This window comes from Rhinolophus ferrumequinum, chromosome 4 (assembly GCF_004115265.2).
Source record: "Rhinolophus ferrumequinum isolate MPI-CBG mRhiFer1 chromosome 4, mRhiFer1_v1.p, whole genome shotgun sequence".
Lineage (NCBI taxonomy): Eukaryota > Metazoa > Chordata > Mammalia > Chiroptera > Rhinolophidae > Rhinolophus > Rhinolophus ferrumequinum.
Window position 1 is genome coordinate 30,293,780 of NC_046287.1, and position 72,089 is coordinate 30,365,868.

General features: G+C 37.0%; 1 non-coding gene and 1 pseudogene across 1 annotated transcript; one reads left to right on the top strand and one right to left on the bottom strand.

The window, feature by feature from the left end:
- Positions 1 to 11,172: 11,172 nt before the first annotated feature.
- Positions 11,173 to 11,246, bottom strand: TRNAK-CUU (transfer RNA lysine (anticodon CUU)). The gene has a single exon. It is a non-coding gene; the product is annotated as a tRNA-Lys (tRNA).
- Positions 11,247 to 19,522: 8,276 nt separating this feature from the next.
- Positions 19,523 to 30,625, top strand: LOC117021156 (UPF0606 protein KIAA1549L-like; annotated as a pseudogene).
- The last annotated feature ends 41,464 nt before the right edge of the window (positions 30,626 to 72,089 follow it).

A 72,089-nucleotide genomic window follows, 5' to 3' on the forward strand; every position in this document is an offset into this window, starting at 1 on the left:
TAGGGCCAAATACATGCTGTCTGTTTTGGTTTTTTTTTGCCAGATTATTATTACATTTTAGCACACTGAACAAATTTGACACTGATTAAACGTAAATGTTACTTTAAATAAATCTATTATAAAAAAAATCTGTAAATATCTTTCTAAAATATCTAAATACATTAGCTTTGGCAGCAGCCAAACTGTAAAAACTATATCGGATTTTCAAAAATGTAACCACATACCCAGTAACTTTTTAAAAATCAGAATTTGGATTAGTTAGTCCTTGAAAATATTAATGTTTAATCTTAGTTACATATTCATCTACTGCTCTAAAATTCCTGTGATGTGCATATCGAACCATTTTATGTACTCTAAGGATAACTATGGTAGGTTAGATGGTAGACATTATTTTTATGTAGCTGGTACAAATGGATGGGTAAAAGAAGTACAGTGAGTCATCCAGGGTTACCAAAAATTATACCAGTGAAGTTAGAGAACACCTAGAGCTTATTGCCAAAGCGTTGCTAAATAAACACACCCTGGGATCTCATTTTTTCTGCACTGACATGACCACTTTGCCAAAGGAGCAGGAGAATAAGGGAATCATTTGCTGCTTTCACAGGCCTTCAGGCGAATGGAGGAAAGTGATAATTACACGCAGCTTATATGAAGAGTCAGTCCAATCTCTCTGGTAGGCAGAGGAGGTATTCACATATGTTGCGTGATTTGAGAGATACAAAAAAGTTCTCCTGATATCCCCTGAGCTGCTTTTATTAAGGTTAGACAGCTTTAACAAGGGTGGACTCTCTTCATGTAATTTTTTCTTTTACTCCTCAATGCACATCAATTAATACTCTTGTCCCCCTGCCCAATTTGCTTTTGTCTGATTTTATTTGTCCTCAGCTCTTAGTTTAGATGCTCCCTCCTCACAAGGTCTGTTCTAATGCCCTTGCTCTAACCATCAGCAAAGAAGGAGTTTTACATTTTTAAATAGTTGGGAAAAAAGATCAAAAGATGTAAACATTTCACGACATATGAAAAGTACAAGAAATTTGAAGTTCAGTGTCCAAAAATAAATTCTTATTGGAACATGCCATTTTTTCACACATTGCCTGTGGCCACGTTTACTATATAACAGCAGAGTTGAGTCGTTGTGGCATTCTGCGTGGCATCAAAGCCTAAAATATTTACCATCTGGTCCTTTACAAAAAAGAAAAAGTTTGCCGACCCCTGCCCTAGACTCTTTAATCAAGTAAGCCCTTAAGTGCCGAGAGCACTGTGATGGCTAAATGTGTGTCTTCTCTAGGGGAGTTTAAGCTTCATGGGGCAAGTTTATCTTGCTCAGTGTAGTATCTCCAACACCTACAAGAGATGTCAAAGCGTAATATTTCTGTTTATGACTACTTTTGTAGAAAGTATGATTCATAAGCAATTATGCCTTTATCAGTCAGTTAAAAATTATTTTGCACGTAACTCTCCTCTTGGTTAAAACAAATGAACAACAAACAAACCATAGATAAGAAGGCAGCAGTGATTACAAAAGAGCCTTACTTAGAGTGGATCTATTTTATTTCTTATCAATGATCAAGTAAAACAGGGTTAATATTAGGTATAGTGTTTTGTTTTGTTTCATTTATTCCAATCACCCCTTTTTGAGGATTGAAGGAAGAGCTAGAATTTGGTGTGAAATTTTATTTATGGCTATATGAAGAAGTCTTCCGGTAAAAATATTGTTTCAGTACTTAATAACCATGGAGACTGCACCTTTTCTAGATTCGTGACATTGTTCTTTTCATGAATGACATATGAAAGAAGATGTATGTGGTCTGTAACTACCTTGTAGAGATGGTTAAGTGGCCACAAACTATGAAACCTAAAGGTGATAGATGCTTTGTTAGTTTGCTAGGGCTGCCCTAACAAAGTAACACAGATCAGGTGGTTTACATAACAGAAATATGTTTTCTTACAGTTCTGGAAGCTAGAAATCTGAGATCAAGGTGTTGGCAGGGTGGATTTCCTCTGAGGCCTCTCTCCTTGCCTGCAGATGCCCACCTCCCTGAATTTTCACATAGTCTTTCTCCTCTCTGTGTGTCTGAGTCCCATTCTCCTCTAATAAGGACACTGGTTGTACTGGATTAGGGCCCACCCCAATGACATTTAATCTTCATTACCTCTTTAACAACCCTATCTCCAAATACAGTCTCATTCTGACGTACTGGGGGTTATGACTTCAATATATGAATTTGAGGGGACACAATGCAGCCCATACACCAACAAAATGTTCAAGTAAATCTCCATCTGCAGATTTTTATGGCCCCCAAAAAAGACACACAGCAAGCCATGCCTAAATCGTACCGCTTGGAATAGCAATCTTTCCAGTGAAGAAGAACTATATCTTAGGGCTTGATGTAAAATAAAAATCACTGTTCACTAATTCGAGTTATGGTTTTGTTCATATTTGTCCTCCTTGCTCAAGTAACTGATTCTCTAATAAATGGCATCCTATAACTGTAATGGTATCCTAGCAATATGAGCAATATCCTCATTTCCAAGTATCTAAGCAACTTTTAGTGCCAGAGTGAGATATTTTGGTTGCATATTTTCAGTCATTTATTCATCAAAACGTATTTAAATGAGATGGTCATGTGAGGTTTCTCTAACGTGGGGATAGAGAGGGTTTTACTGAATAACTATTTATATTGGAACCTTATTTCTAGTGGCATTAGCTCTTTGGTATATAGATATTTTTCCTACAGGGTGACTTCTCTCTCTTTCTCTCTGCTCTTCAGTCCCTGCGGCTTGGGCCTCAATCAGACTGAATACTGTGACATAAACTCAAAACATTCTGAACAACTTTTGACTTACTAGAATTGCTGTCATAACGTTTATATCACGTTGGAAGTGATATAAAGAAGTTAACTTTCTTGTTTCCCATGTGTGAGTTATTTTAAAATAATAACAGAACTAAACATATATATAAATATTTTGTCCTTTTAAAATCTTGACGTTTTAAAGATTTCTTCTGTGCATCTTCTCCCTCAAAACAAAAAAATCTATATTTCTTCTCTCTTTCTTAATCTCTTTTCTAAGTTTGGAGAGACCCTAAAGTAGTTTATAGAGAGATTAATTCTGAAATGTAGATATTTTAACAGGACTCTAAGATGGACACATTTTCAGGGATACCCAAAAACCACCCACCAATGTGTCAGTGGTCCAGTTTTTTCCCTTCTTCCCTCGCTCCTGTCCCCTTGCTCCTCATTCCTCTTTTAAACGTTTGTTTTTTTTTTAAGAACCCATGTTTCTTATTTCAGACCACTGTTGTTTCATTTACTGATTCTAACATGTAATTAAAGCAGATGAAGAGAAAAATTAACTCTCACATGCACGGATAGGATAGAAACCAACGTTAGAATATTGGGAATTAATGGGAGTAAAGGGGTAGGTGTGGGGCTTGAAATATATATATGGAGAGAGAGTGATATCTGACTCAAAAGCGGCAAAGTGTGATACCAATTAAGTCTATGTGCCTGTTATATTCTGTACTTTTTTCTACGTTTGAGTTCTTTAGAACACAGGAGTTGAGCTGTCTTCTCCATTCTCCCCTTGACGTTGAGCCTTCTCTAAAATCTCTCCATCAGTGTTGGTGACTGGAGCACCATTCAGTGTTGCTGCTGGACTGGATGAGTGGTCAGTTTGTTTGGGCCTTCCTGTGAGTTGTACGTTTTTTTCTTTTGGTCATCAGTAATTTTGCCAATGATAACATTTTGTCTTTTAAATAGAGAGTTTACCAGGAGGGACATGGTGGTGCTGGTGAAGGTGGATGAGGCGATTATGTCTCATAGAGTCAGGACTGCCCACCAATAGTTATCTTCGGTTCTTAGGGTGAATCATGAAGGTTTTCTAATGTTGACTCAAGAAGAATCCTGCTTTGTTACACAATATTTGAGGTGGAAACAGCTAGCATAAAGTTCATTCCACAACAAATATTTTTCCCTCCAGTACCTACAAAAGCCCTTCCTTTGTGGCCTTAAATGGAACCTTCCTTGCAGTCTTTGGTTCTTTGACATGCCACTCTCAATGGTTCTCCATGACCTTTCTTCTCCCCTAACTGTTGTGATGGTTCTTGTTTAATATATGTCTGTAATGTGTTGCTAACTTATGCCCAACAGAACTAAAAGTCTGTGAGTGAAATGTCAATGATTAGATAAGGAGAGGTGTATACCTTTATTTATTTATTTATTTATTTATTTATTAATAAATCAGGCATTTCGTTATTAGCACTTGAGAAGGGCTTCAGGCTTTACAACTTGGGCCTAGCACATTGAACTCTAAATGGCTGATATTTTTAGAATTATATTATAAATCTTTTATTATTTTTAATCCTGGGTTGGTAGTAGCCACCTGTAAATATTTGTTAATTAATAGATTCAATTTTATATGTATGTGTTACTTCTTAAACAATCACCAATATTTCTTCACTTTGTTCACTTTGTATTGAATATATATCATCTCAGTATATTAGCATGTTTTTCACTCAAAATTTAAATTAAAATTTCTCCTATATCCAAAGTTTCAGATAAGATTAAAACAGAAGTACTATTAGCAGACATAATCTAAACATAGAATTAAAAATTTTGTTTGTGAATAATTTTAAGTTGTATTAATGTCACGTTACATGTTAAAAATCAGTGAGTGATTAAGTAGTATAATTTATCTGGAAGTTTTCAATTATTACTCAGATGGTAATTCCAGAAAACTTTTTTTCTTTTTATTGGGAAATCAGAAGATAAAGTATGAAGAAAATGTGCACTTTTAAACAGTTGTTCTCAAAAAGCATAAAAGAAAACTAACTCATAGATTTCATGATTGCAATTTAATATATTGACTCATCTTGTTTTCTCTGAATCAGTCCCCTTAATAATCTGGCATTAGAAATTGTAACAAAGCCTTTAAATTGTTTTGCTTTTAATGGGTAGGAACATGGAAACGGAAATAAAAGCTTTTCTTCAAAAAGCTATAATAGAGTTCAATTTAACATACTGAATACTCTCTCAGTGATGATTTAGAGGAGGTTACGTTCATTCTGTTTATAAAATTATGATTTAGTGAGCTGGATTTTTCAAAATCCATGTCCTTTTTAATGGAAGACATCACATGATTGATATTTCACTTCTGTGGCTTCTTAATGTTCTTAATAGTACGAGTAATTGACACAATGTTGTCCTTTCTAATCATCCTTCCTATCTCATGTATATGAAATAGCTCTTACCATCACATCTCGAGTATCTAAAATACCCGGGGTGCCAAAAAAATGTATACATGACTTGTATTCATCTTTTGTTATCGATATATATTGAGTATTACAATTTTAATTCAGTTTTTTCCTTTTGTGTATACATTTTTTTGGCACCCTCTGTATGTTACTCAATGAACCAAAGTAAAGTCACCTTTATTTTGCTTTTTGTGTTGAATTTTAAAATTATGAAATATTAGGAAAAAATTATTGATAGAAATAACTAGTAAAATATACTTGTAAAGTCACCACTTAGCTCTAACAACTGTTGACATTTAAAAAGATATGCCTGAATTCTCATGTGTGTTTTTGTATTACCCTATGTAGATATATAAGTAAAAGCAATATGTGCTATATTTTTGCAAATTTTAAAACTTTATATAAATACATTCATTATATATTACTTATATGGTGTAAAAATGTATATACATTTTAAGAAAGGAAAAAACTATTAAAATTGTAAGGGGGAGGAGGTGGTAGATGAGGATAAAGGGGATCAAATATATGGTGATGGAAAGAGAACTGACTCCGGGTGGTGAATACACATGTGATATATAAATGATGTATTACAGAATTGTACACCTGAAACCCATGTAACTTTACTAACAATTGTCATCCCGATAAACTTTAATTTAAAAAAAAGAAGTAATAATATATACTGATAACAAAAGATGAATACATGTCACATTTGACTTCTGCAATTACAAGAGATGCTCAAAGTGATTACCATCAGCGTCCAGATACTTCTGATTACGTCGAACTACTACTTGAGCAACACTGACCAAAGTGTCCACTTGTATACATTGTTTTGGCACCCCCAGTATATATATAACATATAATGAATCTATATCTATCTATCTATCTATCTATCTATCTATCTATCTATCTATCTCTATATATATATCTTATATTTTTTATCATATGTTTATATGTATATCAGATATTTTTAATGTCCATTTGATAGATATAACTCTAATGCATCCATTCCATTTTGTAGCATTGCATTTATATGTAAAGCACATATTATTTAATTTATTCTGCTGATGGACATTTAGGCAACTTATAATTTTTGTGGTTAAATCAGTATCATTACAAAAGTTATTTGTACATGTCTGCTTTGCAGATATCAGAGTAGGTTTTTGGGGGACAGGAATGGTAAGAGCTCTATTCCTAAAAGTGGAATTCGGAGATGTATCTCCATCTATACTAAATATTGTCAAATTCTTTCCAAAGCAATTGTAACAATTCCATTCCAAACAGAAACTTTTGAGCGTTATCATTTCCAAATATGCTTGATAACACTTGAAACTGGAAGATTTAAAATGTTGCCAATTTGAAGACTGGTATTTTTATATTATTTTCATATGCGTCTACCTGATTACTTATGACTTTTAAATCATTTTATATATCATAATTATGTACATAATAACTTTAATCATTATATATACGTATATATGTGTATATATATGTATATATATATTAGGCATCCAGTTTTATTTTTATGAATTATATCAATTGAAAACTTTGTCCATTTAATAGCTTTTTTGTGGAAGTTTTACATATTTAATATATGATCTTTTGATATTTTTATACTTTTATGCAATTATTTTATGGAATTATTTTTTCACAATTATTTTTCACTTTACTAGTAGTTTATTTTGCTGTTCAAATTATTTTTATTTCAATGCTATAAAAATTATCAATATTTTCCCTTAATGTTTATGATTTTGTGAGTTTTGTGTCTAAGAAATCTTTCTCTAACCCAATATTATATTGTCATTATCCTATATTTCTTTCTAAGAGATTTAAAGTTTAGCTTTTCATATTCATAGGTGAAATTCACTGGGAATTGAGTTTTTAATATTGTGTATAGTAGTGTTTTAATTTATATTTTTCCATGTAGAAAAATATTGTCTTAGAATGATTTATTTAAACTTCCCATAACTGTTAATGCCATGTCTATCATATACCACCATATATATATATATATGCATGGATCTGTGTCTGAGTATTCAGAGGGTAGCTACTACCAGACTATCAGCTTAGATCTTTGATATGCCAGGTAATTAATAATTAGTTTATTTTCAGATTGTTGATTTGTACCTGTATTTCTTGGCACTGAATTCTTCATGTGTTTCTCAATTCCAGCTTGTTCTATTTCTGGTTCATTTTGTCCATTTTATTTTTGAGCTCAGTTAAATTTACTTAATTTTTTTCTTTCATAATTTTGTTCATTACTGTGAGTGAGAAATCTTATATTTATTGCTAGAGCTCAAATTATGATCACTTGAGGCTGACCCCAGGTCAGTTGTCATATATCAACCCCAGCTTTCTGCAAGAACATCTGAAAATGAACAGGAGTCTCCTCCCACCCAGACCGCCATCTTACTTCTACACATTCCTCTTGTGGCATTAGGGTTTGCTAGATGTGCTATTCTCTACTGATGACTCCCATGGCCCTCACCACTCTCTTTCTGGGAAAAGAGACAAAATGCATTGCACTCTCTACTGAGTATGCTCAGTTTCTCAGTGCACAGCCAAGACTAGTCGGTCATGGTTAACGGATACTCTATTGAGTATCCATTCCGAGAGAAGGAAAGACACCTTCATAAGCCTGTGACCCTGCGTGAGGGTCTCTTTTCAGGCCACTTCCCTGCCTTACTCTGGGTCTGACTCTGATGCACGAGCTACATTATTCTTCACCACAGAGGTGTTCTGCTTATCTCCATGCCATGGAATCCAAGCGAGGAGCTCTGACTCCAGGAAAAGGAGAAATTTGCAGTCTTGGGCTTGTTCCCTTAGTCTTGTCTTCCTGCTCCTTAGTTGACTCTCCTCTGGGGATGATTAGTCTTTGGTAATCCAATGCACTTGAAATTGTATTCATTTCCTATTGCTGTTGTAACAAATTACCACAAACTTAGTGGCTTAAAACAATGTAAATGCATATGTCACAGTACTGGACGTCAGAAGTCCAAAGTGGATCTTAATGGGCTAAAATCACGGTGGTGGCAGAGCCGCATTTCTCTGGAGGCTCTGAATCTCTTTCCGTGCCTTTTCCAGATTCTAAAGGCTGCTTGCATTCCTTGGCTTGCAGGCCCCTCCTCCATCTCTAAAGCCAGCAATGGTTGGTTGAGTCTTTCTCACATCGCATCACTTTGACACTGCTTCCGTTATCACATCTCCTTCTCTGGTTCTTCTGCCCCCCTCTTCTATATTCAAAGGACCCTTGTGGTGTAATCACATCCACTCTGATAATCCACGATGATTTCCTTATTTTAAGGTCAGCTGGTTAGCAACTTTATTTCCCCCTTGCCATGTAACATATTATGCCCATGGGTTCTGGGGATTCAGACAGGAACATTTTAGGGAGCCGCTATTCTGCCTACCAACACAAACAAACCCTGCTGTAAGCCCAGGATTATAATGGCACTAAAAAGCATCAGAAAATATCAGCTTAGTATCGGTACAGTCACCAAATTCTATGTTACTTGTCTTAAATATCTTTACATGTGAGACATTCCTCTCTCTGTCCAGGTGCAAAAACGTCGGTCTACTTTCTTCATTGTGTGCCCATAAGATAAAGGGAATATCAGGTCTTCATGTCTTTTTTTCTTTTTTTTAGATTTCACAGTCTCCGCACCCATCAGCTATAGGCAGCTGCTTAGGCAAGGGAACATGCATGCATCATCCTAAGATCAAGATAAAATATACATGTAAAAAAAAGTCTAGACCCACTTGTAGAAAAGGAAATGTGTCTATCAGAAATAAGGTCTGCAGACACTTATAATTCCTAAGAACACACTCGATTTGCAACTCTAAACGGAATAACCAGCCATTCTGTTTGTATTATTTATGTTTGATTTAATTCTTTGCATCCAGCTCTTCCCTAAGGACATGAGTTTCTCTCTCTCTCTCTCTCTCTCTCTCTCTTCTGGAAAATCTGTTCCAAAGTTCAATTTAGGTCTCCATTTTAGAAGACAGAAAATGACAGTGCATTTTTGTTTAAAAATTATTGAGGTCTCATTTACAGTGTATCCAATGTATACGAGGTCGGACAATTAAGTTTGCGAACTTTCCACCATGCATTTGCCCAGTGTGTTATGCTCACTACCTGTAGCTCTGATGTCCATATGTGATAGAAATTCCAAGACTTCCTAAACTTTAAAATACATGCTTTTGTTGTTTATTTATGTCCAGACTTTAGGCAAAAAAAAAAAAAATGTGATCTATTTCTATCCCACCTTATATTTCCTTACCTTAAATATTGAAGGAAAAAAAAAGAAAACCCTTGCCAATGAGTTAACAAAATTTCTCTCTTTTGTTGCCTCTAAACCTCTATCTGATCTCTTCTGAAGTTTATGTAGGTTTCTCCCACATCTTACGATTTTTTTTTTTCCTATTTTCAGCTTCTAATCAATCCATTTTGCTCACTAGGCCATTTTTTCCCCTTAATGCCCAGCTCAAACTGTCATTTTTTGTCATTTTAAAACCAATATTGAGACCTTTCTTTGATGAGACCAAGAATACATTTGCTCTATTTGCCTTTCTCTTTTTTCCTCCCACATATCATAAATTACAAAGGACACTTTATCTCAATTGTCTAAAAATATAATCCCATGGGGGCAAGGATTGAATCTTTTTTACATTCTATAACCTTCAGACAATTGTGTATAGAAAATGTTGAAATAGTCAATTAACAAATGAATCAAGGCACTACCATTTCTTTCTTAAATGTCACATATTTTTACTCAGCTAAAAATATTTTTCTGTGGTCTTGGCATTTTGCATGTGACATGGCATCTGCTCTGAAAGTAACAATAGAATTATAACAGACCTCTCAACTGCTATTTTCAGTAAACTATTTTGTCATTATAAAATCTTTTGTTAAAATGCAAGAGAAGATAATTATTCCTTTTTTCTTAACACCATTGTGAATAAAAATGCAGCATACTTACAATAGAAAAATTATCACTGAACTGTCTAATGAGGTTGATGTGACGGCATTTTAGTAATGTGTTAATCCTCTTGGGGCTACTTTATATTTTTTTCACTGAAGTTATTTCTGCCTCAATAACTTCAGCATTGCTACTCTGACCATAATCTGTCCCTCAGGCTTTTCTTTTAAGAGGGACAAATACAAAATCACTTCCTTTCCTCTTTAAATAGAAACATGGCACTGCAGTTATATCTGAATAACAGATTACCTAATGTGCCACTGGGAAGCCTGGCATAGAGGAATCAGACCTAGGAACAGGCAGTCACATTTGCCCTGAGAATTTACTAGATTAAAACCTAGGCCCCCCAAGTATTTTAGTATTTCAGTTGCAGGTCATCAAACTAAATAAAAGTTAAACAATTAAAAGTGATCAAATTCATTTGTGCATGATGCCAAATAAATGCATGCAGTACTTTTCCTCCCATAAAATCAGTGGATTGGTTAATTAATTAGTAGGTTGTCTGCCAAACTGTAGGAACAGAATACAATTGATCTCGGAATTATCATTATAGAGATAAGAAAATGTAGAATCTTCGACAGAGATACCTCCCTGATCACCCTTCCAGGATTAATAACCGCACTTATTCTTTTTCCATCACCTTATCTTTATTACTTTTTCTTAATGATAAACAGCTTCCTAATTTTATCTCATGATTTCCACTTTTACTCCCTTATAAAACATTGTTGTCTTACCTTCCAGAGTTATCTTCCACTAAATAAAACACAAAATCCAAAACTGTACCTGTGGCCATTACTGAGATGAGTCCTTATCCTGGTATTAGGGTGTTGATTACTTTGTTTTAATTATTATTTTTTTTTATTTTAAGTGTGTTTTTCCAGGGCCCATCAGCTCCAAGTCAAGTAGTTGTTTCAATCTAGTTGTGGAGGGCGCAGTTCACAGTGGCCCATGTGGGGATCGAACCGGCAACCTTGTTGTTAAGAGCACCACGCTCTAACCGACTGAGCTAACCGGCCTCCCCTAGTGTATTGATTTCTTAGAGATGTCTTCTCTAAGTCTTTCCTTAAGACTGGTGTCCCCAAGACACCTGTGTACATATGCCCCAAGTTACGCTGTAAAACATCAGCCACTTTTATTTTCATTATCACTCAAATCCTAATCTAAATAACTCAAATTTCATTTTGCTTCATTATTTAATTTTATAGTTTTGGGCTCTCCCAAGGTAATATAAGCCTCACCTATCTCATTTAACATTTCACATCCAATACTTCTTATAGTGTTTGGCCTATGATAGGTGTTTAATAAATATCTGTTGAATGAATGAATAAATGATTTGACCATAATTCAGTGAGGCAGGCAGACTATGCCCTTTGAAAGTGGTTCAGGAACACGACAAGATTCAGGCAAAAGAGTGTCAAACAAAGCAGAGAAATGGCATATTACCTGGTTTGTTTTTCTTTTTCCACATGGAAAATACGGAATTGGATTACAAGACCACCAAACTCTGTCAGAGACCTATGCTCCAATTCCATGATATTAAAAATGTACCTACATTTACACATATATAGATTTTTCATTTAAATGTTGCCGATTATCCTGGTGTGAGACTAATAATCCCATTTCACAGATGAGAAAACTAAGGCTCAGAGAAGATTTGCCAAGGACCCACAGGCACTTGCAGAGCTGAGAAATGAACCAAACATTTGTAAAAGCCATATTCTTTCTGTTGTATCATACGCCAACAAGATTTTGATTCCTGTAGCCAGGGAAGAGTCACGATTGCTTTGGGCTACAGCTTCTTCAACAACAAAGAGTGAAAATTAACTTTGATGTATAGGGTGCTGCAAATTTAACACGATCATGTGCCTGCTGTGCACAGGATGTGTTTCCTATCCTACAGACACAATGGATATGACATTTCTTTGAAATCCATGAGATACAAGGTAGAAAATAATGATTACTTTCAAAATAATCAGGAAAATTTAAGATCAGGAGTTCTATATTATCATCTAACTTAAAGCTACAATTGAATTTATTATAAAATCTAGAATAAATGCAGATGCAGCAAACATTTTGGAACTGGAAGGGGTTTGAAGTTTTTTGTCGTTGTTGTTTTGCGTGAATCAGCCTGTGGTATATGCACACAAAGGCCTTTTAGCTTGGCAGAGGACATGGATGTCTTCTCACTACCATCTTGGCCCAGTTCTGAAGTTGAATGGGAAGCACTGACCTTGGAGAGCTTTTTGGATGACTTTGAAATATTTCTTGCTGAGGAATGTTTAAAATCCTTTCATAGAATTCTTAATAAGTTTGGTGGATATTATGATACCCCATTAAAGATACTAGACTCCGCTGATAGCAATGGGGTATGCACCCTAGAATTTCACTTCATTCCTTGTGAAGAGGTACACAAAAATATATTTGGTCAGCACTAAGAAGACAAGTGATCTCCATGATGATTTTAACATAAAGCCTTTAAATATAAAAACAAGTGACTTAATTACAGCCACCATTTCTTGAACACTTAGTACGTGCCAGGCATTTTATCTCCACTATTGCCAGTGTCTCACCAGCCATGCAAGATGGATATTATTAAACGGTAAATAATTTGCTTTGAGACCAAACCGCTGGCAAAATTGAAGAACTATGGTTTTAACCCTGTCCTCTCTGATTCCAAAGTCCTACTTTTTCTCCCGTTCCACACTATGTCATTCATTCTTTCATTCTTTGAATGAGAATTCATCTAATGCCTATTATGTAGCAGACACTGTTGGAGCTATTGAATAAAACACAGTCACTCTTATGGGGGTTATAGTCTAGATGGGCAGAAAGGAAATAAACCAGTATGTAACATACCATCGTATATAATATTAGGTATGTAGTTATACCTGCTATGAAATAAAAACAATATGTGTAGTTATACCTGCCAGGAAAGAGTGTCTGGTAATCAGATCAGAGGAGAATCCTAAGGAGGACTGTGTCAGACTTTGTTGGCCACAAGAAGAACTCTAGATTTACATATCAAAGAGCTCTAGAACATATCAAAAGTTCTCTTTAAAGAATAGGAACTAACAGACCACAGAATCTGGGAATAGTTATGCAAACATCTCCAATAATATATTCTGGTTTTGACAGAATCCATTAATTTACATATTCTTTCAGGAAAAGTAATGGAGAACGTTCTGTGTATCGGGCATGGAGATGGCGCTGGAGCTAAAAAGATAAACAAGACACAATCTCTTCCCTCAAGAGAAAAGCAGAATTGTAAACAGATAAATTCATTCATAATTTTATTCAAAAAGTAAAATATATTCAAAAATATTTAATGAGATCCCATTATACCCCAAATTCAACCTCTGTATGAGACACTGAAAATAAGGCTATGACCTTGAGAGAAGGGAGTCTGCAGAAGGTCATAGAGCTTTCCTCAGAGGACACATAGGACATTGAGGAAGAGATTACCACACACAAACTGCAGGGGTCCTCTAATCAGAGGAGATGGTAAATAGGAAAGCAGGGGGTTGGTATGTTCAGGAACACTGACAAGACCTGGGGAGGGAAATGCAGGCTACAAGAGGAGCAGTGGCAGGAGAACCAACCAGAAGAGTTGGTGGGGTTCGACTCTGAAAGATATGGCATTTAAAGCGTGAATTCAATCAGTAGTCTGTTGATGAGGGACATTTTTAGTCTCCTAATGTCACATTTCCATGGAGAGGAACTTCCAAATTCTGTGCACTCCTCCCCCCCACTTCCCCACCCCACTCCTTTCTGGAAGAGAAGCTCATGGAAGATGAATTTGAGGAAGGAACAGAACATGCACAGTTCAAACACATTGCTATCAGTTAAGCTCACAGGAGCACGTTCTGTCTGCCCCCACTGGTGGCTGACTGGGTCAGAAAACCTGTCTAATTCAGGGGTGAAATATTAGAAAGACCATTTGCCATGGATCTAACATCAGTAATAAAGCTGACATTTCTATGCCTTGTAGTCTGACTTCCATACTTTCTCAATTAGTTCTGTTGTGGAAGAAGAGCTAGTTCACCTATTGGCTTTCCTAAAATTGCCATACACCTGTGGAAGGCAGAATAATGGTCCTCAAAAGCCTCCACCCTAATCCCCTGAACCTGGGAATATATTACCTTGCATAGCAAAGGGAACTTTGCAGATATGATTAGGTTAAGGACCTTGAAATGTGAGACTATCCTAGATTACCCCAATCTAATCATAGGAGTACTTAAAAGCGAGAAGTCTTTCCAGCTGGGTCAGAGAGAGAGAGGCAAGGGAGGAAGAATGGTCAGAGAGATGCAACTTGAGAAGGATTTGACCCACCATTGCCAGCTTTGACGATGGAGGAAGGCAGCCCCAAACCAAGGTGTATAAACAGCCTCTAGATGCTGAGAACAAACTCCTGGTTTATAGCCAGCAAGGAAATGAGAACCTTTGTCCTACAACCACAGGAAGCTGGATTATGCCAGCAACCCAAATAAGCAAGAAAGTGATTCTCCCCCAGAGTCTTCAGAAAGGAATGTAGCCTGACTAACACCTTGATTCTAGCTCCGTGAGCCCCATGTTGAACTTCTGACCTACAGAACCGTAAGTTAACTATTTGCATTATTTTAACCTCCTAAGTTTATGGTACTTTGTTATGGCAGCCATGGAAAACTAATACAATATCATAAGGAGCTAATGAATTGTGTTTTTTGTTTGTTTGTTGTTTTTAAATCGAAATATAATTGGCATATAACATTGTGTACATTTGAGGTTTGATACGTTTATATGTTGCAATATGGTTACTACAGTAGCATTCTTGAACACTTTTATTACATCAATGATTATCATTTCTTTTTTACATTGAGAACGATTAAGATCTAGTCTCTTAAGGAGCCAATGGAGGTTTTAACACAAGAGTGTTAATTAAGTTACTCAGAGGGAGATGGTAATTCTAACGGCCAATGAGTCTGAGTTTGAAAATGTTTGTATCTCTTGGAAGCATTTGGTGATGGGATACAGTGCTGGGGTAAAAGAGTAACGGTATTCCAGCTTGGGAAGTGGGTGGACGGTCACGCCATTAACCATGATTGTGACTCCAGCAAGAGAAACAAGTTTCCAAGAGCAAATCATGAGCTCAGTGTTGATACATTAAGATTGAGGTACATAAGGTGTGGGGACGGAGTCCCAGAGAGCAGTTTCCAGGCTCTCGACCTCATATGGAAAGGTGCTGACTCCGGTAGTAGACGGCCGTCAGCTATAACCTGTTACCCATTGGCCACTGATATAACTGCCATGGCTGAGCTAACAGGGCAGATTGCCGTTAGCAAGGGGGTTGGTTTGTTGGCAGAGAAGCGGACAGCAGATTGCGGCTAGCAAGTGGGATTAGCAAGCGCGACTGCAGATTGCAGATCGTGGGGATCCTACTTCCTGTGTCTTGCTCGGCCGCTAGCGAGACTGGGGTACAGGAAGACCCTTCGTTGGGGTACTGGCGGATGTTTGCTTTTGCGTCTTGACCAGCTGCCATCGAGAATATAGTGGTATGACTCCCCTATCTATGGCTCCTTTGTTGTTCCCTTTTGGCCTCACCATGTCCTGCGTTCTGGTGCAGGGAGCAGGACCAGAGACCCAGCATGACATAAGGCCTGTAGGACATTCAGGACAACAAATTTACAAGCTGGAAACAAGTGCCTACAGGAAAGCAGAGATAGTGAATTGCCTTTAGAGTGGATAATGCAATGCAAAATAAGAAACATTAGTAACTGTAGATATAGTCAAGATTTGGATCATGAAACATTTATTTTAAACTATTTATTTGTTTGCTTGCTTGTTTGATTGTTTATTAGTACTATACCAATCATCTACAACTCTACATAAAGAAAATATGGCCAAAGTCAAATTTGGAAAAACATAGATGATTTTCTAGAGGTCACTTAGGAGCCCGTTCAGTTTCATGCCATATTCTAGATATGGCCTGATATTTTTAGTTTTTATCAACGTTGTATTTTTAGACTTTCAAATCATCTGCAAGAAGTTTAAAGTTTTAAACTCTTCACAGAATTCCAGTGATAATCTTACCATGTTCCACTCATCTGACACTGTTTTTGAATCATGTAATCGTTTAATCAGATCATTGTCTACGTTACATCCTATTTCATTTTTTTTTTCCTTTTACACATTCATACCATGGAAAATGTTAATAATTCCCTTGTAACTTAAAAGGTATTATCCACAAAACTGCAGTTTAATCCTCAACTTCCAGGTCAAATTCTATTGTTCCTAGAAAGTGTGTTTAGAGAACATTTAAAAAGAAAAACAAAGTTGAAAATTACCTTCATTCGCTCCCTGTGAGCCCTAATTTAGCCTCATATAACCACAACACATCAGCATAAGTCTTACCTCTGAGTTTTATCATAGGGAATTTGATTGAGGGCGAAATGATCAGGAGTGCTTAGGCTGAGACAGCGCTTCAGATTGGTCAGATCATTCCTTTTACAGAGTTGAATCTACATAAAAGTCCCAAGACACATGCCTTTTTAAAAACAGATGAAATTTTGAAAAGTTTAAAAAAAAATTTTTATTTTGAAATAATTACATACCACAAGAAGTGGCAAATATAGTAAAGAGATGTCCCCTGTATCCTTCAGTTAGCTTCCCATAATGGTAACATCTTACTTAACTATAACACATTTGTCAAAACCAGGAAATTGAAATGGATATTGACACAATACAATTAACTAGACTGCAAATCTTACTCACATTTCACAGGTTTTTGTATGCACTCTTTTTTTTTTTTTTTGAAATATGTATGAATGTAGTTCTGTGAAATTTTATTACATGTATAGATTCATATGAGCTCCACCACAATCATGATAACAGAACTGAACACAACCTTCGTGGTACCTTTTATAGTTTCACCTCTTCCTTCACCAACACCTGGCAACCACTGCTCAGTTCTCCACTCCTATAGTTTTATCACTTCAAGATTGTTACATAAATGGAATCATACAGTATGTAACATTTTGATTTTGACTTTTTAAAAAATTCAACATAATCACCTTGAGGTTCATTCATATTTCTGTATATAATGATAGTTTATTCCTTTTTATTACTGAATAGTATTCTACGGTATGGATTACCACCCTGTGTTTATCCTTCACCCATAGACAGATATTTGGGTTGTTTCCAGTTTTGGACTATGACAATTAAAATTGCCGTAAGCATTATCTACAGGTGTTTGCATGAACATAAATTTTTATTTCTTTAGAATAAAAGCCCAAGAGTGTGATTGTTGGATTGTATGGTATGCATATGTTTAATTTTATAAGAAACTGCCAAACTTCTAGAGTGGCTATACCATTTTACATTCCTGTTAGCAATTTATGAGAGATCCAGTTTTTCCACATCTTCACCAGCTTTTGATGCTGTCGGTGTTCTGTTTGGTTTTTAGCCATTCTAATAGATATGTAGTAAAAAACAGTGGATTGTTAATGGTATTTTTGGAACTTTGTATAAACACTTGAATGGAATCTCTAAAGTGAACACAATTTCCTATTCCCATATATGAATATAGTAAAAGGACAGGAGGTTGTCTCTTAGCCCTCCATATTTGCAAGTGAAAAAGAACACAAAAGCATGGAAATTTAAGACCATTGACAACCACCAAACCTGTTTATTTGCAACAGATTCCCTTGTGGAATCCTTGTGGTCAGTTTCAGGGAAGAGTAGAGTTCGCTGTCTATCTTGATGATTTGATTCTCAATGTTCAAATGATAAGGAGCCCTTGAAAGCATTTCCAAAGAGTTTCGCATGCTTGCGCTAGAGAAAGGCTTTAGTCACGAAGTTGCATTCAAAAACTTAAAGAAGATAGTGATTTGAGAATAATATTAGAGATTTAGAATTATTATCAGCACATGCATAAAAATATCAGCAAACTGAAAAAGAGAAGTTTCATTTCAATAGGCATTTAAAAAAAATAAAAGAAGACAAGGAAATCTGCTATTTCTTCCTCTATGCTCTTGAGTGGAAATTCAGAATTTGCAGGCACAAATTCTGGGGAATCCTAACTCTCCTTAGCAAACCACATGAAATTGAAAAGGACTGTTGAAATTCTTGGAGCAGTAGGGACTTCTGTTAGTCAAGAGAAAAACATTATAATGCTGGTCTTTAAGAGGTCTAAAAACATTAATGAGTGTATAAATATGTTTCTCTTTCTTGTGACAGATGATACAATATAGTAAAAAGAATACTAGCTTTACATGTATAAAGACCAGAGTTTGGGTGATTTAAACTTATTGTCCCTTACTTTACTCATCTGTAAAATAGGTATTGCAATATCTACCCAAGAGGAAGTTTGAAAGGCTAAAAGAGATGGTGAAATAAAAGCTATTAACCTAATGCCTAGAAAATAGAAGGTATACAATAAAAATGTAGTTTCCCTTTTCTTTCTTCATGATGTGCTCAGAATATACTACCAGCAATTATCTGAATAACCATGAAGGTGCACAATTTCTTGTTTGATAGAACCACCAGTGAGTGGCCATAAGTTTGGTGATATGTTCTACAATGTTATAATTTAAATGACATTGAAATATAATAGAGTTGAAATAAAATTTGATCTTATACAATAATCTAGATGATTCTTGTTTAAACAAATATGTTTCACATTTTCTAAATCTATTACCTATTTGGAGACCCTTTCGTCTCCTGAGAGTTATAAGGTTAGTGTAACCATGGAGCACATAAAACTTGAAGCCACCAATTAGAGTTTTGTGATGTGTTAAAATTGCATTCATTTTTGATTGCAGTTCTTGCTATGCAGTGAAGAAGGGAAATAGCATGAGTGGTTTTCATATATAGAGAATTGATGCTCAGAGAAATGATAACAACTGCTCTATAAGACAACATTAGTTATTTTTAACATTAATCATAGACACAGCAACAGAGACGCTTTCATGCTAGATTTGTGAAGAATAGAAATGATTTGAAAGTGTTTATATGAACTTCTACTCTGCATGTTCCATTATGGACCATAGATATATAAAGGTAAGTAAACTGTTCTTGAGTGAGTGTAACTATGTCCCCACTTTCCGTCATAAGCTTTGGCTTGCTTCTGGTTATAGTGATGGATTAGAAATGATTCTTAACCTACATGGTGCCCAAATACCATGTCATGTCTCAGGATTAGTTTAGGGAAAGGAGGGGGAAAAATTCAGTACTGGTTATTAAGGAATTTATATTTAGTGTTTAGATTAGAAAAGAGATTATATGAAGCTACTCTAGAGATAATTATGTAACAATCAATATGCGTCATCTAAGAGAGCCAAGGCTCTCCATCAAAGGAAACATTAGCTTTTACTATCCGAGCCTTGAGAACCTGCCGGATATGATGTACCAGGAGCCAGCATATTGGTCCTACACATTACAGACATTTTCCTTTCTAAGCCATCTGAAACTACAGCTTGAACTCTTCTATGAGAAACTCTTACAGGCCAAGGAGACTGTATAAATCTTTGGCGGTTAGTGTACAGTGGCAGTTATATCTCTGCAAAAATCCTTTTGAAATTGGCACGTGAGCCCCTTTTCTTCCAAATAAAACTAAATCCCCACGAATTCAATATTATTTGGGAATTTTAATTCTTTACATCAATAGTTTATCTTTTCAAAAAAATTTTCAACTCCCCTCAATATTTTTACTATTAAGAGAAAAGATTCATACAAATGTAGTATGAAGATATATACATATGTACATATATATACATGTAGATATATACATATATATAATGAATATATGTGATGAATAATATGCAAGTCTAGTTGAAAGTTGAATATATGTTTTTGCAATATATATTTCACAGACATAATTGAGTATATATTACTAAAGTAGAATAATGGAGGGATCCACCTATTGGCTTAGAAATCTCAGGAGATTGAATTAGCTCATATTAGCTTTATTTATGCAAATATTCCCAAGGATGCTTTGCTGCCATGAACAAGGTTGTCAAAACTGGAGAATTTGTCTTTATCTGGAGATACATTATTGTGGACATTAAAAGTCATAATGATAGTCAATGCTTTTACCTTTTCTCAGAAGGATATTAGAGTAAAAGACATGAAATTCTCCTCTGTTAATAATAGTATTTGCCTTTCAATGTTCACTGCTTCTTTGCCATTTAGCCATAGCTCATCTGTATTTCTCAGTAATAGGAGTATGACCCAAATTCCATAAAAAAAGTGATTCTCTGAAGAAAAAAAAATATGCACGTTTTTATTTTGCTTTATAAACAGGATTTTGAGAATTAATCAAAGAAAGGTTGCATTGGGTTAGTGAGGTACCATTTGCCTTAACCACATTAGAACCTCTTCTTGGAGGCAGTCCTGGACCCAAAGTCCAATCTGGATTTTTATACTGTGGCATCTGGAAGTCTACAGTTTGAATTTCTCAGGTTTCATCAGCCTCATCGATGAACTATGTCTTTAAAATAGCATGCTAACCTCCCCGAAGTTTATTACAACCAGTCAGGAAATAAGAAGGTACAGATACTTTCTATTATGTTCTACTTTATTCATCAATATATCTTTACTTTAGCTGCAACAGGACATTTCTTCCTCCATAAAATATGACAGATGTAAATATTGGCATATAAATACTTTTTGAACTTAATATACTTTTATATACAATTAGAGTAAAGTCATCCAAAGGTAGCAAAGGGCAATAGCTTGCTTTTCTTCCACGAAATATATATATATATATATATATATATATATATATATATATATATATACACGTGTATAAGCAATATGTATATATTTAGAGAGAGTAGGTAGATTAGGAAACATAATTATTCTAGAAATGTTGGAAATTTTTTTTAATTTGTCAAATAGTGTTAAATTTCATCAGTGGTATAATTAGACGGGTCCCATAAATTTTCTCAAGATATCTTTGTTTTTATTAGTATTTACTTATAGATATAAAATAGGTAACCTAAAAGTACTCTGAAGTAATCCTATTTGTTTTCTGAGACATATAGGTAAATGAACACACATATCTGTGCCTACAAAGAGCAATGTTCTTTCCATATATACTATTTAATCATGACCACCTTTACGCACATGGTGCTTAGGAAACATTTTACTAACTGTCCCCAAATCATCTCACAGGCCTTATTTTTTAAGTACTATGTTATTTTTTACAGAGGAAAAGGTTTGCTCTGGTTTATAGCTCTTTTTCTCCTAATTCTTACTCTTTTTCCATGTTTGGTTCTTTTAGTGCTTATAACACATTTTTCTTCTTTTTTAATCTGGGAAAATTTAGCTTTGGTGCACCATCTGTTTCCTAGTGAAGTGCTTGGATTCAGTTTCCCAGATGGGTTGAATAAGAGAAAAAGGTTAAATTATTTAACTTGAATTCACACTGTGAGTCATCCACCCTAAGCTCAGTCATGACAAAATGAGAGATTTTCAAGATTTTTTTCTCCCTCTTCATTACACTCACTTGAAGATCACACAACTTTCAGCAGAGCTTTCTTGAAACAGAGCAGAGCAGCAAATACATTCAACACTGTTGGACAATAATTTGGATTTCAAATTTATTTCTAACATACAACTTTTAAAAAATTGAAAAAGTAAATGTTTCTTTTTACAAGAAATTAAAATTAACTTTTCAATATCATTGCCTCCTAGCTGGTATTCTATTCTCTCTTTCCTCTCTCTCTTCCAGCACATCTTTAATGCTTCTCTCATATTAATCTTATAACAACACCCACTTTTTTCCCATCTCTGCTGAAGAGAATCTTCCTTCCAACAGTGCACAGACCACTACCTTTCCTGAGTGCCTGAATTCCATATTCTTTACTACTTTTCATAGTCTGGAGGGTTAGTACTTCAATACAGTTCCAGACTTTGTATAGCAAAAGAGCTTACGTTATAAGAGAGAGTGGAGATAGCAAAGGGTGCCTGTGTGGATAAAAGAATGTGTATCAATTAAATTTACTGCATTTAAATAGTATGTTAAGAAGGTCCGAGTTGATTTATTGAACTTTGACTAAGTTTCACTTGGTGCAGAGTTCTAGTCCAGAGACTTGTAATGAAATTCAGAAGAAATAGAAATGATGATTTCCCTGGAGGAATTTATAGAAGTTATAATTAAGTTGTCCCCATTTAGGGCAGAAGGAGATTATTTTATTAATCAACTAAATTCCATGGCAATCAATTTAACCAAAATCTGATGGACTGATTTTTTTCCCCACTAAATTGTTCTTCTTAACAATTGATCCAGTATGCATTTCAATGTGGTCAAAATATAACAAGTCATCCTGACCTTAATGTTTTGTGGTAAGATATCCCAGTCTCTTACTAAAATTATTAATCCTATTTGATTAACATGTGGGCATATTTTAATATCATATATTTGAAACTAATAATTCAATATAATTTATTTACTTATTAAAGACTGTGAAAAAACTCTTATTTTTAGGATTAATTTAACTTAAGTTCAAAAAAAAGAAAAACCAGAAGTAACTTCAGCATGGAGGGCTTACAACTACTTCATAAAATAATATATATATAAAACCTAGCACTATGCTTAGCCCATAATTCATGACTGTTCATTACCTTCACAAGAAATGTGTGGTATTGATCTCTCCAATGATTCCACCAATCTAGAAAATTATTCTGAATATCCGTCATACAAAAAGTTATTAATAATGGAAATGACATTAAAGAGACTTTGAACTTCCTAATTTATTTTTATCTACATGAGGTTTCAGATGTAGTTATCTCCTCACTAAGCATCACCTTGAAGTGTAATTTGTTGCTTATTTTTTTCTTCCCAGTTAGACTGTAATCTCTTTAGGGCAAAAATGATCTCTGCTTATTTAATACTATCTCTGCAGCCCTTAGACTTAGTCTCTGGAATAGTGTAATAATATTTTGTTGAATTAAATTGCGTTGAAGACCATCTGCCTTCCGTTTTAGGAGCTCACAGATTATAGGAGAGGCAATATTTAAAGAAATAATTCTAATCAAAGTAAATAAGCACTTTCCTACATTTTCAGTATGAAAAGAGTTGTGCAAACAATACAGAGCTAGAGTTACAGAGGAATTCACTAAGAAAAAGACATGTGACTTGGGTCTTGATGGATGATTGAGGCCATCCAGGTGGAAGGATGGGCAAGGTATTTATTCCAGGCTGAAGGAATAGACTTGATTTTCAATAAATGGAAATGAAGAAAATCTCCTTTACCTTATTATCTTTCTCATCTAGCCAGAGTCACAAAATGTTGAATACGTGTTTTTTTTCAATCACATACAATTCAGAAGGATGCCAGCATGACCAGATGGATGGTTTTCAGATTCACACTTTAGAAACACATGGCGCTTCTCTGAGGCAATTGTGTTCTGTTTCTTTTAAAATAGCAGAAAGCATATGGGGACATGATTGGATCTGTCAGCTACTATCAAAAGAATAGTGAAGCTTCTAAAATAAATTCAATCAAAACCTATAAAATGAAAAAATGTTATTGTATTTTGAAATTCTAAAGTTTTACATTTGTAGAATCATAGCCATTTCAAAAGAAAACAAAATCTACTTTTTCATGAAACCATAATCCCTGCTATAGCTGCCAAATCTGAGGCTACAGAGAGATGAGATCTGTGTAATGAGAGAATCTGGAAGAATTTCATTGATCTTAACGATATCTATTCCTCATCAGTTTTGCAAATTTCTTTTTCTAAGAAAACAATGTGTAGAAAGAACAATTTGTATATTTTCCGCCAATGTCTCTCTTCCTAAGCAATCCAACAAAAAACAAGTAGCATATATCAAACTTATATGTTTGAAAACACCTGCTTTAAGTTACGTAGGAGTTATAGCCATCCATTGTTTGTGTGAAGGCCTCTCTCTATATATCCTGTTGCCTTTAAGCAAGTGTGGAAGAGAATGTGTTCACATGAGTTCTAACCACGGTTCTTCCATGCATGAGTTTTATAAACAGATCAAATCTTCCTAATGCTAGACTTATAACTCTACCATACTCTATGTTTTCTATGGCAATTTATATTTCCCCAAATTATTATTTTGGGATTTGGATGATTAAACTTCAAGGAGAGTGATTTCATAGAGCTGAACCTAAGGAATTAAAGGAGCTTTAGATAGCAAACCTCTATGTTAAGAAAACATTTTTTTTTCAAGGAGGATGACTTCCTTTGCCTTTTATCCATGCAGAGTCCTTGATCCCAGATAAAGTAAATGGTCTGCTGGTGGCTTTGAAGTCATCGGCTATCCTTCACTCATTCAGGAATGTGCATTACTCTTCTTGACCTCCACATGCATAGAGTTTTGCTCCCAAAATCTGTTACATTCTGATATAAATTTGTCAATTATTAATTCTGGAATGGTGATAATGAAAATAATATCATGTTATTCTCATTTATTCATTCGTTTCATTAACATTGACTTCTGAGATAGGTATTATAGGGACATTGAAAAATTAATTAGATATACATTATGACTTCAAAGAGTTTATAGGCTTTTGAGGAAACTCAAATATACAAATAACTATAACATAAGGACTAAAGTGACAAATTTCATAATAAAGGTATAAATGAAGTGTTATGGAAGGTCAGAAGAAAAACAGGTGGTCCTAAATATTTAATATTCATAGGCATTTAGGTGATATTTATTTTTAGGGTATTCAAAAACATTTTTTGACACAGTCAAATGTTTTAGTGAATGTCAGCATATCCAATGTGCACAACTAGCACGAGGTTTTGTATTTCTACATGATACTAAATCGTCATCATTTTCATCATCACTCCACCTCATTGGCAACTCCTTCCCACACTTTATCATAACCGCTGGCAAAAATAGTTTGTTATTAAAAGATGGAATGTACTTTATTTTTTATTTTTATAAATGAGATTGTCTGCAGTTCCAGTCCTATTTTTTATATCTGAAACTCCAATAAAAGTGGTCTGTAAGTAAGTTTTTGATATTAGTTTCAACTTTAGAGGCCCAGTATCCTCAGCATATTTTGTTACTGATTGTAAATTTAATTTACGTTTTCAAATCTACTTTTTTTAATTGCATTAGAAACCAAAGAGCTCAAATCTGGTGTGCTAAGAAGCAGCCCAGCTCTTATGTTAATATACCTTAAAAATATTGAAAGCGTGTTTATTCATTAATTTATTTTCATTATGGCAAATTAAGATGTTTACTAAAGCAGTATTTAGTGGGAAAGAAGCAGAATTATTGCCAAAGGTGGTCCAAGACGGTAGTTAGATAGTGGGTTTTAAGTCTGGATAACAAAGTAAATAAGGAAAAGAAAGAATAAAGCCTCAAGGTCAGTACTCAAGATAATGAGAAGAGCAAAGTCTCATTTGGTGAACAGATTGAGAAAACAATTCAGAAAAGGGGGGTTTTGGAATTTCTTCACGCGCTGTGTGGTTCATGTTGCTTACACAGGCATAGTTCTTGAAGAAGCTACGAGTTTGGATCTATCTTCTTTTAATTTGTGAATAAATATAATCCAAACAATACTGCCACAATTACTTATATAATAAATATTAGTTATCACCCATGTCACTTCAATTTCAAACTCTTCACTATATTTCAGGAAATAATGAATGATCACCAAATATTAGAACCAGTCTTAGCCAACTCTTATTGTTTAACCATGACTTCGTAAAGATATCACTTCTATTTCCCAGGTTTCCAAATCAAATTATAGTGACTAGTGAATTTGCTAAATCAGAGGCCTTTGCCAAAAAAATAAAATTAGTATTAGATCAACGAAGACTTTACATCTAAATTCCAATATTAAATAAAATGTGCTCCACAGAAGACAGTAACTTTAATTATATGCTTTGTTAGTAGAAAAAGGAGCATTTAAACCCCAAATTTCCAATGGCTGTGCCAAAAAAACCACAATAAAACAGTTCAGCCATGCGTATTCATTCATAATATTTGTAAAACACAATATAACAAGGTCAATACATGCTAATAAATAAGCTTGTTTGCCATAAGTAATGCTTTAATTTTCTGAGAAATAGAGGAATTCACATTTAATAAACTTACTTTAATATCAAAGATTTCTTTGCTAACCATTCTGTTGTTGAACAGTGTTGTCACATTCCACAGGTTTAAGTTCTCATCCTAAAACACAACCGGAAGCCATCTTTTCACTTCCAAGAATGTTGGCCTCTAAGTAAAAAAAAAATAAAATAAAGCCTTTTCTCAATAGCAAAACTAATACCAACTTCCAGGAAGATGGTTGAACGTCTCCCTCCCTTCCTTCCACTAGAGCATCCCAATGTCACTTATGGGTTTTGGTGGAAAGTCACCTGCCAAGCTCCCTGCTGGTTATGGTTCCTGTACTGTGGCAGAGCCATGTATAACCAGCAGTGACTTCACTGTGCCTACACATCTCTCTCGTCCACAAGTTTATCTCCTTCTCTGCTTCCAGATGGTTGCTGTATCTCCAGTATAATAGATTAGATTGCATTGAGTAGTGAAGGCAATTGGATTTCCTTTCCTGAATTGCGACTCCTTTGCAGGCCAAGTCTATTTCACTTTCTCGCCCCCAAGATCCCTGAGACAGAGTCTTACATACTATAATTAAAGGGGAAGTGGGAGTATGGGGGACTCGTTAAATTCAACTAAATTGTTAATAACTCTGTTTTAAATAGCAGCCAACTGTAATGTTGGAATGTCATGTGGGAGAAAAAGCTGGCTCCCCACCCTCACCCCCCACCAAGTCTCATGGCGTGAGTTTACTGAATTTCCCACACAGCCTTGCAGCCTCAGGAAGCTGACTTTGTCTGGTGGGTACAGAACCACTTTAACCTAGCCCAAGAAATTGAGGAGTAAAATAAAAAATGTCAACGTATTGCTTTACACTGAGAATTGTGCACAACCCTTTCTCAGCTCACGTTTCTGACTTGGAGCATCTTTCCATCAGATTTAGCCTCTAACATGATACCAAACACTCAAATTGTGTTAGTAGCAAGACTGGCATTGATAGGAAGAGATACCGCATTACTATAATTTAAGTTTACACTACATGGTTTCCAGTAACCCAACTAGACTCAGGATTGTTTCCAAGGAGACAGTATCAATTAATGGTGTATAGAAAAAAAATCTTTCCAAAGAAAGGAGAACTTTTATCGGAATTTAGACTTTACTCTCATTTAGTCTCTTTTTGCATAACTTTCTACCAAAATGACATTTGTTTTTTCTTATTTGTTGCTTAACCGAGGTTTCATTCTATTTGAAGAAAAGCCTCATAACGTTATCATAAATAACCTGTAGAGAAGACATCTTTCTCAACATAATAATGACATATAGGAGGCTTTTGTTTTTAGACAAATGAAAAATTATGAGAAGTGTTTTAAGCAGCCAGATAAGAAAAGCCTGCGAGGGGGTGTACCTTTGTGGAATGCATTTCCGTTACTGAGTCTACTCAGTAGCTTGGATCAAAGCATTTATGGTATCAAGAACTAAAGCACATAAACATTTTAAAATCTGTATGAATTATATTAAAATACATATGAAATACATAAACATAATTTTAATCACTGATTAAACCAAGTACATACTTAAACAATATTCAATCAATTCCCTCTCCTGAACAGCCTTGGTTTCAGCAACAAGTGAAAGATATAGTTGTTAGAAGTCCTCCACGCTACCAAGACTTTAAGTCACCTTTAATAACAAGCTTGAAAAGAAGAATTTTATTCACTGCCCCACTACCTCCTAGTCTTATAGTCATCAAAGGATTGAAGGTTAAAACTTAACCAGAGGCCAGACAAACCTGTTCTGCACCAGTTTCCGAGACAAGAACCTCACAGAAGCTATCTTTCTAAGACAAATGTTATTGACTGAATTGTGTCCCCTGAAAATCCATAGGTTTAAACCCTAATTTCCAATGTAACTGTATTTAGAGGTAGGGCCTGTAGGAAGTAATTAAGGTTAAAAGAAGTCACCACCAAGGGCAGTCTATCCAGCCTTCTCGATCACACCAACCTACATGTTTGCAAGATCAGCACACACCATATGCATTCATACAGCCATGCAAAGGAATATGGGTACTGCCCCTGGCCTGTTGTCCACAGCACACCTCCCCAGAAAACTACAAGCTATGCACATGGACTTCCCAAACCCCACCAGCCCAGACATGCCCAGGGCGGCCACCACATGCCCGCTGACAATCACAGCAGCCTTGACGTCCATTACCACACCAGTAAGGGTGACCCACTTACCACCTCTGATGGCAGAAAACTCAGGTAATGCGCTTCCCTCTGCATCGACAGCTATGGTCGAGACTGGCAAAAATGGCGTCCAACCTGCAGTGTCAGATATCAAATAAGCTCCTGTTGAAAATGGTTCTCTTTCTGGAGAATGCAGAACAGTGAAACCTTGAAGCCCAGCATAGCCAAAGGGATTACAGAGGCATTGAGGAAGGCTTTCCACCAGAATGATGCCTCAGCTTATGTGGATACGCTGGAGCATTTTCACAATGTCACAGTGGGTTATTATGCTACCACAAGGAGGCTGGTGTACATGCCTGCCATAGTGATCAAAATGCTGGGTGTTTATGGAGTCTGCAATGCCACTGCAGATCTGAAGCAACATACCCCAAACTTGAAGTCTTTGACAGTACTTACCTCCCCATGGAATCTCTACCTGCAGGCTACTTCCAGCTGAAAACAGTGCTTTAGTCTGTGAGCCAGTCCGACAGCGTACTGTCCTGCAAGTTTGCTCATGCAATGGAACAGAAGGACTTCCGGGATGCAGAGAGGAAGGTTCTGAATATGAAAAGCAACCTGATGGCTCAGATTATGAGCATGTCCAATGCTTCCCAGTCACTTCAGTGTACGTGATGGGCAGTCAGAGCTCTTTCTTCAATGGCAGGGTCACCAACAGCCCCTTCCACCAGCTCTGCGCTGAGTTGGTGGGGTTCTATCTCACCTACCTGCTGCTCACCATTGCTGAATCACTGGCATATCCCAACCTTGACATATCAGAAACAACAAGAAACTATTGGGTAATTACAGGACTGCAGGGCATGGACAATTTGCTGGTGGGCCTGCACAGCCAGAGCTTCACCCAAGTCATGGAGCAGCACCTGGCCCAGCTGTTCATGATGTCCCAGCAACAAGGCTGGTGGTTTAAATGGGTCATCACCCTGGAAACTGCATTGCAAATGGTAAAGATGCAGCAGGTGCCAGGACCCAAGGACCTAGAGGACCTGGCTTACTACAACCTGTACAAGAGGAAGCCTTTGCTGAGGACTGCGGCTGCCAAGATCTTGAGCATCGTTGACTCCCAAAGGATGGCCTTGACCCTGCATTACGTTGTCTTTCTGCAAGCTGACCCCGTGGTGAAGAACCCAACTGACAACTTGTGGATCATTGCTGCGGTGCTGGTACCCATTACCATGGTCATCGTCATCATCGTGACCATCACGGCCATGCTCTGCCGGAAGAACAAGAATGACTTCAAGTCAGACACCGTGATGAACGTGCCTCAGAGAGAAAAGCCCATGCAAGGCTCTGATTATGCCAAACAACACCTGGGCCAGCAAGGGGCAGATGAGGAGGTCCATCCTGTGACCCAGGAGACAGTGATCCTCCCACTACCTGTTAGAGATGCTCCTGCCTTGCAGGAAAGGGATGTCTCCCAGGATTGATGCACCATCAAGACGGCCAAGTCCACTGAAGTGAGAAAGAGCAGGTTGCCCAGTGAGAATGACTGTGTCATCAGTAACAAATCAGGGAAGCCCAGCTCAGGGAGGCACTCACACCAGAATATAATGGCACAGCAGAGAGTGACAAAGGTAGAGGCAGGAAAGAGAAATATACCAGCAAGTGGTGAAGAGGAAGTAGTTCTTTTTGACAACTCTGGCAAGGCGGCTGCTGATCCCTTTGACACATCTTCTGCATCTGTGCAAATCATCGCTATAAAGCCCACTGCCCTCCCCGTGGTGCACCCCACCTCACACAGGAGCCAGGAGTCGGCAGTCCTCAGTGGTGAGGTGAACAAAGTCCTGAAGTGGAAGTTAGACATCGGTATTATCAGAACAAGCTGCGCCTCAAAGCCAGGAGGAAGGGATATTACGATTTCCCCGTAGCAGACACAAACAAGGCTCAAACGGAAAGAAAAAAGATGTACGAAAAAGCCGCAAAGGAAATCAAGCATGTGTTGGATCCAGACCCAGAACTGCGTGCCCCTTTGCTGAATCTAAACACAGGCAACAGACGGTGAATTCTGTCTCCTGAAGTCGGCAGTCTCTGGATAGCCCAAGTCCAGGGGAAACAGACGGATCTTCTGGTGACTCAGCAGCAACCATGGAGTGAAATCATAACAACGGATATGATGAACTTAGTAGAAACCACTGTCATGGATTAGAATTCATTTGGACACAGGCTTCTTTTAGCTCTTAGCAATGCTGAGAAGTTGGATTTGTTCCTGATTCATAACTCCTCAATATGCCATGGGAACAATGAGAAGTCCAACAGAGCTATTTGGTGATTTCATGTGATGAAGCACATGCTTATGTGCAGTGATGCCTCTAAACTGCGAAATTCTTCTAATGCCATCAAACTTCCCCAGATGATGAATTACAGTTCGGTGCGTCCTATCAAGTTTTATTTACATCCTGTCACGTGTCCCTGCACTCCTGAGTTGCAGTCCCGTGAAGATACTCTGCTGAGATACGCGTATTCCATAAGCTTCACCCAGCCACAGAATTTCAAATGGTCTTGAATATACTCTTAGGTCTTATGAAAAATGTTCCTTTCCCATTCTCCTACACTGTGTCTCTTATTACAAATAAAAAAATGTTCTGTAACAAGAAAAAAAAAATCATAAGGGTGGAGCCCTAATCCAGTAGGACCGGTGTCCTTATAAGAAGGGACACCAGGGATGTACATGCAGGGAGGGAAGAGTCACGTGAGGACACAACAAGAAGGAAGGTGGCCATCTGCAAGCCAGAGAGGGGCCGCAGGAGAAACCAACCCTTCCAGCACCTTAATCTTAGACTTCCAGCCTCTAGAACTGTGAGAAAATAAGTTGCTGTTGTTTAAGACACCAGTCAGTTGTATTTTTTATGGCAGTCCTAGCAAAATAATATAAAAAATATAGCAGGTACTTGTTGAGGGATCTGCTCAACTTACACCTCCCCTTTTGCTAAGAACTATCCCCAAACAAAGTGGATCCCTAAAACTCCATATGCACTAAAGAACCATGGCCTCATGGTTACAGAGACTCAGATTTGTGGGGGATCCCCAGCATATTTGGGGCCAATCATATTTTCTCTCCTGGGAGATTGAGACTGGGAAACAGAAGTACTCATCAATCTCTAATAGTGCTTGAACTTGGGTGACCTAAAGCGGAGTTGTGTTGTCCATGTACACAGAATATCCCACAGGTTGGAGATCCGTCTGATACACAATGGGAACCTTTTTTTTCTTTTCTAGTGAGTACATACTAGGAGCTAGATACTGCTATAAGAGTTGTACATATATTAACTCATTTAATACTTACAGTGACCTTCTGAGAGAGAGGTTTTGCAGATCAACAGACTCAGTCACAGAGAAGTTAAATAGTTTGCCTAAGATTCAACAGCTGGCAAGTGGTACAGTGAGTTGCAAGTCAGGCAGCTTGGCTCCAAAGTCCAAGTTTTTACCCACCATCTATACTGCCTCTCCCTTTAAGAAGGGAAGGTAATGTAAAGTACAGCATAGGGAATATAGTCAATAATATTATAATAGCTATGTATAGTGTTGGGGGTACTAGACTTATCAGGGAGCTCACTCCATAAGTTATATAAATATCTAACCCCTATGCTGTACACCTGCAATTGATATAATATTGAATGTCAACTGTAATTAAAAAAATAAAAATAAATGTACAAAAGAAGGGAAGGGAGGACGATGAGGAGGGAAAGAAGAAACTCATCCATTTTTTTCAGAAGTCCCTTTATACTCACAGATTTAATAATAACCAATTCCATTATTTGCAATAAACATTGCAAGTCTATCATCCACAGAGACTTAAATCTTACCAGGGCCCAACTGAATCGTAATGTGGCAGGGCCAGCACAGTGCAACAAGTGACTGACATGGCAGCCTCCCCTCGTTTCATCCTCAGAGCAACTCTTTGGTCCTGAAGAACTCATTACTGTAAAACTTGTTTTTCCTTTGTGCAGTGACCATCAGCTCAAAGACACAATTGGGTGGTATGAAAGGAGGCTGCATCTGCAATGTGAGTGTAGACATAAGAAACCTGTGACTGTGAATGAAAATGTGAGTCAGCAGAAACCCAGAAAGGAGCAGGCCGAAACATTTTGTACTTAGGAGTTTGGTAATTGAGATGGTTTCCAGACATATTCCTGGAATGTCCAGAGTCTTACTAAGGTTTATCTGATTAGTCAATTAGCTTTGAATGCTCAGTATTTGGAGTTCCTTCCTCCCACAAGAGATTTACTGCTTTTAACTGAAAGTTTGGCTAATTTTGTATGTGGAAAACCCGTAGAGCTTTAAGATGTTCTCATTTTTTATTCATGTTATATTTGAAGTTTTACTAAAAAACAGAAAAGTAAATGATATAAGAAATAGATCCAAGTATCCTTGTAAGATTAAATATATAGAATTCAATTTTAAACATATGATAAAACTATATTAGGATGAATTTCTTTGGTCAGTTATTTTACTCACTAATTTTTTGGCTTTATGGTGAGGCTCTAAATTAATGTTACAAAGAGACACTTACACAGTGCTTTTTTTATAGCAATAAGTGACAAATCTATAAACTAAGAAATTTCTAATGATGAAAAATAGTAACTCAAGTGTGTACAAATGTCAACATATTGAGTTTAGAAGTTAAAAAGAAAAAATGTTTGCAGGGCACACTTCCCAAAGCTAAAAGTCCCCATGAGTTAGGACAAAAAAGAGAGCTCTTTCACCTTCTTCCCTGAAAAAAAAAAACAAAAAAACAAATCTTAGGTTATTCTTTGCTTGGACTGTGAAAAATACCAAGTAAACCAACTTCTAGATTTCATATTTCAAGAGCCTGGGTAGATGTCTGTCTTCTTGATGGAGCTGGAAGGAGGTGGACATACATAGAAAATGGAAGTGTTCTGATATGGTTTAAAGAAAGAAGAGGAAAAAGAAAGGTAGTCTCGGGACCCAGAAAATAATTTAAATTTTTTGTCAAGGTAAGGCAAATCTCTGCTGGGCTTTCCTGTTGAAAATCTTACAAGAAGCCTGGTAATTTCTTCGGGCTACTGTTAAAGGGTAGTTTTTGTTTGTTTGTTCATCACTAAAGCTGTAGGATATGCAAAACCAAGTTATACACTAATGGGGCTTTTAATTTTCACATAGCTACAAAACTTACCAGAGTTTTTTCTGCAAGTCAGGGACATCCCATACAACTCCCAAAATAGAGCAATTTTGAAATTAACAATAAGAATCACGGAACATACACTGTGGATGTATTTACATCTGGCTTGAACTGAATTTGTACCAGTAGACTTCTTAAAATCTCCTCTAACCCATCCATGTTTTCGTGTGATATTAGATTACAGCTACTCCATAGAATATTATTTAAAAGACTGCCCCATTGTATTTTCAATTTGGAATTTTCATATCCCAAGATAGAAGTCATCTGTACTGAAAAATAATTGTTTGTAATATACAAGACATGTAAGTTTTTTATCACAACATTCCTATCTTTCCGATGCATTTCACATAAATTGAGCTTACCCAGCTTATTTTCCTAAATGGAATCAATCACCCATGATGAAATATGTTTTGTAGTGTCAGAGAACTGACTTGAGCCCTGGTTGGTTTTAATTATGCACAGGCCTGTCATCTAAAGAGATAGTGAGTTAAAGGGAGAGAGGAAAGGAGACATGTAAGATTGTGAAGACCTCAGCTATTGTTAATTCCACCACATCTTAAAGTCGTCTCTCCAGACCATACCTGGAGTTCTAAACAGCCCCCAATTTGACATCTCGCTTTCTTGAGTTACAAACAGTTGCATTCCTTAAAATCAGTGACTGTCACAATGAAAGAGAAAAGGTTCTCAGGAGGAAGTAGCTGTCAAGGATGGCTAGACTAGAAATTTTACTTCTCTTGACAGCGGTTTTGACTGTAATGGATTAACCCCCAGGATTAGTGTTTGCCTACTTTCGCCTTTTCCTACCTCTCCTTCTTTTAAGCAAATGTCTGGATCCCTGTGATGTTGTTCTATTATCTGGAGACATTTTTGTTTGTCACCATGGGGAGGGGGGGTGCTACTGGCATTTAGTGAGTGAAAGTCAGAAATCATACTAAACATCTTACTATGTATGGGACAGCCCCCACCCCGCACAAAAAAAAATTATCCAGCTCAACATGTCAATACTGCCAAGGTTGAGAAGCCCTGTTTCAGTCCTACCTTACAAATACCAGAGCATGTGTGTCAAATAAAAGCAGCATTAACTTTGCCTCAATTTGTGCACTTGTCATAGTTGAACTTCTTTAACATTAAATGAATGGACAATATATCCTTCTGTAAAGAAAATATCCTTCTGTGATTAAAATACTCTTTGTCTTCCTGAGTTATAACAAATAAGTACAGCTGACTCAGGTATGAGGCCAGTGAATAAAAATTGCTTGCTACTGTTGGATAATAGTAATTTGCAGCTAGCTAAGTCATTCTTGGCCCTGGTTGCACATTATAGTTACCTGGGGAGATTTTTTTTAAAGTACTGGTGCCAGGGTCCCCCCCACCCCCCGGAGATGCTGGTTTAATTGGTCTCACTGTAGACCTGGGCTTAAGTGGCTTTCAAAACTCACCAGGTGTTTGTAATGTACAGCCTGGGATGAGAACCATTGATTCTAGCCAGTGGGTACCATTGCTCTGTCAACAGGTTCTGAAATTCATTGGAGGTCCAGGCTGGGGCTTATTTTGGCAGTGAGATAAGTAAATAAAACAGTTTTCGGAATTAGTTTGGTGTTCTAATCTTACCAGTTTTCTCTGAATGGGGTGAAAGAGTGAACCCCACGATCTCCCTGAACTCTATCAGTACCTGCCAATGCCGTCTGAAGGACTCCCACAGAAAATGTAACCTCTAAATTTAAAATAATACCCCCTATGAATCCTAGGTGAGCATACTATGCTACTTTTTAATCTGTGTTTATTCTTTCTTCACACTGTTCTTTTTCATACCACACGAAGTGGGAGTGGAACTAGCTCAGTTCTTGTCTGTTAACTGCTGTTTCAAATAATGCATTTGCAATGGTGAGGATGGGATGCTATTTAAAACTGAAATACTAGGAAATATTAGTGATTATACTTTCAAAGGCTAATGTTTCTTTTTCTCTTCCATTAATCCTCTGGAAGGAGAAGGATGGCTTTTGCCTTTGCATTATTTCCCTCCTTCCAAAGGCCAGTCTTTAGGCTAAGCGTTAACAGTAAGCATGGATATTTTCTGTACAAATTTAGAGGACCCCATGATGGAGGTCTTCCTGGCATTGTTGTTGAAATGTTAAGACTAATGCAGATGCGTGCTGCAGGGCGGGGTTCTGTAGAAGGAATTAGGTGACGAAGGGTGTGCTCAAGTAATTTACCACTTCCCAGCCCTGCTCCCCACGGAGCCTTCTGCCTTTCAAGCCCATTGCTTTGTTGTGGGTCAGGTCCCTGTTCCATCCTATCCTTAAGTGATAGACCATGGCTCATCTCTGAAACTAGGCAAATGAAATTTTCCTTAAGGGAAACAATTTAAATGAATTGGTTTAATATTTACAAAGATATCATTCAAATAAAGACATGATGTCTATATAGATATCTATATGGATATCTATATGGATACAGAGAGTGCCAAAAATGTATACACATATTAAGAAAGGAAAATAATGATATTAATTGTAATACTCAATATATACAGATAACAAAAGATGAATACATGTCACATTTGACTTCTGCAATCACAAGAGGTGCTCAAAGTGGTTACCATCAGCATCCAGACACTTCTGATTATGGTGAACTACTGCTTGAGAAACATTGATCAAAATATATATCTATATAGGTATATATAGATATATATTGAATATATATTGAATATATATACGTATCTAAATATATATACTATATATACATACTCAACAATTATAGCAATTTTATTTGAAGGATGATTTATATCAAGTGCAAGGTATAACATATGCAAATCTGATATGAAGCAATACAGCAGAAAATTACTGACTTCTGAAAACACCAGGATGTGTACACAGTCATGTTAAGTCTATCAAGTCATCTCAGGATATATACTGAGATTTGAGGAAGGCAACAGAATCAAACCAATGAGAGTATACAGTTCTCTAATAGCCAACTGGCTCTCTGGCCATTATGTCTTTCACTAATTTTAAGGCAATTCTCACCAGGAACCTTAGGAAAACTAGCATTGTGTGACAAATTGTATATTTACGGTCATCGGGCACTATTGTATGTTCAAGTAACTGTGTTAGTTATGCTTTATGGAAGATGCAGCTAGAAGAGATAGTCAACGTAGTACATAGAATTGTAGCAACCGAAGGAATATGAGGAAGTGCTGGTCTATTCCTCTGACTTAGCTCTTCTTGTAAATCCAAAACAGAAAAATGGTTGTCTCAGCGCATTCTCAAGACCTAGAGAATAACATCCTCCTCTTGGTTAACTTTTAGACATGATACATTGGGATGTTTTTAATGTTTTACTTACCAATATCTGCCTCTGGACTATGATAAATGATAGTGCTAGAAAAAGTACTATAACTATGAGATGACAGTACAATCAACTATAAAAAGCAAAAGTTTTGGAGTCTGACAGTTTAAATAATGATTCTAGTACTTTCTGTTACCTTTGACAAAAATTTTAACCTGTCTGAACCTTAAGCTCCTCTACTGGAAATCAGAATAACCACACACCCACCACTCAGCATTCTGGGAGAATCACAGGCGCATATGTGGCCACAGGAAAGTCTTCGAAACATAGTGGCTGCTGTTGTGATTATCACTGCATTCTTTGGCCCCAAGTTTTACTTCTTTTACTTCCCTTCGAAGGCCCTGGAGGTCCTCTGCTCCAATAACAAAAGTGGTGTTTGTCCGCGCAGAAATAGAATTGGGTCAAATGATCTAGAATGAGTAAGAACAGTAATTGAGGAAAATGGAAAGGGAGTGTTTGTTCATTAGGAGAAGGAACTGAAGAGGGTTGATGGGAATCTCAGATTATGGTACTAAAATATAACCTCATTTATTCCTTGACTTTCTTTGCTCACTCTACAATAGAAAGTTTTCATAGTCCTTGGGAATTATGAAAAATTGCAATTTTGAATTTTTAGGAGAAGAAATCAATGTTGTATCTTTAGATAAGTTTACTTTTAGAATCCTCCCTCCAACTGGGTTTCAGTTTCTATTTATGTTTTAATATTGTATGACATGCTAGAAAAAGCATCTTTATTAAAAAGTGAATAATTCTCCTTTGTGATTAATAAAATTTGAGATGACTGACCTTCTAGACTTTATTAATTATACATGTTTGGTTTGTTAATTGATAAAATTAGGATAACAATACCTATTGCAAAGAATTGTTATAAAATTTAAATATTTAATTGTATGTAAAGCTTAGCATATAGTATGTGGTCAATAAATGTTCATATACTTCCATTTTCAGGCAGTGATTAGTCAACCTAAGTTTTTTTGTGTGTTTGTTGTTGTTTTTTTTTTCACTAACTTCAAGTGATTTGAAGGAAAAAAGGTAGAGAAGTATTAATATTTCTTCAAATCCATAGTCTAAATGTTTGGTTTCTTCATCTTGCAGACTTCACTATAACTTTGAGCTGCCATTAACTTAAAAGAAAATCTCTAAGAGAGTCACAAAGCTAAAATTTAGTACTTTGTGAATACAATATGCCTCAGTATTTGGGATTTGCTTTTTCAATAAGTTCTGACTAAGGAAGTAAATGTATGGAAGCCTATTAATGTTTGGTTTGAATTCTGCAAACAGAACAGCTTTCAAAACTACAAAAACCTTCTAAATTGTATCTATTACGGGGCAAGAAAAAAAATCTAGGTAAGCCTGACTTTTATTCTAAAAGGAAACCATTTTCTGTCCTTTAACATAAGTCTCATAGGGATCAAAATTAAAGTCAATTTAGAGGAACTCTATTTGGAAACCAGCTGAATCCCATGTTTGGGGCGGTTGTCTCCACGGGTTCCTGCCCCCACGGAACAGGCTACCACAGCATTTTAACCCTTAGTGGGCATTATTCTGGGAACACAGAAAGGACCTACATCTTATACCAGAAATCATGTTTAATAGTTTAAGTGAAGTCAGTGCCATATTTCTATGCAAACACTCACAACATAACATTTACTTCGGGTTAAATAAGAGAAAGGCAGCGGCATTGTTGGTGAGACACAGTGGAGTTACTGTTCAAAATGTATAATGGCTCCGGGGCTGATTGGGAGAAAATGTGTCCGGTTCCTGGACCCAGAAAAGATAATGGTCATCAAAAGTAGTTCCAGATGTACCATATAAACAAAATGCCTCTCAATGCAGGTACTGCAGAGAGTGGGGGGAAATGGGCAAATGGAAATGTCTTGCCTTCGCTTTTTAATTCATCTTGACATCCAAAGGTCGTTAGTCAATAAGGGCTCATGCATTTAGAAAGGGCATTAGTAGGGTTAAGTACATTATAAGGCTAGGGGATCAGAACTGATTCTCTTCTAGGTCTGTGGAAAATTCAATTGCCAGAGTATTTATTTTAAATGTAAAAGTTAATGAGTTAACCATGAGAATAATAGCATAGAATTTTCCCTTCAATGTTTATTAGAAACAGATTAAGCATAATTTTTAATAAATACATCTCAAAAATAAAGCAATCACGTATTGCTTTTAGCATGTATGTATACCTATTCCAAAACTGCCCATGTTGATTAAAATGGCAAAATACGTATTTTGCAGCTTTAAAATTATGTATAAAGAAATATTGAAGAACATGATGGAACCATAATTATGCTAAAATGTTGGCTGAAAATAGTAAGACACAAAATTCTACATATGCTGAAGGTCTCAACAATCTATTTTTAAAGATGTTGGAAGAAGACTGGGAAAAAATATACTAAAATGTTCATAATGGTTGCCTTCAAATGGTGGTATCATGGTTGAATTTTTTCAGCTTTATGTTTCTATTTTCGTATTTCATACAATCTACAAGTTTTATTTTTATCATCCTTGGGGGGGATAAAACAAACTTTCTATGATATCGTAATATAGAAGTATCATGCGTATTTCTGTTTCATTAGAGACGACATTCACATAACAAGGATCTGGCAGCTTTCTATCTTTTCCTTTTTACTTGCTAAATTCATCAAACTGTGCCAGGATTTTTCTTTCTTCTTAATCTCAATGAGAATTTTACTTTGAAACAATGAGCTCTAATTTTTTTTTTCCTACCCTAATACAGTGTTTATGCTTTTTCTGGAATCTAAATTAGATTCAACACATTAATTTCAAAGGCTGTAGGAAATCAGCCTCCACAGAGCCCCTGGCCAGCCCAGTCCCTGTAACTTTAAGAGTAACGTTCCACCTCCCCTCACACCCACATACTTGTCCTCTCTTTGCACAGCAAGTGCCAAGCAGTGACATCTACTATAGTTTCTAGGACACGATGGTCTCTGCTATACAGGGGAAAAAAAGGGAGAGCGAGCAAGAGAAAGAAGGCGGGTGGTGAGGGAGAGCAAGCACAAATCCAGCTATGTTCCCAGAGGATGAGTCACTTCCTCGCAATAAGCCTGAGATGCTGTTTATGGCGCTGCTGCTGATATGCAGCCCAGCTCCATTGCTCAGCAGAGCTGCAGGACGCAGCCTCCCTCCTGGCTGTCCATTAATCATGAGGGGTTGTTACCAGTGTACACAGAGTGGGAGTTCTGCCTACGAGTGGCCTCTAGCTGTCTCCTGCTCAATGAAATGACCCTGTGTGAAAACTTGTTTTATGAGAGATTGGTTTATTTGTAACTAAACTACTTCCTCCGTTATTTGATAAGCTCAAATATTTGCTACTGATAGTCTGAGAGTGTCACATTTATTATCCTATTTCAGTGGTTGCCTAACTCCTTTGGAACTGACTCCATTAACCCTTTGAGGGATAGCAGTAGCTTTTAATGGACCAGCTTCTATTTTCTTTCTGCAAAGTCAATGCCATCTTTCAGGCAATCGACATTATTTTAGATCAGCTCTGACATGTGAATCCAAGAGAGGCCTTTCTAGTCCAAAACAGAACAGAGGCCACTATAGAAACAGAGGCTCTGCCGAAATCCCAGGAGGTTCTGAAGCCACCATGAAAAGGAAGGAAAGGTAGTCTAACTTACTAAAACATTCTACACCTACTAGTATTTCTAAAATTGCAAAATTTAAATATATCACAGTGGCTTTCTATGGTTTCTTATACCCCCAAATGTCATCTGTGCAGGGCAGGCTGTCTTAAATCCTGCATCATTCTGCATTTTGAAACTTTGCCTTTTGGAGTCTGAGCTCATTTGCATTTGGCAGAACTTGATTTCCTGCTTCTACAGAAGGGGGGCAGTGGTGAAAGCCTTTACAGTACTCCCTCAAAAGGCTCAAAGGGCTTTCTGAACATATTAAATTATGTTTCCAAGAGGTAAATGAACCAGAATGAGGCAGATTTCATTTGAAATGAAAAAGAAATACAGGCTTTGTTACATGCAATACATTTGAAAAACCTCCATTAAATATCTCTCCTGACAAACCTGTATTGGGACTGTTTTTCAGTTCTCTCGCTTTCTGATGGGCTACACAGAGCTCTCAGTGAATGTAGAAGAGGCTAAGGAAATAACCACTTATGTGTGGCAAAATGTTCCAGCCTTGCAGAGATTTTCCCAAAATCATTAGACCCACCAAAACGCTTTCCATTGGCCAGGTCCACACCTTCTTCATCAGATTTTCCATACTTCTCTAGACTCCAAGTACTGTCCATCTGTATTTCCTAAGAGAGCCATTCATTTGTAGCTGAAAATGTAACCGAGTTTACTCTCCTAAACCAGAGGCCTCCTTGACTGTCAACCAAAAAAGAAAATGAAAAACAGTTCACCTCCTAACTCATTTTAAGATGGTCAGGAGTGCGAACAACCATACACATACTCACCCCTCAGAAAAGGAGGTGAATTTAGGACCGATATTCTCTGAGGGCATTTAGAGATGAACATGAAGAGAGTCAGCTGCATCTGCTCCTCCGTGAAGGTCAGTGGCAGGGGGTTAAGGGTTAATTGCATGTATCCCACCTCTGGTCATTTTTAGGCTCTGTTCTCAGCAGGTGGCCTCTCTGTGTCATTGCCCCAACTGCTTATCATTAGAACAAAGACTAGCCCTGAATTGTCATCCGCAGTGGATTTGTATTCAGAAGCAGTCAACTAATGTGTTAAACAGATTTTATATTTTAGTGTTCCCTTCCCTTTCTTCATCTTTTTTTATTTTTGTCTTGTTAATTGTAAACACACAAACAAAAAACACATAACGTGAGATCTGCCCTCGTAATAAAATTTTAACTGTACAGTATTGTTAACTATGAGCACAATGCTGTATAGCAGATCTCTAGAACGTTTTCATTTTGTATGACTGAAACTTTATACCCATTCAACAGCAACAACCCACTTCCCCTTCCCTCAGCCCCTGGTAACCACCATTCTACTTTCTGCTTTAATGAGTCTGACAACTTCAGATACCTCAGATAGATGGGATCATGCAGTATGTATCCTCATATGACTGGTCTGTTTCACTCTGCATAATGTCTGCTAGGTTCATCTAGGTTGCAGCATATGACATTTCGTTTTTATGACTAAATAATATTCCAGTGTGTGTGTGTGTTTCACATTTTCTTTAGCCATTCATCTATTAATGAATATTTAGGTTGTTTCTCCCTCTCAGCTATGGTGACTAATGCTGCATGGACATGGTAGTGCAAATATTATATATCTGTTATGGGGTTAATATCCAAAATATTCAAGGAACTCCTACAACTCAATAGCAAAAAAACCCAAGTAACCTGATGGGGGGACAGAGTCCCAGAGAGCAGTTTCCAGGCTCTCGGCCTCCGGTGAGGAGGTGCTGGCTCAGGTAGTGAATGACCATCAACTGTGATTGGTTGGCCATCAGCTGTAACCGGTTAGCCAATTGGCTGCTGTTGTAACTGCAGGGCTGCGTTGATTGGTTGGTTGGTTGGCAGGCAGAGAAGTGAATGGAGGACTGCGGATCGTGTGGTTACTACTGCGTTTGTCTCACCCAGCGGCCAGTGAGAATATAGTGGTATGATTCCCCTATCTATGGTTCCCTGGGTGTTCCTTTTTGGCCTAGCCATATCCTGCATTCTTATGTAGGTAGCGGGACCAGAGGCCCCGCAGGCCACACTGCACGACACCTGATTAAAAAATGAGCTAAAATCTTGCGCAGACGTTTCTCCAAAGAAATACAAATGGCCAATAGGTGTGCAAAAAGATGTTCAACATCGCTAATCATCAGAGAAATGCACATCAAAACCACAATGAGATATCATTTCATGCTCATTAGGATGTCATTATCAAAACAAACAAACAGATAATAATGTGTTGGTAAGGATGTGAAGAAACTGGAACACTTGTGAACTAGTGTTAGGAAGGTAAATGGTGCAGCCAGTATAGACAATAATTCTGAAAAATTAACTAGAACTACCATATCATCCAGCAATCCCACCTCTGTGTATTTATCCAAAAGAATTGAAATCAGGATTACAACGAGATATCTGCACTCCCAGTTCACTGAAGCACCTTGGGCTTTTGTTTGTTTGTTTGTTTAGAAATTCTATTCATGCAGACCTTACATTGAATCAAATTAAATGATGATGAGATGGAAAAGGAATGAAATTCAGTTCAGACACTTAGGATTTAGTTGTAACTCCAGCCTTTATTGGCAATATGACCTCTGATAGGTCACTTAAATTCCCCAGGTCTTAATTTCCTTTTCTCGAAAAGAAGTATGATCCCATTTACCTTACGGGCTGTTCTGCTAAATAAATGGGGTTACTTGGGTAGAGTTTTATAAGCTGTAGAGCACTACACAAGTGTTTGTTATTATAACATGAATGAACAAAAAAAAATTCTGTTTGTCCCATTCTCCTTCACAAAACAGAAAGAAAACTCTAGAATTTGAGTTTTCTAGTCTTCATTAATTATAGATTATTATTTGAGTAATAACTAACTTTTGTTGTCTCTTTTTGTCTTGTAGATACATAGTATTTTATTCTTTAAAAAAACAGTGGACAGCAAAGTATGTGTATATGCATAATGTATTATCTTGGATGAACCTTTCAAAAACTGTCCACCGTCCTTATATAATAAATTTATTTTCAAGATAATTTTTTGAATATGGTTCTATGTTAAACACAAACTTTTGCTATTACTTTTCCTTTTCCTCAGACAGTGAGTCACGGGTTCCAGAATAGAAGACTAATCAAGGTTGAAATGGCTATAAAATAGAACAAAAAAATTCTCCTAGTCAGCTTCTCTGGCATTGACTTCCCATTGCTAACACCTGTGTTGGGGAGGGACAAAATAAGAGAGATTTGGTCTCTCAAGATGAGGACTTTTTTTTCACACTCTGCTTTCTGCAATTTTCTTGTGTTATTCATTCCACCACATTGTTGTCTGTAGTTCAATATGCCATGTCAGTTCAGTAGCACAACAATGCATACTGGATCTCAGGACCCCTTGGAGGTATAAACATACACAGCACAAGTTAATTTCCTGCACAAGGTCATATTACTTTGCTAGGTTGATAGTTCCTTCCAAGTGTTACCAGTTTTCCTTTTACACTTGACCCTTGAACAACATGGTTTTGAATTGCATGGGTCCACTTATACTCAGATTTTTTCAATAAATACAGTTGGCCTTCCATATTCAAGAGTTTCACACCCACAGATTCAACCAACCATGGCGTGAAAACAGTGTTTTCAGTCCATGGATGAGAATTTGTGGATGTGGAGAGCCAAATGTATTCATTGTTCTGTGTAATTTTATGTAAGAGACAAGCATCAGCAGATTTTGGTATCCAAGTGGGGGAAGAGGACCAAGAACCCATCCCTCTTGGATACCAAGGGTGACTGTGCTTGTTTTAGTTCACAGTGCCTAATGTGTACTTGATACTCATATTGCAGAGAGGCTATTTTTGTTGTTTTAGTTATTTTTATACTGAAACCTATATTCCATTTCCTTGAGATGAATCTGATACATCTATTAGAATGTCTTGATTCTGTTGTCCTCTCCCTGCCACCCCAGCCTTTCTGCTCCATAATATTATAAAGACTCAGGACACTATTTAAGATTTGGCATTAAACTTGATCTAGTTTTAAATACTGGCTTTTCAATCTACAGCTCTGTGACCTTGAGTAAATAAAGTAGTTAATCTCACTGAGCTTATTTCCCTGACTATAAATGAGTTTTCCAAGGAGACTGATAGTGTCTTCTTTATTTATTTCTAAAATTAGCCCAGTAGCTGGCATATAATGGGAGGTCACAAAATGTGAATAATCTTTATTATACCCCAAAATCATAAATAATATTTTGATTAAATTTAATTACACATTTTCAAAGGTAATTTTATAAAATGATGCTCTTTTTAATTGTGTAAAATGTACAAATTAAAATATGGAATGTGAAAATATAGAAACTTTTTCTGTAAAAACCACAGTGGTACATTTTTCAACTTTGCAGTCCATACGGTCTGTTGCAACTAATTGTTGTAGTGGGAAGGCAGCCATAGACATACTAAGTGAATAAGTATTGCTGTATTCCAGTAGAATTTTATTTACAAAAACTGGCTACAGATTGGATTTGGCCCAACGGCCATAGTTTGCTGACTCTTCTAAATCAAAGAAAAAGGTATGCAAGTTAAACTTACATTTTCTAGAGTGACCAATCATTCAGGGACTCAGTGGTTTCTCAGGATAAGGGACTTTCCGTTTATAAAACAAGACAATCCAAGGTAAACTGCAATGAGTTCGTCACCCTATATTTCCCAGATCCTAAGGTCATTCATTCATTCAGTCATCAACACTGAGTATCTACTAACATTTAATCAACACTCAAAGTTTCAAATTAAAACAAATACAATGGTCTGAATTATCTGATAATCATACTGCATTTAATTTTGAAACTAGCTACATAAGACATTACTTTTACTTTAGTTTTAAAAATTTGGACAACTTTTAGATAAACATACCTCAATTTAGTATCAGCAGAAAATAAGAAAACAAGATATTACTCAAAGAAAAAGACACAATGTAACAATATAAACTTTTTTCAGCTTACATCACATGGAAGTTCTTCACTTAATCTGTTTCACTAACACATATTTTATTCAGGCAATAAATGATGTCTTCCTGTAATAAAAATCCAAAATTAGACTTCTTTATGGGCAAGAAATTTGAAGAGGTTGCCAAACATGCTTAGGAAAATCCCAGTGACTTCATGATTCATCATTTGTATTGAAAATTAGAAGGTGAGAAAATTGAGAGGAAAAAAAATCTCACTAATAAGGATTAAAAACAAATGATTCATTTCTTAAACTTTTTTCAGAGAAGCAAATTATAGCCAAATTATAGGCCTGACAAACCATAATTAAGGCATAAGAGGAATTATGGGGGATTGAGAGGTGAAGAAGGCCATGTTTCAACTTAAATATCAATTTCATTTAGCGTCGTTAAAATTAGTTCTTTCCTGCTACAAATTCTTTAGGTTTCTGAAGTCACTATTTAATGAAAAGGGAAATGGAATATTAGAGCCTACATATATAAATCAAATGGATTAAACATAGGAAGGAATTTATAAGTTTTAAAGAATGTTCATACACAAATGTGTATAATATTTTTACCTGGAAATTAGAAGGGATGCTTCAAGCCCAAGAGTTGGGAGAACAATAAGCACATTTCTTTTATTCCCCCTTTGCAATCTGAGTGCTTTAAGAGAGTTTCCCAAACCATCATTACCCTGAAAAATGTCTCTCTTTGGATAGTTTTAAAATTTGGAGTAGAAAATGATACTTACTTTCAATCCAAGCATTCATTTAGTAGTAATACAATTAAAAAGCTCAACTTACTAAATAAAATATCTTGAGAATGACTTTAAAATAAATGTTTGTTTAGCTGATTATTAATTGGGAACATATTTTGTTTTACTACTTTCCATTTTGTTGCATATTTTATTAAAAAGACATGGGAGAACCATATCTTTCCTTCAATAATTCAGTAATAACCACAAAAGAGCCTTTAAACTAAACAGCATTTTTATTTTATATCATTGCATATGTTGAATAGATACTGTGCATGAATCTAGAGGCTTTAGGTATGCATTGAATCAGAGCAAGAGGGTTTGGTTTTTGCTTTAGAATTTTAATTGCATTCATTTGCAATCCAGTAGAGGAAGTAAACAGCATACTAGTAACATTCATCATTTAGAATAGGGTAAAAAGTGTTTTCAATAGAGTCTGGCTGCGTGAGCCTAATCAAATGAGGCCAGCAGTGTTAATACTCTCTGCCATTCTCTCAGTAATAATAGTTCATTCATAAAAATAAAAAATAAAAATAAACTTTATAATTTTATTAGCCATCATTGTCAGAGGTCTAGTAACTTTAATTTAAGGGTCTTTGTGGAAAAAATGGAAGTATAAAAATGCAAAGGGGGCACCTGTGGTCTGAATGTAGTCCATGCAGTTAGCGTATCCCCCTTTTCCTGCTGGAGAACATCCAAAAGCAACAAGGAGAATAGGAAACAAAAATGCAAACTCCATTTTCAGCAAAAGAAAGAGACAGCTCAAATCTCCAGGGCCCAAAATAGGTGTAAGGGCTGCCAAAAGCAGCCTGAGCAGGGCAGAGCCAGGGCCGTGTGGGAGGAAGCTGAGAGAAAATGCCACAGAGCGAATTCCCTAGCAGCAGGCAGGGGGCCAGCTCCTGCAGATATCAGAAAGAAAGCAAAATGACGACCCTCAGACTGAGGAATACAGTCTGGTTGTTAAATCTAGGTGCTTGTTTGCAACATGGGATTGTGGTGCACTGATTGTCAGCAGAAACAATTCTGGACCTGAGCTGATTTTGAGGCTAGCGGAGGGAGATCTAAAAAAAATAATCATTCATAAAATGACCATGGGTAAGGGAAGCAATTTGTCTTGTTACTAGAGGGTTTAAGATCATCCTTGCACCGTCTTGCACCTGCCTGGGGAGGTTGACTGGGGAGAAGCAGTGGCTACATGAACCACCACCTGGAACACAGCTCTGGCTCTTTAGCATATTTCATTCAGAAAAATGCTCCTTTTCAACAATGAGTTCAAAAGAAAAACAAAAACAGCATAGTGTAGTCATTAATACAATGGGGTCTGGAAGCAGACTGGTAGTTCCAAATCTCTGGAGTAGGTTATTTTACATCTCAGTGCCTCGGTTTCCTCAGTTTGTAAAGCAGGATTCAAGGTAATACCTACTGCATAGGTTGTTATGATGATTAAATGAAATAATATTTGTAAACATTTAGAATAGTGCCTAGCACAGAGTACTTTGTATATAAATGTTAAATTTCTTTTAAAACAATACCATAAAACACATATAAATTTACCTTGATTAAAGAAATAATTTAATGGGTAATTATCATTAAGAAGAAAGACCGCAAAGCAGAAATACAAAAAATAGGGAAATAAGAGTGAGACACTAGGAGAAAATAAAGACGAACTAGTATTGCTCAGAAAAAAGACTGGGGGAAAAATCTCAAGAATAAAGGCAACATTGGACAGATTGCAAGGGAGAATAGGCATTGCCCAGAATATAGTAGGTATACCAAGTGTTGAAATGACCAAAGTGACAAAATAAAACAAAAAAAATAAAATAATATTTAAAAGGATTGGAGATAAAATGATAGAGAGGCAAAAGAAATACAACATAAAAACATTGGAGTCGTTTAATCAAAGCACAAAACTGAAACTGCAGCAGAATAAACATTTCAAGATGTAATTGAATAAAAAAATTCTTAAATATGAAATTATTTGAATTTACTATTTGAAAACATGCACTATATGTCAGGGAAATTTTACTCAATGTTATCAACAGTGAGACATATCCTCATTTATTAATAAAATTTGAAGTTAAAGTCTTCCTTGGATAACAGGCAAAAGTATCAGGTTACTTATGAGGGGTCAAAATAAGCTAAATATAAACTTTTCTGCAATACCCTTCAGTATCATATAAGTAATCCAAACAAAATCTTTAAGGAAAAAAAGATCAACATAAAGATTTTATACCCAGCTAACTTGCTATTAAAGTATAAAGGTAACAAATTGTACTTCTCATAAAATAATTCAGGCAATATTATAGATCTAGCAAATTTACCAGAGAACCAAAAGGGAAGTACTGGTTGTGGTAGTAAGAATTGAGTATATTTGCCTGTACAACTAAAACTAAAACAATTTTAGACATTAGGGTGATGAAAGAGGGGTAAATTGTGTGTGTGTGTGTGTGTGTGTGTGTGTGTGTGTGTGTGTGTGGTGTTTGACTAGTAAAAATATGGCAAAAAATGAGAGAAGAAAGTAGAAGGTAAAGGATACTAATTTCTCATCATTGTACTGAGGAAATCCAAGATGGCAGAGTAGATAAACACTGTGTCTGCTTCTTTCTGTGAACATGTTAAAATTACAACTAAATTATAGAACAATCTACCTGGAGAACCATCTGAAGTCTAGCTGAAGTTTTATAGTTAAGGAAACCATGTTTCCCCGAAAATAAGACCTAGTCAGACCATCAGCTCTAATGCGTCTTTTAGAGCAAAAAATTATATTAGATTACATTATATAAGACCCAGTCTTATATTATAGTAAAGTAAGACCAGGTCTTATATTAATTTTTCTTCCAAAAGCCTGATGGTCCAGCTAGGTCTTATTTTCAAGGAAACACAATATAAAGAAGCCACATCAAGACTGGTAGGAGAGGCGGAGACATGAAACAGGCTGGCCCCAAACCTCCGTGTGGCAGTTGAGAATCAGAAAAGATATCTCAGCCATGGAGGTCCTGCCCAGAGGAACAAGGGACACCAGCCCCACACCAGGCTCCCCAGCCTGGAGTACTGATGCTGGGAAGAGAAGCCCCCCCCCCCAACAAATGGCTGTGATAAACACTGGGAATTCTGACCATCTGGGTGGAGCAGAAGGCTGCAGGAAACCTGGATATCCTCTTAAAGGCCTTCACACAGACTCACTCACTCACTCACAGGAACTCACCCTTTGCTCTGGTGGAGGGATGGTGACTCAAGGGACATAGAAAGCATACAGAAGTCAGACTGAGGCAAGTGGCTTCAGAACGAGGGCTGGAAGGCTGTTGCCATTTTTCCTGTGTGTGTGTGGGGTGGTCTTCCTTCCATGTAGCAGGCAAGTGGGCACCATCTTTTCTGTGTTGAGGCCCCCCCCACCACGCCCCTGGTCAAATATGAATCTGAACTGGTCTGGTGAGCTTTACTGCTCCGTCCTGGTGACTCACTGAGACCACACCACACCCAACTCCCCCAACGCCAGAGACATTTTCTTGGGGAGCCTCCAGCTCCACATGTATTGCACTCTTTCTTGGAAAAGTATCAGAATCCCTGAGGCCCCAGGCAGACAGCAACTGGCTTCAGTGTGCTCTGAGACGTTTTTACTAAGTAGTTATAGGCTCAGCACTGACACCAAACCAGAATCTACATTAACTTCGTGACCACAACTCTTCCCACTGTAGTGACTCCCTGAGGCCCTTACTCACCCACCTTGTTTACCGATGAGACTTAATCATTGGCTGAACCTTAAAGGAGCTGGAAGGTGGCAGCAAGCCTTGGGGTGTCCTGGCTCTTTGCAGAGTTCCCCCAAGCCTGATACTGGTGTCTGCTGTCCTTGGTTCTCGGTGTGGCCTTTCCCATGTGCCTCCAGGTTTATCACAGGCAATGAACAGCCATGGCTCACTTAGTAGCTCCTGCCAGGTACTCCCCAGGTGGTGACAGGTAGTGGGTGACTTGGGCCTGCACAGGAGCCCCTCCCAAGAGGCCCCAGAGGCAACATACTTGGAGTTTGGCTTCAGACCTCAGCAGAGCACCACCCAATTTGCCCCACAAGTGGCACACACATACAGTGGGCTCAACAGGCACCAGAGCCTGGTGGAGCAAAAGCCACTCAATGGGGTAAGCCCCCTGCATAGCAGCCTGTAAGCTGTGGGTATGGCCAAACCCCACAGACAATCACCCACAGATGTGCCTATAGCAATCAAGGCTCAGCTATAAGAAGAGGGTACACAGAATCCACACAAGGGACACTCCTGGGACATCCAGAACAGGTGACTAGGGAGACTGTGCTAAGGCCCCACAGGACACTTGCTACATAAGGCCACCTGGCCAAGACTAGTAGATATAGTATATCTACCTAATACATAGAAACAAGCACAGAAAGTTTGCCAAAGTGATGAAACAAACAAATATGTCCCAAATGAAAGATCAGGAGAAAACTCCAGAAAAAAAACTAAACAAAATGGAAGCAAGCAACCTACCAGAGACAGAGTTCAAAACAATGATTGTAAGGATACTCAAGAAACTTAGTGAGAACTTCAAAAGAGAGACAGCAAGCTTAAAAAAAGGACATAGAAACCATAAAAAAGAAGCAGTCAGAAGTGAAGAATACAATAACTGAAATGCAGAATGCACTAAAAGGCATCAGCAGCAAACTAGATGAAGCAGAGGATCAAATCATTGTTTGAAAGACAAAGTAACATAAAACACCCAATCAGAACAGAAAAAAAAAAAAGCATCCAAAAAAATTAGGATAGTTTAAGAGACCTCTGGAACCTCAACGGTAATAACATTCACATCACAGGGGTACCAGAAAGAGAAGAGAGAAAACAAGGATTGAGAACCTAGTTGATGAAATAATGACTGAAAGCTTTTCTAACCTGGCAAAGGAAATAGACGTACAAGTCCAAGAAGCTCAGAGAGCCCCAAACAAGATGAACCCAAAGAGGCCCACATCAAAACACATCATAATGAAAATGGCAAAGATTAAAGACAAAAAAGAATCCTAAAAATCACAAGAGAAAGTCAACTAGTAATTTATAAGAGAGTGCCCATAAGACTGTCAGCTGATTTCTCAACAGAAACTTTGCTGGCCACAAATGATTGGCACAAAATATTCAATGTGATGAAAAGCAAGGACCTATAACCAAGAGCACTCTACCCAGGAAGGCTCTCACTTAAAAAGGAAGGACATAAAGAACTTCCCAGAGAAGGAAAAGCTTAAGAAGTTCATCACCACCAAACTAGTATTACAAGGAATGTTAGAGAACATTTTTAAGACCAAATATATATATATACACACACACACACACACACACACACACACACACATATGTATATGTATGCATGTATATATATAAGTATGTATGTATGTATGTATGTATATATACATATATATATGAATAATAAAATGGTAATAGTTACATATCTATCGACAATTACTTTGAATGTAAACAGATGAAATGCTCCAATCAAAAGATATAGTGGGGCTAATGGATAAGAAAACAAAACCCTTATGTATGCTGCCTACAAGAGACTCACTTCAGATCGAAAGACACACACAGATGGAAAGTAAAGTGATGGAAAAAGATATTTCATGAAAATGGAAACAAAAAAATCTGGAGTAGCAGTATTTATAGCAGGCAAAATAGACTTTAAAACAAAAGCTATATCAAGAGGCAAAGAAGGACCCAGTAATCCCACGTATGGGTATTTTTCTGAAGAAACCCAAAACACTACTTTGAGGGGACTTGTGTATCAATATGTTCACTGCAGCATTATTCACAATAGCCTGGATATGGAGGCAGCCTTGGTGTCCATCAATGGAAGAATGGATAAAGAGGTGGTGGTACATATATATGAGGTGTGATAAAAAAAATATGGTGAATGTTTAAATTTAAAAAATAGATCATTATAGTAAAAGACACATTGCCATTAATCTCCCTAAAAATACCCCACACCTCGCTTCAAACACACTTATCCCATCATTCTTGCCACTTTCTAAAGCAGTTATGGAAGTCCTCTTTCATGAGTGTCTTTAGTTATGCTATTGTGGCTGCCTCAATGTCCTGAATCATTTTGACTTTGGGGAAGAGCCAGAAGTCACAAGGTGACAGATCCGGTAAATAAGGTAGATGAGGACACATCATAATGTGTTTATTTGACAGAAATTGCTGTACCAGAAGTGATGTGTGACACAAAGCTTTTCTGTTATGATCACAAAATATGGTGAATGCTTTTGCTGAGTGCCATCCAATGGAAAGGCAGGGATCTTCAATATGGGAAGCTGTGCATAGAACCTTAGTAACAGTGTATGACAAGTTTCAGCTTGTTGGGTGCAGTCAGTCAGTTTTAGTCAGTTGGGTGCAGTGAGCTATGGCTGAGAGAAGATGTGTTTGAAAGTGTGCCATAAATCATCCTCCATCATGACAATGCTCCATGTTACACATCGCTTCTGGTGCAGCAATTTCTGTCAAAAACATTATGGTGTGTCCTCATCCACCTCAATCACTGGATCTGGTACCATGCGACTTCTGGCTGTTCCCCAAGTCAAAATGACCACGAAAGGAAAACATTTTGAATCAATGCAGGCCATCAGGGCAGCCATGACAGCACGACTAAAGACACTCACGAGAGAGGACTTCCAGAACTGCTTCAGAAAGTGGCAAGAACGATGAGATAGTGTGTTTAAAGCAAGGGGGAGTACTTACAGGGGGATTAATGGCAATGTATATTTTACTGTAGTAATTTTTTTTTATTATTTAAACATTTTGTATATTGTTTGATCACACCTGGTACTATGGAATATTGCGTGGCCATGGAAGGGAATGGATTCTTGCCATTTGTCGTGGTTTAGATTGACCAGGAAGGAATTGTGCTGAGTAGAGTGTCAGACAGAGAAAGACAGATGCAATGTGATTGCACTTATATATGAAATCTAAAGAACCAAATAAACAAACAAAACTGAAACAACCTCATAGATACAGAAAACATTTTGATGGTTTGAAGATGAGAGGGGGGTTGGAGGGTGGGTGAAAAAGGGGAAGGGATTAAGAAGTACAAATCGGTTGTTACAAAGTCGTCATGGGGATGTAGGGCATAGCATAAGGAATACAGTCAATAATATTGTAATAACTATGTATCGTGTCATATTGTTGGGACAATAGATGGGAGGGAGTTGGAGGGCAAGGTGAAAAGTAAAGGGATTAAAAAGTACAAATTGGTAGTTACAAAATAGTCATGGGGATATAAAATAAAGCACAGAAAATATAGTCAATAATGTGTGCCAGGTAGGTACTAAACTAGTCAGGGGGTTTATTTCTTAATTTATGTAAATGTCTAACCACTATACTGTACCTCTGAAATTAATGTAAAATAATATTGAATGTCAACAGTAATTGAAAAATTAAAAAAGAACGGAAAAGGGAAAATTAAAAAAGGGGAATAAGAAGTTCAAATTTACAAATATAAAACAAATAAGTCATGGGGATGTAAGGTACAGCATAGGGAATATAGTCAATAGTATTGTGATAGCATAGTACAGTGTCAAATTGTTGCTGGACTTACGGAGATCATATATTTAGGTATATAAATGTTGAATAACTATGGTGTACCCCTGAAACTAATATAATATTGTATATTAGCCATATTTTTTAATAAAAATCTTTTTTTAAATGCTAATTTTTCATCTATATCAATCAGGAATCAAAGAATATTATTTAGAGCCAACAAACCAAATAAAGCATTATAATCCTATTTAATAAAGGCAAACACTAAGAAAATTAATATGATTGATTAAAATTAGGTGGTGAAAGAGAAAGGAAGAGAACAAAATATATTATTTTCCTCACTATCCATAGCAGAAAAGTAACAAATACTGTCTATTGAAATAAAGGTATAAGGGTATGATGTAAAGTAATAATTATAAAGATAACTACTACAAAAAATGTATAATGTTTAAAATATAATAAAATTATATACCCATCAGAAAGCAGGGAAAAGAAAACAAAACTCCCAAGCTTAAACAATTTTAAAAAGCTAACAAAACAGAAAATATGTAAAATTGTGCCAAACCAAGTCAAAGTACATTTTATTGCATTAAACTGACTCATTTAAATTGTAAAAACAAACAAACAAACAAAAAAACTTCCAGAAATGTTGAAAACACACAAAATACAAATACTGAGTAAAGGAAATGAGTCACCGAAGAATGCCCATATCACAACCAACTTTACAAGGAATTGGAGGTAAATCACATACAGTCTGAAGGTACCCACACTGGGGGTAATTATAGAGAAAAGCAAGAGAATGATGATCAGAAAGTCAGGAGAGGAGATATCTCTGAGGGAAGAGAAGATGGAATGAACTGTGGAAGGGCTTAGAAGTCTCAAAAGGCTGGTTTGTGCTGAATTATAACAAAAATGTGTAACCATTTGGGGAAGGATTTTTTTTTCTCTCTGCAGATAGACCTGTTTTCTAAATACACACTTAAATTACAATATGCCTGAAAAAATTAGTGCTTGTTTTGGCAGAGTGTGTGTGTGTGTGTGTGTGTGTGTGTGTGTGTGTGTGTGTGTGTTCGTGTTCTCATTAAGTTATTCCCAAGAGATTAGGTGCAAAGAACTAGAAGAGTACAAAGGTAGACATGGAGGCGGCATCTTCCATTTACGTTAACACCATGGGAGCTGAGACTCCTGTCCTTACCAAAAACCAACCCGAACTGAATGATTAATGTCCCAGGTACATTATTTCAAACTGAATACACCAGACTTTTAAAATCATGAGCTCAGATTATTTTTAAGATATATTTTATGAGTCAAAGTTCAGGTTACAACCCTGAGGTTAATGGAGTTCCATAGTTAGGAAGCTGGGTTATTAGGACTGGTGAAGTAGATATTCTTACTCCTAGCAAAACAGACATCAACTTTGAGTGAAAAAAATATTTTAAGTTTCTTGCCTATAGTGTCAAATATGTACAAGTGTTATTTTATATGCAAACTATGTATGAATCTCTTCCTTTGAGCTTAAAAAGATATTTGCTATTGACTGAAGAGTATCAGTTGAAAGACTAGCCAAAATTTTACTTTCTAGGAGTGCTGCCTGGCTTCACTGTACTTTGGTAAGGGTGACGTTTTCCTGCCTGAAAGAAACTAACATGTCCTCTATCAATCATCCTGGCAAGAGTGAATTTCTGAGGGAAAGGGGGATCTCTAATAATATGTGTTTTTCTGGAATGAGAGGAAAACTTACTCCCCTCTCCTACCACCCATCAGTGAGCTCGCATCTTGGGTACAGAGCCAGGTTCCTGGGAAGTGGTAAGCTGACCCCTTCCAACCGGAGTAGAATGAGAAGAATATGTACCAGAAGATACCTCTGTGGGGCTGAGGACTGTGAATTCTAACAGCAAGTAAAGCTAACATCAGTTTCAGGTTTCCTTTCTGTTTTTCTCAAGCCTTTAGTGGTCCTCTTAATAGTATAACAATATCTCAATTCTGCTACAGTGAATCATGGAAGAAAACATGGGCCATGCCAGGGAAAAAGAACAGGATCTAATTATAAAATGTCATATGTTATATTATATAGCACCAGCATTCCTGGTCTCACTGTAGAAAAAGAGAAGATATGAAATCAAACCAACTGATACCAGCCAGTCAGAATCCAATTAAATTTTTCCTCTTCCTGTCTTCTTGAGGACAAAAAATAGTTTCAGCCCAAAACTATTCCCCAGAAGTCAGCAAATGCATTCAAAATCTGCTTTGCTGGCTCTGCTTGAACTGCTCTATGCCCCAAATCTCCTAGATTCCCACAATTATATTTGCCTTATAAAACCTACTTCAAATGTCACCTCCCCTGGAAATCTTTTCGTAACCTCCTCCAGAGACTTAATGGCCGTGCTACCACTCGACTGTGTTCATACCTCTCCCCTCATGTATGGCCTTTTCCACACACTCCTTTGAGCACAGGCACCACGTCTTACTCTTCATTGAAGAGCCAGCCTGGCACAATGCTTAAAAACCTATTAGTCATTTAATAATGGTTGGACAGACACATGATTTGTCAGAAACTATTAGAGCATATGTAGTTCCTTGATGGTTATTTGGGTGGAAGAAACCATACACTGATCTTCTAAATGTCAAGATCTATTAGTTTATATTACACAGAGACAGATTGTCAAGCATTGAAGAGTGTCTATTTTACTCACATTTCTAATTTTACTTTTGCTCATGTCAACTATTACAAACTTTAGAGTGACAGATTTTTGCTTTTGTTGGGAAGAAGAGTGAGGTAAATTGATGGCATCTGAGAGGCTATGATATGGAGTAACAAGAAGAGGAAGACAGGTAGAAGTGGGAGAATGTTTCTGGCAGGATTTCAGTGCTCCGTGTTAGTGGTGAGCTAAGGCTACAGTAAGGGTGCCTTGCCTAGAATCAGGGTTCGGGAGCTCTAAGTGCCGCTGGTCCCAGGCAGGAAGTCTGGTTGTGCAGTCAGTGATAAAGGGTCTTCTCTTCTGTCTTACATTTTGCTACCATTGATAAAGGGTATGGTTGATGTTAAATACTCATACGAATCTAATCCAATCACCACTGAAAAATTTTACTAGAAGGCAGATTAAAGTTTACAGGACATTTAAGAGACCAGTAATATGATTTCTCAGGAAAAAAATAACATCAAAAATCGTTGTTAAAAGAAAAACTAAATGTGAGGAATAGTCTCAGAAATCATGAAAGCTGCCAATAAAATATGTGAAATCTGAATAAAAGATGCCAAAATCTGAAATATATCATTTGTCAGACTTCATTCTTTGATCTTTAAACCCCAAATTCTATATTCACTTAGATATTCCCGGAATATTTTAACCACAAATTCAAAAGTTTTTGTCAATGTGTTCTCATTATAGTTTATAAAAGCTTTGTGGGAAGGAGCAAGATTTGTAGTCATGCCCATTTTACAGTGTGGAAATATCAAGTGAAAAGTCATCAGGAGCTGGCTGGGGTCTCCCCAATTTGGGGGGTTGTACTTTCATTGAAGTTGACTAGTCAGAGCAGTTTCTGCAAAACAGATGAGTACTTTCTTTCCAGGCAGTATCAGTATGCTGACTTTTCATAGAATCAGAATGTGGTCTGATGAATACACAGCATTGCAGATGGACTGTGGAGAACTTGTGATTAGAATAATTCTCTGAACTTTTAGTTGCCTGTGACACAAAAGAGAGATGATAAGAATAAAAACCTGTAAACATATATATATATATATATATATATATATATATAGAGAGAGAGAGAGAGAGAGAGAGAGAGAGAGAGACTATCGTGAAGGCCAACCCAAATTCCTCTTCCACGGAGACTTGCCACATTTCCACAGTCATTTATGGTCCTCTTCCTTTTACTCTCCGTAGTATTTAGTTTTAATGGGCTTATTGTTACTTAAACGTTTACATTTCTTATATTGTACTGATTATAATTCTTAGCTAAGTAGACTAAAAGCTTGTTGATGTATTTACTTATCTCTCTTCCCATATGGTACTTAGTAAAATGTTTGTTTTTTAATATAGGAACTCCAAATATATTTTAATTGTATCATAGAATAAACATTAAGAGATTTGATCCATCAATCATAAAACAATTCCCAATTATGCTAATTCATAATAATTATTTCTTTTACAAGAGTTAAAAAATTAAAACATTTCATAACTAATTGTATGAATTTATTCAGTCAGCAGATTTTATTAGCCATTTATTATGTGCCAGGCAATGGAGATACAGCAGAGTACAAGAAATAAAAGGCCCCTGAATTCCTAGTGCAATAAAAGAAGGGAGAATAAAGAGATAAAGGAAGCAGATAAATTCATATTATGATAAATGTTGTAAAGATAATAATATAACAAGATAATATCATTGAAGGTGATTAGGGAAGTAGCTACTTTAGATGAAATGACTGGGAAAGGCCCTCATAAGAGGATGACGTGTGAGCTGAGATTTGAAAGAAATCCTTGCAGACATTGGTGAGAGGAGTGCTACCATATTTCCCTGGAAATAAGACCAGGTCTTATATTAAGGTTTGCTCCAAAAGACTCATTAGAACTTATGTTCAGGGAATGTCATCTGAAAAATCATGCGGGGGCTTATTTTCTGGTTAGATCTTATTTTCGGGGAAACACACTATATGCATAGGGCTTAGCAAGTACAAACATCCTGAGGTGGCAAATATCCTGTGGTTAAGGTATAAAAAGAAAGTCAATGAAGTTTGAGATTGTTGAGCTTAAGGAAATGTGATCTAAAATGATGTTGGAGACATGCAAAGTAGAATTAAAATCATGTAAAGTTTTATATGCCATGATCAGATTAAGATTCTAGTTGTAACATCAACCATATGCTTGTCTACAGAAGATTTGATAGCATCTGGGTGGGCCCCACTGACCAAGCCTCACCTGTGGAATGCGAACAGAAGTATTCTGTGTCACTTTCAGGCCAAGGTAGTAAAAAAGTTTAAAAAAAAAAAAAAAAGGTGTGCTTCTCCACCCTCTTTCTGTCCTCTCTTGATGGATGGAGGACTCTAATATCCTCAGCACATCAAAGCTACAAAAATGAAATTAGGATGGAGGAAAGCTTCTCATCAATCACAGATGCTGGACACCTATGTAATCAAGCAATACATTTCTATTGTCTCAAGCCATTGAAATTATTTGTTTTGTTATAACAGATTGCACAAACCAACTATTATAATACAGATATGATGGGACTTCCATTTATAAATGATGACTCTGGTATTGTGCCCATAATAGAATATAGGGCTCAAGTATCCATGCAGGGAGGCCAGTAAGGAGGTTGTGCAGGTGTCTTGGTGAATGATCGTGCTCACTTGGGTTAGGGATATACATGAAGATGGAGAGAAGTGGACCGATTCATCCTAGCGTAGTCAGCCCGGGGTTGTTGTAAGGAGAAAAGCCTTGCCTAGTTCAAATCTATGAATTAGTGTTTTAGTTCCATGTGTTCCCATTCATTAGATTGATAACTTGGAATATCTTAGGTAGGAAACAAAATCTAACCATGTTTTAGCCATTGTGCGATAAGGACTATGAATCTTCTATAGGAATTGGTAACAAGAGCAAAATCCATGGTCCCCAGACAGGAAAAAGTTATGAAAGACAAAGAGAAAAAAAGTGACATATGCCAGTCTAGTCTATACTTTTTTATCAGAAAAATATAATTTCCTGGAATGTCCTTCCAGAAACATTATAGTCATAGCTCATAGCAAAAGAGTCTGAGGAGGTAATGAATTATAATTGAGCACATAATCATCCTGAACAAAACTGATTCTTTTTTAAGAATAAATGAGTGTTTTCGTTAGGGTACAGGTCAGGGTACTATACTATAAAGCACACAGTAGTTTAACGGTGTAGAGTTAAATGGACATTGTAAGGCTGGTAGGTATCTCTCTCATCTTCTACAAGCCCCCACTTGTAGACTTAAGGTTGCATTCTAGTCGCACCACTTCCCAAGCATCTGGAATGGGAGAAGAGCCTAGAGGAGCACATTTATTCTAAGGGTAAACCCACAAATGATACTCATTAATTCTATTCCCAAATTATTGGCCAGAACTTAGTTATATGGCCATTTTTAACTGCAAGGAAAGCTGGAAAATGTTAGCTGGACATTCATGTGTGTAGTTGAAACTGTATTAATATGAAAGAAGGAGAAAATGGAGATTGAGAAGGGTGAGGGAGATGCAACAAGTTTACCAGAAACATATCTTTTCCTTACAGGTTCACAGAGATTCTTTAGTCAGCTACTCGGGACAACATTATTCAGCAATCCAAAGCACACTTCTTGTGTTGATACCTGGTTTATGGTTCTCCATCTTATACAAATATATAATTAAAGAGGAAAGGATAGGTTCATTCATTCCTTTATCCAATCATTTACCAAACAGTTACTGAGCACCAAATCCCCAGGAGGAACTAAGATCCAAAAGGAGGAACAGTGCAGAAAGACGAGCAGAAACAGTACATGAAACCATGAAAAGTCAAATGAGCTCAGAGAAGGATGAGAGCTCAGAGAAGTTTTGATGGGCTCTTATCCACAAGACAGCTACAAGCAAAAGAGTTGAGTGGTATGTTGAAATCAGATACCAGCCTATAGAATTGAAATTTGTTTCTTTAAACAATGCAGTGCTATGAAAATATTAAAAATAAAAGAACAACATTACCTGAAAGGTGTTTTTGGAAGATTACTCTGGCAACAATGCAAGTATTTTCTGCTCAGTGAAACTGAAGTGGAGCATGGATTCATAGCATTGCACTAGTTCACATGGGAGGGGATGAGAGACTTTACTTGGGAAGAAGAGAGCAAAAGAAGCAGATGTACCAACTCAGTGTGTCTGAGGAAACAAGGGAGAGGATTGACTGAATCAGACTGGCTGATTCGTGTGACAAGGATCTGGTGCTGAAATTAGCTGGGAGTTGGAAACAGACAGAAGAACACGTGTGGGGGAAAAGTGGTGAGTTTAGTTTCGGACTAAAGTTTGAGATCTCATTCACGGGGGTGCAGAAACTATGATAGCTGACTAATAAAAATAAGCATTTTTTTGCAATGCAACAGTTTGTACTACGGATATTCTCATATTGTTCTGGGAAACCTTCCCAACTCAACATTTGGCTGCAGTCACTGTAAACCCTTGAGAGTCGTTCAGGAAATTCCGTGCACTTATGATTCTACTTTGAAAGTGCACACCCAGGAAAAGACACACTGAGTTTTGATGCACTTAGTAGAGTCAGGACTATACTGTGCTAACAATAGGCCTGAAGAAGCCTGGGGCCCTCTGGGGACTTGCTCTAGGAAACACCATATGTGAGGCTGGATTTCATGGGTGATACAGATGTAAGGGCTGGCTTGAAACTTGCACACAGCAGTACAGGATAAGAAGGAAGGAAAGGAAGGAAGGAAGGAAGGAAGGAAGGAAGGAAGGAAGGAAGGAAGGAAGGAAGGAAGGAAGGAAGGAAGAACGGAAGAACTCAGAATCAAAAACAGCAGTTGAGTCTCTAGGAACACAGTGGATATTTTTGTAATAATATAGCATCAAATATCATTAAGTTAAAGATACACAAATCATCAATAATTCCATCATGAGATGCTGGCCATTTGAACTCAGTCCCTAAAAGGCAGGGACATATGGCCTATACATAAAAGTATACTACAATGGGTCAGGGAAGATTTGTCCTAAGTCAAACTTTCTCTTCATTCCTATGTCTTCAAATACCATATCTGACCCAGGCAATACTCCTCCTTAAATTCCCTAATCTATTCTTCTGGCCTACCCTTTTTTCCTATTTCATTGCAACTTAGGCATTTCTAATTTTTCCTTACTGCAGGACTCCCATGTCAGCTCATCCTGGGTCTCCTTTGGTTTGTTTTGCTACATTTGAAGAACCTTGCTGAAATTGACTTCTGGCTATGCTCTGAAACTCTTCTCTTAAAAAGCACCCGCAAGGGCACCCAGGAATTGGTCCTACCAACGCTGGGAATGCCCCCTGCCCAGTTGAGCTTCAGCACCACCCAAGTTGGAAGACATGTGTACTTAGATGCTTGTTCACTTCAAATTTTAAGAGTTGTCACCTCTAAGTTTAGAACTAATTTCATCAATAAAGCATTAGAGTCATATTGCATAGTTAGATTTATCACCAGTCAGTCTGTGGGGTATCCTCCGTCTATCTCATTCAACAAATTTTATAATAAACAGGGATCCAGAAATGGTGTTGGGCAATGAGATTACATTAATGAAAGGATGCAGCAGCTGCCCTCAAAGGGACCATAATCCAATAAGACAATAAATAAAAATCGATTACAATATACTGTGTTAAGTTCTATGATACCATATTTCCCCGAAAATAAGACTGGGTCTTATACTAATTTTTTGCTCCAAACGGTGCAGCAGGGCTTATGTTCAGGGGATGTCATCCTGAAAAATCATGCTAGGGCTTATTATCTAGTTCGTCTTATTTTCGGGGAAACACGGTAAAAGTTTGCACAGAGGTTTTCTCAACTTGTTTTATATATTTATATATATATATATATATATATATATATATATATATATATATATATACATATATACATATATGATACATATATGACATATATGTATCATATATATATATATCTTATCTATATTTATATACCTAGAATCTCACTTACCCAAACATTTCATAGCAGAACCAATTAAAAAATCATATTCACTAATATATTAGCTATATTAGTTATAATTGATTATGAAAACTTGATACATGACAAAAGTCCAAACATGCTACTTTCCATTGACTATATTTATATTGAACAGAAATATATTTGCTAATAAAACATTCATCATACTAGAGCAGTGACAAGAACATCAGTTTTCAAAGTTTATCCAGGAAACATTAGGGGGGCCTCACAATATATTTAAGGGGATCTACAAGGTCAAAACTAATTTCATAATCACACTAGGACATGTTTTTATGTTTTCACTCTCCTTCCCTCATTAGTGTTGAGAGAAGTTTCCTAGAATCAACATGAAAGGTGATATTGCAACAGGCTGAATGCAGAAGCAGACATGAGGCATTGTCTATTAGCTAGGCATTAAAAGATTTTTCAAAAAAATGTGAATAAAATACCACTGCATTTTCTCACTGCATTTGTGGTTTACAAAACATTATTTTCTTAGAAGTATGTTATTGATTTGAATGTATAATGGATTATTTTTAATAGATTCATAAATGAATACTTAAAATTTTTTCTTAGTTTTAATTTCCAACAGGTTAAATATTGATAGATATAAGTCCCATAATCAGAAGTGCCTTGGGGTGATTAATCATTTTTAAGCACGAAAAAGGAGGCTTGAGCAAAAACAGTTTGAGAATTGCTGCCCTAGAGTGACTAAGAGCTATCAGAATTATGCGGAACTCCTCCCTCTTTCCTAACAAAGAAAAGATGGCAGTCAGGGAGTTTGAAATAGGAAATCAAAATATACACTAGAGAATTACACATAACATTGTAGAGCACAGAAAGCATTGTTTTCACGTAAGGGAAGGAGAGAGAATGAAATGATATTTCTTCTTGGCAATCTGGAAGAACTTCAAAGAGGAGGTGAGCAATAAATTCACTCGACCCTTGGAAAATAAGTAACTATATGTTTTAGTTTATATTAACTTCGGGAGCAACAGTGCAACATAATTTGAGAAGATTCCAAAATATAAAGTTGGAAAGCAATGGATATATTCCTTTAAGTTTGGTAGTCAAGTAAGATGTCAATGCTGACTCCTCAGGCAAGGCCCCAGTGAGATGCTTTTTGATCTAAACAATAAGTCTATTGTAATTACCACAATTGCTGCGTATAGTCTTTTCTCACTTTATGGGCACAGATCCCATGGAGTCAAAGGGACTTCAGTGCACGCATCAAGGGAATTTCATAATCTGCAGTATGAACAAATATTGACCAAAACCTACCTTTTACAATGGGCTCTATAATGTTTAAATTTATGTCATTCTGCAACTTTATATTTCACATAAAAAGTTTTATTCTCAGATGTCTATAATAAGAAATGTTGCAAATTCTTTTGAAATGAAGCTGAATATTAACCACATTGAGAGAAATGCTATATGCATTAACACCATTTTTATTCCCAAGAAATCAATAAACAGAAATTGCTCTTACCTGAGAGAGGAATTTCCTGTAAAACTCAGAATGATTTTAACATCTGAATAATGAAAGTTTATATTAACTGCCATTTTTCAGTTTAAATAGCACTTTAGGTACATGCAAAAACTTGTACATAAATTTTCATAACAGGTATATTTGCCAGAAACAGGAAATTGCCAGAAACAGGAAATAATCTAAGTGTCCATCAACAGGTAAATAGATAAAATGCACATCCATACAGCAGAATACTATTCAACAATAAAAAAATGAATTACTGTTGCTACAAACGAATGAATATCAGAATTGTCATGCTTTGTGAAAGAAGCAAACGCGAGTACAGGCTGTATCATTTCATTTATATAAAATACTGAAAAATACAAACTAATCCATAGTGATAGAAAGCAGGTGGGTAGTTTCAGAGGTGGCCAGGAGGAGGAACTGCAAAGGGGTGTGAGGAATCTTTTGGAGTGATGAAAACATTCTGTAGTCTGATTATGGCAATGGCTGCACAGGACATACCCTGTGAAAACTCATCAAGCTGTACACCTTAAATGGATTCAGTTTATTAGACATAAATTATACCTCCATAAAGTTGATTTTTAAAATGCACTGTAATACAAATGACCTCATTTGATTATCTCAACTATTCTGTAACGTAGTACAAAAGATTGTGATTTTATTTTGTGGATGAGGAAACTGGAGGTAGAGAGGTGCCCAGGGTCAGTAACTCTGAGCTTCAGAAACTTGTCAAGAATAGTGACACTCAAATATTTGGTGTGCCTTTTTCTTTTCTTTTTTCTTTTTTCCAAGTACAATACTGTGCAGAACTTTATTGTATAAAACAGTAAATGCTGGGATGATGTGATTGCGACAGACATGAATATGAGTGTGGGATGGAAAGGGTAGGGGAGATTTAGGGCAAATAGACCACCGCAGGATCCAAGGGCTCTGACACAGTTTGGAAACCCTAAAGTGATGCCATAATCACTTTAAACAGATGCTTAAAACAGATTATGTTGCTTCAGACCTCTGCTCTGTCGTTTATCAGCTGAAAGTCCATGTTTGCTCCTGAAGTTAAATATATTTATTTTTAACAGAATTGGTCACATAGAACTTTTCAGTGCTTATGCCACTTGATGTTTTTCAGTTATATTTTAAATTTCTGTTAGTTTACTTCTTAACAGTGCAACAGTATTTAGATGGTTTGATTACTCTCAAAAGTCCCAGAAATGAAGATGATCCCATGAAATAATGTTCCATGAAACTATCACGAAAGTTGGGCCAATAGTAGGGAAATCAGCCTTATCCTTGACGCCTGTCTCTTTCACATCTAATCAGTCATTGCAACAGATTCACCCAACTGATTCTCACTTGAATATTTCAACCTCTTTTTATTGCCATGGTCACCACCATAATTTCAGAGCGACCAACATCCGTCTCCTTTATGATAGCAAAGGTCCACCATCAATTCCCATCCAATCAGTTCCACACGCTGCAGCCAAAATATTCATTAAAAAAAAATGCAGTTGATTCCTGCTGTTCCTCTGTATAGAGTCCTCTCGTGGCTCCCCATTCTCTTTAGGAAAGTGTTCAAACTCCTTCTTAGGGTTTACAAGGTCCTCATGAACTGGGTTCTACTTACCTCTCAACAACATCTATTACCCACGTGCAACCCTAAACTCAATCCTTTAGCAAAATGGAACTCCTCAAACATGTGGCTTTCAACACATGCTGCTGCTTCCTCTCCAGAACACTTTTCCTCCCTCCTTTTGGTCTCCACCCATTCGTGCCTCATCCTAGCTTTCACTTCTTTTGGAAGCCTTTATTCATGTCCTTCCACTTGGTCAGCTACCCTTCCTAAGGCTGAGTTCTGTCATCACAGTGTTTCTCATAATATTATAAGGAACTATTTGTGTGCATATTGTCTCCTTCAGAATTGTAAACTCCTGGGCACACATATGTTTTTCACCATTTTCTCTCTAGTATCTAGCACAATGCCTGGCACAGAGTTAGCACTCAGTAAGTATTTCTTAAATGAATTGACTGAATAAGCCATCCTAATAAACGGCCAGAGTAGATGGCTCTAGACTGCTGGATGACACTAGATTAAGGTAAGATATTTGCTGCAGATGGGACAAATTGCTTTCTTCCAAAATTAAGGTAACAGACACTGAGTATGGGTTCATGACTCAGTATCTCTTCTGGCTGAATATAACATGGAATGACTCCATATAGTTCAAAGCTGAAGCTTTTAATCTCTTTAAGAAGACTACAGAAACACTATTATTTTCCAACATATTGTTCTTTCCTAGGCAAGAAGGGTTTTCTGGCATTTTAATCCGTAAAGCACTTCCATGATTAGGTTTAAGATTTTCTGCAGGTATAAGGGCCCTATCCAATGAAACTAATGCATCAAGGTTAAAGAGGAAAAATACTGAGAAGCTTTGAGCATGTTAGGATAATTGGGCCCAACATGCGTAAATTGCTTTCAGATGAAAGGCTCTAAGCAATTGTTAAATTATAAACATTGAAAAAAAAATTCTCTGTGTCCAATCTAAAGAAGAAAAGGTTTCCGTTTGTATAGCAAATTAGATTCAGGTATTTCTGTGGGTCAGCATTTTTTTTTTTCCTTTTTTTTTTTTTTTTTGGTCAAGGGAAGCTCTTCTGGCACTTGTTGCGTGTGATTCAGAAATGGAAGGGATTTGGGAACTTTTTTGCCTTGCACTTGTCCCACAGCAATTACATTGGAAGGGGTCCTAGACTTGTGGGGTGTGGGATGTGGGATAAATTTGGAGAAACACCACAATATGTAAACAAAACCTGCTAGTTTTCCAAAATACCTAACCACAAGACTTCACATTTTGGCAACTTAGAAAGGGCCAAATGTGCTTTATTCTGACAACAAGTTTTATTCTCAGGGAGAATTATGAATCCCAGTTAAAGCAAGCAATAACCAGAGCTGAAGGAATTTTAAAATATAGCCTACGTAGTAAAACGTAGCAAGCCCCATTCTGAGACAATATTAATCAAGAAGCTGATGGCGTCAATGAAACCTTTGAAGTGTGTGTTTTCAAAATCCTGTAAATTAAATCCTACAGGAGAGTTATTTCTGAAGATAGATCATTAGCATTGAACTGCTAACTTCAGGTTGATTAAATCTCCAGACTTGCAGCATCAGAAACTGAATAACAGTGTTTGAGTCTTAGATAAGATTTTATGATGATTTTTTAAGTTTATAATGTCTTAAAAGGGTTATGATTTATATCATTGTTATGTGGCTTTGCCTACCTAGCTCACTCTTTAAGGCAATCAAAAAATCCAAAATTAGATAATCCATTTCAAAACATTATTGTATTTCCTCAGAATTTCAATATTGCTGTTAGCCAGAGAAAACAACTGGTTCAAATCTCAAATAGCTCTAAAGTTGTGCTATATCCATTGCCAGCTCTCATTTAAACATGGCCAAGGGAGCAGTTCATCTTCCCTGCCTTGTGGAAGGAAATGGCCTGCAGGCTCTTTTCCTTCGCCCAGGTCTCCAGAGCTGGGTCTTAGCAAGTCTGGAGATCCAAGGAAAGGTAAACGGCTTACCTGCCTTTAGGGACGCGGATGTTAGTGCTTTGATCAGTTTCCAGTCAGGGGAAAGTGTAAGCATAGACTATGTGGTCGATGGTACCCTAACTGAAACCTGAGGGTCAGAAGTGAAGGAGTGGGTGGGCTGGATAAACCCCATGAAACAAACAGAAAGTGGGAGCAATTCCAGTTACTGTCTCAGAAGGGAGTTAAGAACTATAGATTAGGACCAAGTAGTATAGATTTATTAAAATCCTATAGTGATTGGAAGTAAAATGCTTGTTTTTAAAAGGCACATTCATTCATCTATTCTTTCATTCATCGAAAAACTATTTGCTGAGTGTGTACTACCTACGCTTATCTGATACTAACTCTATTTGGCCCTGAGGATATTACAGTGAAGAAGAATGAGACACTCTCAACCCTCATGGACTTTCCTGTCTGGCAGGAGTGTAATACATGTGCATGTGTGTAATATATGCATATGTGTGTCTATATGTGAAGATAAAGATATAAAGATAGGGAGATATAAAACCCAGAATTCCAATACTCTTTCCTGGGGGAGGGGCAGGAAACCCCAACAAGTTGGAGAGGGAAGTGAGGGCCTTGCTTCCCAACTTCCCATCTAGAAGTTAATAAAAACATAATCATTCCTTTCCCTCCTCTCAGCAGCCAGGGCCAAACATGCTCTCCCCACGTGACAATGGCTCAGAAACAATTAGAAACTTTAAGAACGTTGCACCAACAGAGTTCTGAATCCAGCAGTATAACAGCAGAATCAGCAGTGACTCTAAGCAACAGTAACCCTCGTGTGATATGGCTTACCTTTCAGCTGCGCCACCTCAGGCTTCCTGCCAATTTCCCTTCCCTGATTTTTCAGGGATAGCATCAATTTTTCTCCTATACCTTTTAGTGGTGCTGTTGAACAGAATTGGTGTCCAATGTGTGCCACCAAGAATAGGTACTAGCAGATGGAGAAACATTAAACAGCTAGTCTTGACATTATTAATTAACTGCAATCACAGAAAGTGCTATGAAGGAAAAGTGGATTTATCTTTTTGAATATCAAGCAAGCAAAGAAGGTATTTGGGAAGCCTAAGACCGCTGCCACATCTAGGCTGGAGGAAAAATTCCCCCAATGAACCAACAGAATGCTAGAAGTTACTGAAGGAGAGAAAAGCATGCCGAATCCCTGGACCCAGGAAAAAGAAAAAAGCACTGCACTCGCATCCAATATGAGTGTGTAAAAATGAACCACAGAAAGACCTCTGTAGGTTTCAACATTCCTTTTAGGGTAAATGTTGCTATTCATAAGCAGCAATTCACCTCAGAAAAGATTATTTCTCTCTGCACTTCACACAATCCCTATATTCAAGTGCTAACAGCTTTATGTCTCTACCATTCACACAATGATGGCCCAATACAAGTCCTCGGCACCTCTTCCTTAGGCTGGCATTCCAGGTTTTTGGGTGCCACCCTTCACGTCTCTCCTTGTGTTTGCCATCCAGGTATTACTCTAAAATACTATGTGATTATGTCAGTTTTGTTTCTTCAAATCTTCTTCAAATCACCCCATCGCCTAGAGGACGAAATGCATGAACAGACATAAAAGATGTTTCCAATGTGGTTCTGACCATCTCCCCACCCTCACTCCTACCTCTCATCACCTGCAACTTTGCGTTCCGGCAACACCGTATATTGCTTGTAATTCTCCAAACATACTAGATGGTTCTGTTCCTTTGTACCTTTGTTCAACTAGTGAATTTTCTGGGCTTGAAATTGCTTTACCCTCTTCCTTATTTTCTCCTAACTAATTCTAATTCATGTTTAATGAATGAGCTCCAGTGACATCTTTTCAGAAACTTCAGAAACTTTTCTGGAACCCCTGGGTTAGATGAAGAACTCCTGTAGTAACATACATATCTCTATCATAACACTTATCACATTTTATTGACATTATCTTTTTGTCGTGATCTTACCCATTGTCTCAGTCAGCTCGTTATGCTTTGACACAATTACCATAGACTGGTTGGCTTAAACAACAGAAATTTATTTCTCATAGTTGTAGAGGCTGGGAAGTCCAAGATCAAGGTGCTGGCCAATTAAGTTCTTGGTGAAGGCCCTCTTTCTGGTTTACAAATGGCTGTCTTCTCACATGGCACAGAAAGATAGAGAATCTATCTCATGTCTCTTCTTATAAGGACGTTAATCCCATTCATGAGGGCTCCGTGCATTGAATGACCCATTCAGTTACCTTATTTCTACCCAAAGACCCCATCTCCAACATAGGAATTTGGAGGTGACACAAACATTTAGTTCATAACACCCAAAAAGATTTGTGTCTCATTTATTTTGATATCCCCAACACCTACAATAGTTCCAGCCAAACATTAGGCTCCTAATATATGTTGAACAAATTTATGTGTATAATGTTCCTATTAACATCAAGTATTAATGATAACCCTACATCTTCACTGGGGGCCTGAATTATTTAATATGAATTCTTAATGTTTCTTCAAGAACTGTCGCATCCACCTTACTCTTTGAAGATTTCAATAATCAATAGGATCTTCCTAGAAAAGTTAGAAGACAGAGTTTATGGAGAAAATAGCACCACAAGAAAAAGAAATATGAGGGTGTAGTGTTGCTGCAAAAAGAGATGAGTTACAGATGGAGACATTTGCAAAATGAAGAAGGAAAGAGTAGGAAATGAGAAGGCTTAATTATGGTGCATGATTCAACCACAGATTAGAATGCTGTAGCTTGCTTCCAGTTTTCTTCACTTCTATTTAAACTGTACAAGTATGACTTCCTGAAGTAATCTATTTCTAGCAACATATATTCAGCCCTGACATGTTTAATTCCTGTCGTGAGCCATGTAACCCGTGAAAGACAAAACCCAGATTCCTAACAATGCTTGGCATGAGAGCCTCTATCTTAATTCCTGGGGCCCCTCAGAAAATAAGCATCGTGAAGACCTTGGTAGAGGAGTAGGTCCCCACCCAGTCACAAATCCTCAAGAATATCATGTTGTTTTTCCCTTTCTGCATAAACTCCACTAATAGTCCTCTGTCTTTAATTGAGGATAAAGAAAGGTCAAAAAGCGCTGACAGCAGAGGTTTTCATGATAAGCAGTCCTGGATGAACCCCCAATTCTATCACTTCCCAGTTTGTATGACCTTGAGTGCATTAATTACCTTCTCCAAGCTCAGTTTCCTTGTCTCAGAAGTGGGGACATAATTGTGCCTAACTCACAGGGTTTGGGTGACAAGTATATGCTAATGTATTTATAAAAGCTCTTACTTAGCACTATGCCAAGAAAACAGTGAGTGTATTCGATAAATGAGGCATGCATTAATTCTTTCCAGCTGAAAGGACTCCATTTTACCCTGTGATGACTCATAAGGTCATGTAACATGAGGCTGGACACCAATCTCTTCCTTTTATGTAGCCTCTACTCTCTCTGTCTTCCAAGTAACCAAGTGTGCACCAAGCTCTATCACCAGACCCTGCTCATGTTCCTGGGAGACAAGGACTCCCTCACGCTCTGGCGTGCAGGATCACTGCCTCTCTGGAGAAGGGATAATCCTGGAAGATTCTTCTCTAAAGCACACGCTGTCCAGAGACTCATGGCATTTTGCACTTGCAACCTTTGAGAGTTTGATCATATCTATGAGTGCTGCCACATGACTCATATGTGGAAGCAAGTACTTTATCAGTGAGTAATCCTGGTTGATTATTCAGCCTCTACATTTTAATTAATATTTGTGAAATTAGGGATTTTGGAATGTCTCAAGATGTTTCCTTTGCAAATGAAAAAAAAGAGTGTACCACATATGTAGAACCCAGGTTTCCAGGAAAAGTTCTATGTGTCATCTAGAAACAGATGTATCTTAACTGAACACAGCTTGGAGGATCCTGTGTGAGATTTCCTCAAGTGGATTATAGACCCACCCTTAGAGGAATACCTCAAATGTCACCTCTCTGACGTGCTCCCTGCCTTTTCTTCGTGTTTGCTCTTTCTACTGCTGTGCTTCCATAGCGTTGCATGCATAACCTATTATGACATCACTTTACTGTTGGACTCCTTTACAAGGCATAACTACTTAAGAACAGAGACTCCTATCTTTATCTTTGTATCCCTGATTACTGTTTCTAGCATGTAATTGCCTCTGAATAACTTTTTTCCCATAACAATGAGCCAGTACTCATTCTGTACTGGCAGCTTTCCACATCATACACCTATGGAATTGGGTTATACCCACTGATTCCACTAAACTGAAGGTGGATAGATTGTTCTGCCCCTGTTTTAGCTGTGGAAGATTTCCCTGAGATCTTTTCTTATCATATTAGGACAATCCATGTAGACTATCCTAAGGCATCTTAGATTCACTGACATCACCCAAGGCCTTCACTTCTCTGGCAAAGTTTGCACCTGAGTCGTGGCCTCTCTATGCCTGCTGTTGTCAGTAGATGTCATAGAAACCTAGGAAATAGCCAAGCAG